Genomic DNA, 72089 nt, shown 5'->3' with positions numbered 1-72089 from the left:
CTGGAAATTGCCTTTTCCAGGGGCAAATCAGCCTTTTTTGACTTCAAAGTGCCAATACCCCTACCTCTGTCTGCCCTCCCCTGTGTCTGCAACCCTCTCCTCCCTCATGTTCATTAAGAAAAAAATCTCAGCATCATTCTTTCTAGCATTTGATGAGCCTGAGCGAACGGGATGCAGAGCTGTGCTTTCGTAACTGGTTCCCGTTAGAGGCACCATGACAGGCTGGGAAAGGAGCCCAGTGCAGGCGGGCAGAGAGGTCCCAGCCAAGCAGAGTTGGCTCCTGGGATGTGCTAAGCAGGAGCTCACGTCTTTGCAGAAGCGCTTGGGCTCTTCCCTCGGCTTAGCACTCTCTTGGCTTTTGCTTTATTTTTAGCCTGTCTCCGTCTGATGTTGGTGTTTCCACCTACACCCAGGTCCTGGGATTAGGGCCTGCCTCCAAACCACATCCTTGCCCGGGCGCCAGGATGGGGAGCTAAGGTGTGGAAACCCTAGAGCGACAGCACATCTAGCCAAACCCTAGTGAACCACTCTGCGAACAGTGGCGTTAAAGAAGAGGGACCGGCGCATCCCACCCCACATCATGGTGCTCCCCACCTCCTCTCCCGTGTCTCCCCCAGCCTCATCACAGTGCCCTCTCCATATCCTCCATTTCTCAAAACACCTCGTCGTTGTTATATGCCGCCTAGGCCTGTCTTCCCAAACACCTCCCTACATACTCCCTCATGTCAGCAGTAATGCTAATAACTCCCACCCTCATCCTTTACGCTCAGCCACCCTTTCCCAGCCCCTACGCCTACATGTTTTGCCAGCAGCTGGATAAGTGGTGAAGGAACCAGGACATGTGCTGAACAGACCAGCGCTGCATGATCTGCTGCTGAGCAGAGCTGACACCTTCCTCCCCAACACCAGGCAAATTTGAATTAAGCTGGCAAAAGGGGGCAATGGAAGATACAGCAGCAGACAACTGCATGAGGAGGAATCCAGGCTAAAAGGACACTGCATGACTCTGATTTATCCACCTAGCGCTGACCAAGGGTGCAGATTTCCAAATGTGGCCACCACGCTCCAGGCAAACTTGTGGTCTTAAACGCATTGTGTGTGACCACCTGCCTCTGAACTTGGTTCTCCTTGGTCCGCTGGATGGGAAAAACCATCCGCAGCCCCTGCCCCTTCCCAAAGCACAGAGCTGCTTGGAGGAGTCACAGAAACCTGCAAAGTTGTCTGCCAAAACGCTGATGCTGTAAGACGTTGCTTTAAACCAGATTGTAGCTAGGGAGCTTGTCTTTGACTTGGAAACTATTTCTTTCCTACACAAAGGCAGATCAGAGCAAATTCACTGAGAGCAGGCTAAAAAAAGGAGGCTGTACAGAACAATATCCAGATCCAGTGCATTTGTGATGGGAACAAAGTCAAACCTCAGCCCAGGCAGCTGTGAAATATGGAGGTTGTAATGTGGATATGGGTTCGGCCATGGGAAACTGCTGGAATTTGTCCTGAGATCTCTACCAAGTCACATCCCTGGTTTCTTAAATACCACTTTGCACTTAAAGATTTGGTGAATCTTTTGAACTCTTTTTTTCAACATTTTTACATGTACATATTATTTGCATTTTTCTGCTCAGACATTTTTACATTAAACCCAGAAATGTTCCACTCCTGTGGTATTTGAGGTTGCTAGTTTTCAAATAGCTATGACTCACGCCACTAACTAGGTTTACCTATATTCACCTTTAGGTAGTCTTTAGGTAAAACTGAGGCCACATTTCAGGGCTTTCCCACCATCATGGAGTAAGAAGTTGCTACCTTTTTTTGCTTTTTTGCTGTTTTTTCTTTTCTTTTCTTTTTTTAATGAAGCCTGATATATTTAAGTAGTCGCAGGAATCCAGGAGCTGGAACTATTGGGGGAAAAAAAGCCAGACTTGCAATAATAAATTGGCAGTTACGGAAGAGCAGGCCTGTGGTTTGCTATATATACTTGTGTCTGATCTGTTTGGCTCTCGTCTGAACTAGATCATTGAGGGGATTACTGCTTTATTTGCAATGCACCAAACATATCTTTGGTATGAAAATTATAATCATACAGATGTGTTCCTTGGTTTGCATCCTGCACACACATACCTCACAGTAAATCAGAAACAGCTTTGTGAAAGGAAACAGATTTACATGGGAGTAAAACCGGAGTCTATCTTTGCGCCCACTGTACATAATTCTATCAGACACTGAGATTTGTTTGACTTCCTCTGATTGACTACTGAGCTAATGTTGATATTAGTAGCTACTGCGGACGAAATATAGCCAGAGCTACTGCCAGCTTACATTTAACCAAGGATGATGGATTATTGTTGGGGTGGGATTCACCTCAGCTAATTTTATACTTCTGTATTTTAGTTAGACAGCCCCAGACTTGGCAGAGGACTCGCGCTCCTTTCAGTGACACAAAGCAGAGAGGAGAAGATCCCTCATTAATTTTCCCCTCTTTCCCCCATTTTTTCATTAAATTGAGAAGTTCATCTGAACTCTCAGAAGTCAGATTTTTAGCACCTTTTTGTGGATGGAAGATGAGGAAAGTAGGGAAAAAAAAGGATGAAAATGCATTGAAATTTCTGTTAGTTGCTCTGGTAGTAATGGGCTTTCTGTGCAGGAGAGTGACAAGACAGCTGACTGTGTTTGGGCAATCTGGTGGTGGAGTCCTTATCTTCACTAGACAGATTTGGTGTGGTTTTTTTTAAAGGTCAAGTGACTAGGTGAAGAGGTCTGTTTGTGAGCTTAGCCAGGGTGCAGCATGACAGAGAATATAGGTATTTATACTCTCAAATCGTCTTTGAAAATGTCTCGGTTTGCCAGAAGCTGTGAAAATGTTCACGAGATGCTTTACCAGCTCTCATGACTAACTCCTCTTCCTGAAGCGAGAGCTGGCAGACATCTTTCAGCACAGAACTGCTATTTTTGATGAAGACAAAATATTTTGCAGAAACGTCACTTTTGTTAAGCTGTCACAGGGAAAAATTTAAAAGCAAATTCTTGTTTTGCAGGCTTTGTACAGAACTCTTTTTTTCCCCCTCAATTTCAAAATATTTCGTGAAATGTCCTTAGTACTACCCTGCTATTGCTGGTTGAAATACAGTATTTGTTGTTTAGAAAAATTAAGGACAGCTGCTTCTTAGCACTTGCTAAAGCTTCTTATCTTTTCTGGATCCAAGTGTCTTCTGTCTGTGTTAAAATGAAACAGCATGACACATTCTCAGTTTGCAAGAAACTTCAAAAGCTTGTTTCTGTTCGGAACAAAATACATATTTGTTAATGTTAGTTTCCCATAAAATAGAAATGTTGAGTTTTGACCAGCTGGATTTGAAATCGTGAATACTTATCTCTGTTTGTCGAGCCGCACACATAAAGGGATCGACTGACTTTCCCAACAACAAAACTTCAGCACCTTAATTTACCAATGTATTAATCTCTCTCTCTTCTGGATCCATTATGCACTGATTTTTTTTTTTACTTACATAACAACCCCCTTTTTTTCCCCCCAACATTAACCTTAATCCTATAAGCTTTACGTGACAAAAGGTTCCAAAGAAGAGGGAAGATGGGGAATACTCAGTGCTTCAAAGAATCGTGATTTGATCTGTCATTCTGAATATGAAAGCATCCTAAGGGAATACAGCCAGAATGTCTCATTTAACAACACTATAGCAAGCAGGCTTTACAGTCATATGCCACACAGTTTCAGTAGTTTCACAGAACCTAATGTTTTACTGGGTAAATATATTTAACTTCTATTAAGAACACATCAGTGGACTGATTTGCCAGATAAAACATACTCATCCTCTGGGATAGAAACAACAATGTTGTGTGGATGTGTGCATTCAGATCAGTCCTGTTAAAAAGTTGGTGAAATGTGGCAGGAGAAGCTAGTTTAATATAAAAGGTTTTCTCTCTGTCACTGACAAGTATGTGCCCTGCTATATTTACTGCTTTACAGCTGTTCAGATACATAGGATGGGATTTATCTTATCTAAATTTAGCCACCAAAATGTTAGACAGCTGGAATCTCAGCTATTTGAGGGATTAGCATAGACAAATTTTCTATGGTAGATGCTTTAGCTAGGCAAAATTTCCTGGGATGATTCCTAACCATCATGTAGGATCTGAAGGTTCAGGCTTCTATTCAGCATAGGCAAAGGCTGAAAGAAGTTGAGGAATTGAAGTTAAGCAAACACACTTGTTTGACGTCTGTCTGAGTGGGTCAGAAAATAAGAGCTTCAGCTGGGAATTTGATCGGTGTCTAATCATACTGCAATGTGTACGTTGTTAATGACAGTGAATTAGAAAGAATTTATTTGCCTTTGCAAGTATTCGATGCTGCGTGGAGTGAGAAGATTCCCTAAAGTGGCAATAGGACAGGCACAGTGATCTCACCTCAGATACTGCCTGACCAGAAGGCAGGAAGGTATTTTACCCTCTGGCTCCCGTTTATATGAATACAAATTAGTCACTCACTTATGTTTAAGGATGAGGGTCGTAATGTTCTTAAATTGCCTTATCCCTAGGATGGCCCCAATCGCCAGCTGTTCTGAGAACTTTGTATTATAATGTGAAAGAGTAATCAATAAACAAAGCTCTCTGCCTTTCTCCGGGTTCTTATGGGAACATTAATTCTTACTCCAGTATTAGCCATGCTCTTTCATGCTGGGGAATATGTGAAAAAAATTACTTTTAATTAAAACAGCTGTTGTTTCTTCTTCCCACATAAGAAAATGAGGTCCCTGCCCATTAGCTTGTTATATTTACAGGAGACACAGAAAGAGGAAATTCTTCACCCACCATGAACTCTGGGTAGACTTAATGAAATGTAAGTTTCCCCCCTCTCCCCATTCCCTCGTGGACACTGTACTCTACTTGCAAATTAGCTTGGGGTCCCAGAGCCTGAGCAACATCTTTTCACCAACCTAATTTTCGCACATGTTAAGCTCTGTTCCCTTCCTCATCCTTCCCCTCCCTGCACAAATTTCTTTTAGGGGCTGGTTTAAATGGGTAAGCAGAACAGTGAACAAGGCAGCATCCCTGCTGGTGGGACCCCAGGCTGACCTTACTAACTCAAGGTGAGTGGGGACACCTGAGCAGGTGGATGCCTGAGGGACCCTGAGAAAGCGAAGACAGGATGAGTTTGAGGTCAAAGCAGGGACTGGTCCCCTCTTCCTTGCAGGTTTGTTTCCCAAACCAGGAGCTTTACTCCGGCTTTGCTGTTTGTCAGAAAGCAGTGTAAGTGAACAACCATCTGCTTCTCCTGTTGACCTGAGACTCTGCTGTACTTTGCTTCTTGAAACCCCAGACTTGTTTCAAGAGCGGCTAATCCCTGAGGGTCAGGCAGCTTTGTGAATAGCAACTGGAGCAGAGAGGCACCACCACATGATTTACACTGTGGGCTCGGCTATTCAACGGTCTAAAGGACACGACGCCAGCGTCCCCTTGTAAACAGCTAATTATGTTCTTTACATCCCTGTGTTTCTTTTTCCCAACGGCTTCTCCCTCCTACACTCCTAGACTAACTAATTACTTTTATCACAGGCTAAGTATGCAGTCAAGAGGTTCCAGTTGCCATCAGTGGTGTATTTTTAAGCCTTCACAGCTGACATGCCATTTTAAGTGCCAGGCTGGCTTATCCTCAGCCTTCATAACTTTGCATAACCTGTGGCAGGGAGGCATGAAGATGAAGGGAGAAGGAATGATTTAGCCCAGCAAAGTAGAGTCCAGACCAATGGGAGACATGGGTTGGGTCCAGTAGCAATGGCAGGGAGGTGAAGGTCGTGAAAGCTTAACTCTGCAGATGCAGGAGGGAATCCAGCCCAGAAGAAGGAAGGGATGGAACAGGGCCTATAGATTATCTGATGAAGATCAAGAGAAGGATCTGAGGATCACAGAGGAACAGAAGGAGTTTCTATGTAACAAGGAAATCACATTTCTGGCCTTCTCTTGCTCTTGTGCATTTTCTTCTGCCTCTGCTGCTGGTCTGGTTCAGCCATGACTCGTGGTTGTCCTCAGCAAAGGCAGTTATTTAGATGTTATGGCAAGGTGACAGGGCTGCCCTATCTCTGGACACAAGCCCTGCTTTGAAACTGGAATAGCACCCTGATATTCCCTTTCCCACTTTCATATCCTCACTGTTGCCAACCCAAATATTTATGAATTTAGCTTTCCTCCTCTTTACACTTCCTTTCGTTCCTGCCAAGGACACTTTGCGGCATGAGCATTCAAGTCCTTCCTGAAACAAGCAGCTACCCTTAAAGAAGGCTGCTCATCACTCCACCCCTCCTTCCAAGACTTTCCATCATGGATGTTAATTTTCCTCACACATTTATGCCAGAAGAGATATCACCTAGGAACATCTGTGCATCCTAAAGACAGACTAGATGCAGATATGTGACTGAGACCAAGCTGATCTATTCCTCACACATAAGAATTAAGAGGAGGGCTGGCTTGTTTTCTTGACCCTCGTGTTAGCCAGAGACAAATTTCCTCCCACTCTTTCTTCCTGCTTTGCTCTTACTGACTGTTTTATGTGTGACCCTGCTGACAAGATGAAGCAGGGCCTCCTAAAACTCCTTATGACTTTGTGTGACACACCACAACTTCTGAAGAGAGATGGTGAACTAATGATACAGTCAAGTCCGTAGAGTCCATAGTAAGGTCAAATCCAGCAATCTTTCCGCACAAAAGCCCATGAGAGTTAATTATATCTGATTATTGATTATTTGTATTGCAATTTACCTGAAGTAAAGAACTTCTGAGTTTGTACAGCCCAAGGTACAACAGGATGGCAGTTAAGACTGGGAGATTTTAGTTGCTGTAACAATCAATGCGGTGTCCAAATACTCTTGTAGGGTAAAAGAGGCTATCCATGAGCAGAAGTATTGATGTCACTGACAGCTTTGAATGTGGGTGTGCGTGATGACATCTGTAGCGGCTCTCCTCCGGGATGTGAATAATCCAGCAGGTAGTAGCTTTCAGTTACTTGTGCTTCTGTCTGGATTTAAACCAGGGCCAAGAGGTTTGTGCTTCACTGCCTTCCAGAGCTGCCTGGGGTTTTACAGTATTCTGCATTTTATGCTGCAAAATGTCTCTACTGCATATTCAAAGTGGCTTATGAGCTTCTGTGTGCACAACTCATTCTGGCTGCAATGGAAATAATGCACCTTTTAAAAGCTAACTGCCATTTAAATAAGTACCCACTAGATTACAGTAGCTCCGATCAGAAGCTCATTTTTAAAAACTGATAAAGAAAACATTGACGTGCTGAAAAAATGACCTGAAGATAAATGCTGTTAAAGTTTTTTATTTTTATACTCCTTATTTTAATGAGGTAATAATTGAGAATGTTATGCAGATACAATTGCATTGGGTAATTTCATTTGTATCTTACCTCATCATTTTTCTTCCTCTAGGATTTCCTTCCATTGGGTTCTGGGGAATTTATACTATGCAAAATGTTTTCTTGGTATGGAAGACAGGACAACTGGTGAAGATGTGTTTTGTAAACTTGTCTTGGCTATCAGAACAAAGTTATGGTAAGCACACAAACTTGGTGATTTTCTGTTGGTATGCAATATGCCTAGCAATCTGAAATTCCTCCATGTGCAATCAAATGTGTTTCTGGTTGCTTTGGACTATTCGAGATGACAAGCACAAACTTAGAGGTTGCTTTTCTTTAGGTAAAACATATCTTGAAATCATAATTGCCCAGGGACATTTCATATGCAGCTGTTACAGCAGAAAGCAGAACAAATGAATGCAATACCCCAGAATACTAAGTATTTGCAGAGGGGAAGGAGCACAGTTTCAATATCCTCCACATTTTCTGGTCTGCAAAAAAATTCCCTGTGTGTTGAAGTATACAGAAAGCGTTCATAATTGCTAAGCTCCCTCCTTAGTTCATGAAGAGAGATAGATACATCCAGAATGGGTCTCACCCAGTCTTAAAATCAGAACATAAGGTCAGTCACGGTTAGCCAAGCCATCTAGCCAGTTTTGGGAATTGGTCAGTTACTGCTCTAAGATACCTGTTTATCCAGACCGCTGGAGTCAAGAAACTTGACTGCACATATTTCTAATATGCTCCTTAGAGGAAGCTCCAGGTAGCTACTGGTATTAGGTCTGTGGATTATGCTTCCTCCTTTTCTCCCTTTTCTTCGGCACTTTGGTGCCAAGTTCTCCGTGCGAAGGACCCAGGGTTTCCTTTCTGGGAATGTGTTCAGTAATTTTGCAGTTACTGACCTGAGGGAATCTGTCATGGTGCGTCTAGTGTTGAAGGAAATAATAGTACCTACTGGGGGTATCTGGAAACTCCTATGAGAGGGTTAAGTGCATATAGCCAGCTGCAAAACATAGTTATACTTGACATTTTCCTGACTGCTAGGGGTAGGATTCATCTCACTCCAAATTTAAGCATCTAGCCTATGCAAGTCATCGAGGTGCCTTAGACGGGGAGAAAGGCAAGTACTCTGAGAGTGGATCACCTAGCTTAGACACTTGTGTCAACACACGTTTACTGATGTTAAATGTTTACATGGATTCAAAACATGAACAAGTTAATGGCAGAAAAAAACCCAACAACTGGGGGTTACTGAATACAAAGACATCCACTCTGGCTCAGCAAGTCCCTGAGGCAGAAATGTTTGGAATGTATTTTGAGGATGTATACTTGTCTTGATCTTATATCCTTCCTAGGCATTTACTGTTGATCGATTTTCTAGAAAGGCTGAACCAGATGGACCACAGGTCTGGCACTCTGTGGTTACTCTTATATTCTTATTTCCTTCGAGTGGGATGGAACACCCTCTGGAGGTGCCTATCTGTCTTATTGGGTAGAGAGAGCCTAGATCTGCTGTGGATCTCACCTTTCGTGCCCTTGCTAGTTCCAAACAGATTTATCTTCTTCTCATAGAAAGAACCGCCTGTGTTTTCTAGACTACATGTGGTCTGCCTTTGACTGGTAATTTGGCCCTCATGCCTAGCACAGCTGTTCTGTGTGATGCTCTCTGAGACGCTCCGCCAGGGATAGACAGAAGGGCTCCTTTATTTGCTGAACTGTCCCGACCACTGCTATAATCCACTGTTCTCCCCACAGCTCACGTCATGATGGACAGGAAAGGCTTTGCCATGTTGACACTGGGTGGTTTCCCTGGCATCTGATTAACCTGTGATGGCTTTTCCACCTCTTGGAGCAAGGGTGGGTAGATAGTGGAAGACATAGTATTCCAAGGAGTGATACTCAAGGCTGAGCCACAGGGTGAGATTTTCTTGTGTAGGTCTTGCAGGAGATAACAATGACTCTGAAAGGCCTTTCTGCTTCTTTCAAGTTTTCGCTTGATCCAAAAAGGCCAAAATACAGTATTTTTCTGGGCTGTCTTTTTAATGACTAAACCTCAGATCCAAGGGTTTATACTCATAGGCAATCATTTCTACCCATGAACGTGATACTGCCCAACAACCTTGATCAGAAGTTTCTATTTCTTTACATAAAATGGCAGGATCTCTCCCAGTCTCAAGACAAAGATGCCGCATCAACAGGTCATCTAATACCAAAGCAACAAGCCTGAGACTCTCAAGCTGTCTGCAACATGTACTTGTCACACGGCAACACAGCAGTCCTTGTTCCTTATGAGCAATTTCTTTCACTCACCCAGCAAAATCTCCTATATAAGTGGGATGGTGGAACATGCTGTTAAATGTTTATTACTGAAAATTTGAGGGAAACCACATGGATTTGCTAGACAAGACTTACAAAAACAAGTCGCAGTAAAAACCTTTATAGCATCTCCCCCAGCACCCAAACATAGACTTCCTTTTTGTTTGTGAAACATATGCGCAAACTGATAGGCAAAATTTGCCTCTGTAAGCTAAATGACAAACATCCATTTCTGCCTCTGTTCATATGCACCAGATGAAGAGCTTTCCTGTTGCCACTACATTTGAAAAATTAACATTCAATACGCAACAGAGATTTTCACTGCATGGGGCACAGTTGCAGTAGGAAACAGAGAGGGAATGTTATGTTGCTAGTACAAATTCCTTTTATTTTACTTCCCTTCTTTCCCCTTCCACGTTGGGAAAATTTCCTCAGAAAATCAATAGGTTTGATTCTGACATCATATTGGACAATTATAAATGGTCAGATTATCACAGCTTAATGACTTACTGGTGACAGACCTCATAAACTTATTTCAAATGCCAAACATGGTTCACTGAGTAAAGGAATTTTACTTTGCATGGTGACAGATTGGAACATGTGCAAATATAGTGACTTCTTCACTTGCATTGTCCTTTCAACCTCATTTACATTCAAACTAATACTACTCAAGTCTGCAGATGAAGAGATATATTATTTGATTTTTTTTTTGTATTACAGTATTGTACTTGAATGGAAGCAATTCTCCATTGTGCTTGTTGTTGTATAAACTTGAAATAGTTGAAAGTTCCCAAGAAAAAATGAAGAGAATCTTCAGTGTTAAAATAAAAAAAAAAGATAGATGGCACTCTGAAGAAAGGGCTAAAAAGATATGCTCAAGTTCTCAGTGTCCAAGCCAGATAGATAGATGGACCAAACAGTCAGAGGTTTAAGTTGCAGTACTGACGAATTAGTTAGGCACCCGTGAAAAACAAAAAAAATCCCCCCAAATATTGTAATGATGTGGGGAAGGAAACATTCTGTGCATTACCTGGGAAGACAGAGAAGTCCCCATCCCTGCAAATTTTAGGCACGCACCTGCCAGGAATGGCAGGTAGACTCAATTCTGTCTTGGCACAGGAGAAATAAAGGAGATGATTTCCTGAGATTTCAACCAACTCTCCAACTGCACAGCAATGGTTAGTTTTGTAAATATTTTGTTAATTCTCCATTTGCTTTTCTTGGCATAGGCAGGAAAGTGAAGATTAGTTAGGATGGAGATTTATAAACAAGATTAAGATCAGGCCTAATGGAGCAAAAGGGACTCTAGTAACTTTGCTGTTTGACAGGTCCCATCCAGTTTGCTCCCATATGTCATGTAGTGCTAATAAAGAATTTCCTGTTGGAAGAACACTCTCAGTAAGTGCTGCTTGAAACAAACCTAAACAGGATAAACTGATTTTGTTGTTCTTTGGGGGAAAGATGAAATCCTATAAATACATTTTAATTACACATGATCATTTTCATTTCTGTGTTCACATACGTGCAATGATTTGCCTTTTACCTGATGGAACACAAGACAAAATGCTAGAGTCAGAAGTGCAGGAAAATGGTTTTGCAACTGCGTTAAGTAGGTAATTCCTATGACAAGATGGGTAGTGCTGAAGCAGCTTCCATGGAAGCAAGGAGAGAGGACAGATGGAGTGAGAGGGAAATATTGATTCTTCTCTCTTTGACCATCCACCATGAAGACTGAAATTTTTCTTGCTCTTTCTCTGCTTCCACCTTCTATCCCCTCCTGGCTGTTTGCTACAGTTCCTTCGTTGAGGTTAACTGCCTTCACAGTTTTGCTAGTGGGGCAGTTCATGAGAGTATTACCTTTCACCACAAAGAAGGACAGATGAAGGCAGTAACTCAGCTCCCCTCCTGCCAGTCCCCCTTGTCTTTACTGGGGGAGAGAAGCTGTGCAGGTAGCGGAGTCCTTCTGGCTTGTGAGCTTTGACATGTTTCACGGCCTGCTCAATCATAGCTGCCCTGGACAGGAAGGCTGTTTGATAAGAAGAGCTGGATCCCATCTGTGTGAAGACTTCCTGAGGAACCGAGACCACTGCCAGCCTACCTGCAAGCATAATATGTACAAATCACTGATGCGCTGGGCTCATTGATCTGTGCCATGCCTGGCATGATCAGGAAATGGAAGTGCTCTTTACCAGCTGTGAATCCCGAGCTCTGGATCACAAACAGATGGTGATGGAGAGTCAAGGCATGAGGAAGGAGAGGCATTTTTGGAAAGCATGACCATAGGCAGGAAAAGCAAGTGAGGTGCTGAATAAAGCAACAGAACTACTCATGGGGAGTTGCATGTTAAAGGTGCTTCACACACATGAGGTCATATAAATATGAGCGTATGTCCTGAGCTCAGTTCACTCCCCCGACACACACTCCACCGCTGACACCCTTGATGCTGGGGCACTCTCCGTGGTGATGGCTCCTTCCCAGGGGGTCACCTTGCTCACTGAGCCCATCCAGCTTTCAACATGAGTCCTTCAACGCAAACCAGACCCCTAGGATCAGATGATGGCAATCACTCCCATTGCACCCAAAACACTGTCTCTCAGGGAAAAGATATGTCTGGAATGCACTGTCATTGTATTACAGAGGGGGGCGATTTCACTGCAGGGGATACAGTAACCCCTCCCAAAGCTGTGCGCCGATCAACAGATCACGCCATAGGTTTCTGCTCAGATTGCTTTTGACATGGCTGCCTTTAGATGATTTTAATTAAAACCAGCTGGCCCTAACTATATGTAGCGATTTTTCTTTGGGTTTTGTTGCTTCTTTCTTTCTTCTGTGTAATCTATATAGCTGAAAAGAATTTCTAAAAGAGCAGGAACAAGCAACTGGTGATGATTATCAGCTAATGAGAACAAGAAATAGATGAAAGGGGATGGCAAACCTAACTGAATGGCAGAATATGCCAGGGAACTGGCCACAGGCGAAAGAGCTGTTGAGCTTTGTTTGTTGTAGGGTTGTGACTGGGAACTGAAGCAACTAATTGTCATGCCTGTGTGAAAGAGAGTGTGGGATTAGTTCTGATTCCTAGTGGGAATCCAAACATCCCGGTAGATGCAGAAAGACCATCTAGTCCCAAGTCAGGAACTATATTACATGTATGCTCTTCCTGACAAAAGTTCGTTTAAGCTCACCTCAAAGCTTTCCAGTGGTGGAAACCTCTCCATAACATGGATTCCAGCATGTGGCATTCATTCTGGCACAAACTTTCTCTTAATATTTAAGCAGAAAGCTTAACCGTTCTGCAATTTAAGCTCATGATTATCACAGACATTGAGAACATTCAGCATTCTCTGAAGTAGTGTGTTTTTTCATGTGTTTGAAGGATATCAAGTTCTTGCCTTCTCTTCCCCCCTCCGCCCTCTCATTCTTTAGCCCAGACAACCCCGCTTCACTCAGTCTCTCAGCTCATATTATCTAGATCTCTGTTTTGTGGCAGCGTCTGGGGGAAGTCCCCCTCCCAACCCCACACAAACAGCAAACCTTCTTCTGTGCCTGTCTCAGGCCATCTGTCTCTTTGTCTACAGGGTCTGATGGGTTGCAATGGGGGTGAGAAGGGTGGGCTGCATAGCACGTGTCCATTCCCACTTCACAAGACTAGGAGCTCACCCCTTACCAACCAGTACTCATCGGAAACAATTTACACTACTGGAAGCCCCTTCCCTTTCTCCCTCCCTTTATATCAACTTCTGAGCTAGCTTATTAACAAGTTAGATGGTCATATGGCTCCTATTATCCTGTGATCTGAGCAACACCCATCTCTACATCTAACACCTTGTGAGCGGTGGCTGGGGATCTGACGTTTTGTGAAATCATGAGTTTCACAGCTGGTGAAGCAGAAGGGAAAATCTGGTAAACTATGTTTTATGGGAACAGGGAGAACAATACTGTCATCAGATTACACTTAGATTTTCCCTCTTGACAGTCCAGATGTGAGTGAGGGTGACGTGTTGTTTTGTTTCAGCCTGTGTAGCGCTCTTCTGAATATGACTATTCTCACTGAAGTTGTCATTCAACGTGACACAACTGCGACAAAAATAAACTCTATGAGGCTTGGAAAACCCACCTGGAAGGTTCTCTGTCTGACTCATTTTTTTCTTCTTAAGCTCCCCCTTTTTGTGTAGTTTCCCTAAGGTATCTGAGTGGCTGTGTCTGGGGAAAGTTGCCCAGCAGACTGGCACTGAATGAACAAAGTTCATAAAACTGATTGCCACAAGTAGTTGTAGACTTTTTTCTCTCTCTACAGATTTTTCTACCAGGTGAGGATGGGAAAGGGGATTTTATCAGTATCCACTTCCGTGTAGTAATCTGCATTCATTTCATCAGGATTATCATATAAGTTTAGGTAAATCGCAGAAAATAATTGTAGTCAGTGACATCTTTTGAAGATGCACTGAACAAGTTATTTTTGTTTAATATTCCCATTGGAAGGTAAACAAGACTTGTGACTACACCTACATTACAAGAGATTGGGATCCTGTGGAACTGAGTCTTGTTCACCAGGCAGATCTTTCCCTGCCTAGTCAAAAATCTGCTGCGAGGGCAACAGCTAAGGACTGCACGACTCCCCAGGTCACAGCTCAACACTAGAAAATCATTAACATCTCGAGCTTACAGGCAAATCTCTCTGTGTTACTTTGATTCTCCTTTTCCATGTTCTGGATCTCCTTTACCCTATCAGAAAGACTTTTATCCTACCAGAAAGACTTTACGTCTTCCTCTACCATGCTTTCAGTGCCAGGAATTTCAGGAATCTTGCCTCTATTCAGTGCTCCTGTCAGAAAATACGGAAGCAACATAAAACCCCCTGGTCATTCAAGAACAAAATTGACAGGCAGATTTGGAATATTTTTTAAATAACAATGTTATTGTTTTCATATTGGCTGTTTACATAATGTGATTTTGTATGTGTGATATACACAGATTAATATATATGTGCATTCATAAACACAAACATCTCCTTGACAGCTTCATTGAAATGTATTATTTTTCACTTCCTGCTACATGCCTATATATTTACACACAAACATGCACATATTCATAGGCATGTGTGTCACAACACAAACACACAAATATATATATTTCCCCTTCAGATAAGCCAGTGTAGCAAGCCAGAGAGCAAGCAAACTTTGGTTTCAGAACCTCAGAACATTCTTACAGAACCACGTTTGGGTTTTTGGAAATACTTTAAAATGGTCAAGCGTGTCTCTGGTTTATTGACGTCAACAAGTATGAATTGGAGTCATTCTTTCCAGGAACCATCCTCTTCTATTACATCCTTGTGGTGAGCTATAAAACCGAGGCTGTGACTGGTCTGGGCTACTGGAGATCACGTCTCTTGTCCGGTCAGCTGGAGTCCAGGGTTCGCTTGTGTGCTTGGTGCCAGGGTATGTAAGCCTTGATGTGCTTTCACACATCCTCTTGGGATCTTGACAGGGACACCCAGTGTGTCTTCAGCTGCTGTCAAATGCCGACCACTGGTGATAGGTTAGTATTTTTTAGGGCAGAGGGAATTGCCTTTCTGTGTCCTGGATGCAGGATTTCTTGGAGACAACACTTACTGGCTGTGACTCATTAGCTGCTTCTGAAGCAGGCGGATACCCCCTGTGGGTATCACATCGCAGAGAGGCACATACCCCACTGTCTCCTCAGGGGCTGTGGGTCCAACTTCATGTTTCCTGTATCCTCGCCCAAAAACATCCTTTGGCCTTCTTCCATACAATATCATCTCTGGAGAAACTCTTGGAACTGAAACTGGACAGGATCAGGCTGTTTTATGTCTTTTTATTTGATTATATCACTATTTGCTACAGAGATCTGGGATCTTCTTTTTGAGGGTGGCACTGTTCATTTTAACTTTTGATTTCACCTGCTTCCTCCAAAACACTTAGAGCAGCTCTGTGTCTTGGTGGGAGGGATGGACCATTAAATTTATCCTACACAAACCAGCGCAATCCTGTAAGCTCCAGGCACCCTTGGCATCTCTTTAAACAAAAAGCTGGAGGAGTAAGAAAACCTAAGACTGGAACGTCAGTCCTTTGGTGTCCCACGTGTCTTCTAATAACCCAGTCGTAGGACCAACACAATTTACGCTCCACCTACATTCATTTTCCCACTACAAAGCAGAGTCATTTTGGTCTCCTAGGCCAGGACAGACAGGCAGACTTGGCAGATGCCTGGCAGGTCAACATACTAAAGCCACTTGGGACAAATGTATGAGGATTATATCAAAAGGGGAAAAGAGTCTCATAAACACATTCTCCGGGTGAAAGGGTATCCATCATTAGCCTTTGTCTGGGATCAGTGGAGCACAACGTCAGAGAAATAGTCTTCAGGGTAAAGTGACACTTCAGATGTCAGTGATATGTACTGCCCTCCCCAGTGAATAATGCATATTAAATAGAACAGATTGACTGATGGCAAAAAAGTTTTCCAGGTGTCCAAATCTGTCCCTCTCTTATTTCACATGTGATTCTGTGCATGTTAGCAATGGACCAGCTAATCAATGGTAGATCTCATACAGTCTTTAGTCATTAGCTATGCGTTCAAATCTTGTTCCAGCTTCTTTAGTCTGTATGTGGGAAATCTTGCCTGGCACAAGCAAAAAGCTAGGAGAAAGAGAGGGCAGAGTACAAGGAAAAAGGAAAAGAATAGGATAATTTTTGAAGTTGAAGGAAGATTCAATTAGATGTCAAGACCAAAAAGATGTGCATGGTGCACATCTTTTTTAAAATGTCTCAGTCTTCTTAAGAAATGTGCCTGGTGATCAACAAAGAAGTTAAAAAAATAATAGAATAACATGACAACTGAAGCATATCAAGAAATGCAGCTAGAAATATATCCGGGGGCAAGTCCTGGTTATGAATGCTGGCGGGGTTAGCATGGGATCATATTCCCTGTTCGCGGGTTGAACTGTATTTATATAGAGCAAACTGACCAACCGGCAGATCCTAATCTCCAAGTGCCTTGCATATACTTCAACACTAACTTGGCTGCCTGAGCTCAGCTCTTTCCACACCTCCTTGGCTTCTTGAACCACACAGTGCCTGTTGGAGGGTCCCCACATCTCCTTGAGCATGGAGCAAAGCTAGCCCATGAGTCCTTCCATTCCGGGACATTCTCAGCATTCTTTTGACAGTCGACACTATGTGACTATTGTTCCCAAGCTGTAGATCCAGATTGGGTTACAGTCCTTAACAGGGCGGGTTGAATTTCACAACCAGGCCAGAAATTCCACTGCATAAAAAAGGAAGCCGAGTATTTTGGGAAGTGGCATTAATGTTACACGTGTGACATCACAAGAAAAGACTCCATGTTCCCCTTCGATACCCCATCTACTTGTTAAAACAACAACAAAAAAAGATCACAAACACCAGATAAATTATTTTCTGTTAAAAGATTGCTGTGTAGGATTCCATGAGGTATGTTCCCATCATATATGCCCTGTGCTTTCTGTAGGAGCTCTATTCAACTTCCAGGATGTACAGTGAAGGGTGGAAACATCATAAGGAATGTATTTAGTTACTAATTATGTTTGACCCTGGTCATGCCACTTATCTTTCCACTAAGAAGTAAACGTATAGGATAACATTCTGTCTTTCTTCCCCTGTCTCACGTACATATGTTCTGAGTTTTTCTTTCTCTGTGTTTGTAACTATAAAGTTGGGATTGTGGTTTCTGTTAGGATCTCAAGACAGTCATGTGACTCAAATGACAATGATAAATGATAACAAGGTGTAAATTACTTTAATCAGCACTGCAAAAGTTGCCTATATGGTTGTGGCGCAGAATTTTGAATTGCTCTGCTAATAAAAAAAATAGAGAAATGAATAGCAGGGCCAGATCATGAGTCTTTATTGTTCATTTGAAGTTGATAGTGCTCATCTCCAAGGAGGATTTGGCCTACAGGAAGCAGAAATGAGATAAGGCTGGTACATCTATTTTTGGTGCCTGCACAGAAAGTTCCAAGAGAGGCCTGGCTTGATGAAGGCTGTTTCTTGTTATGTGGAATTTCCGCCTTCATCTCCCGTCACATCAAGAGATAATATGAACTCAGAGCTTCCCAAAGCTATGCTTAATGCTATAGCTGTGTATGTCCTGGGAACATCCTCTTAAGAAAGCAGGGCTAGGACTTTGGGAACAACTGAAGTGGAGACAGTTCTCCAGAAAAAAAATCATGCTTATCTCTTGTGCCTCTGCGTCACTCCTAGAGATCAGGAACAGGGCTGTGGGAGTCCAAGGCTCAGACTGTGACCCTTGCTAACTCAAAAGTTTTTGAAACTGCAGCAATAGTGTGGTGCTTGCTACAACTTTACAGTCTGAAATACAATTTTATTTGTCTGGAACTTGTTTCCTGTAACTAGCCATCCTGATTAGTCTTCCAGGCTCCTTGTCTAGTCAATGGAGAGATGTAGATGTCTTTAAAGAGCAATTAAGATAGATTTCCGAGATTTCCATGAGAATGTGCTGAATTGCCCTTTTTCTGTTGAATCCTTTCTATTAGCTGCTGAAAGGGAACCTCGATGAATAATAATACAAAACACTGCATATATCGAGGGGAGGGAGGAAGGAGGGAAGAGTCACTTGTAGATCCAGTGTGGAAGCAAACTTGGCTTTCACATTAATTTGCTGCCTTTTGACCTTTTCTTGGAAAAAAGCAAGTGTCCGTTACAGGCCTGAAAGGATTTTTCTCAAGGTTGGGAGCAAGAGTCTTAATTGCCTGAGGTGAATAACATGGCCAGCGGTCAGACTCTGTAGGTGACCAGGAAGCTTCAGCTGCTGGCAGACTTCATATCAGACTTTGCTCTGGGTGCAAGCATGATTCAACCACTTCAGAACAAATATACGTATTTGATGATGGGCCTAGGTGAACAGGCTTCCCAAAATACTTATTGCATCCGCCTCTAGCATGTGATATACAGCAGAAGTCCTCTTTTTAGTTTAAGTGGTAATAGTTTATGCTAAAGATTTATTTGTTTGCATGTATATATGCAGAGAGGAGTGGGATGTTCAACCTCTTATTGATGACTCCTTCAGGGCAACTGTATGATTAATTATCTCCTGTGTTCAATACCAGGTCAGAGAAGTCTGCTGAAATGACTCATCTCAGACTTTGCTGCGAATCCAGATAAATTGGTGGTTCTCCTGCACCCATCACAGGGCCCTGTTGAGTTGTTTTCCTAGTATAGAGCTAGATCTTTGTGAATTCATTTCAGGTTGCTGGACGAGGGCAGCTGTTACTTTTATAGTTCCTGGGATTGTTTTTCAGTTAACGCCACTGAAAACAACACAGGGTGAGAAAGGAAGAAATCCACCTTTGCACTGCAGCTGTCTCTGGTAGTGGTTTAGCAGGAACTTGAAATGCTCAGCTTTGAAATTTACAGCAGCCACATTGCAGTACAAGTACAAGCAGGGACAGTCAAAGGCTGTAAAAATAGTTGCATTGCCATATGAGCTGCTGATCTCATCCAGTACCAAAAAAGAGAGAGCAAAGGAGCAGAAAGGAGAAGAGTAAAATGCCACAGCTCCATTGAAATGAGCCATGTGGAGCTAGTTTTCCTTCCAGTGGTCTTTGTACGGTTGAAAACACAAGGTAATGATGAAATGGGGTTGGGGGGGACTTCCCGATAAATTGTCTTGTCTCTACCTCTTCTGCCTTTATCACCAGCTCTAGGGTCTGCAAGGTCGCCCTGAAAAGAATTATTTAATTGCCTGCTAAGTAATCAGTGATCAAATTATGGGTAGAAGCCTGTTGTCAACCTGTCAGATCATTTTACTTTGTGCCTAAGAAGATCATGAGCTGACTTGCTCATAGCCCATAAGTATTCAAAGAAGGAGAGTTCTCAGAAAACTTAGAGGCTGTTTAGTCCAAGAGACAAAGGCATAAAAACCTGCTATGGGTGGAGCTGAGGGTTCCCTTTAGAAATAAAGGAATGCATTATTTTTATTCCTTTCCCAGAAGAAAATTGAAAATTGTAATCTCCTCCTGGGGATGAAATGGGCTGTACAGGTTTGGATACTGGAGTTTTCTCACTTTAGTCATCTAAAAGCTAGGCTTCCAGTTTGGACTAGTGTGACTTCCTTTGTTAATAGAAAAAGAGAGGCAACTCTAGAAGGATATTCATCCTACCTGTTGTAAACACCAAAATTTAGAAGGAATTGCACTCTGCGAGTTCTTCTTCTATTTGACAAAGAAAAAACCTAGCTGATTGCCCATCTAAAAGCCAGACAGTTTGTCTCTGCTAAAGTCAAATAATGGAACTGTCCCCTAATGCCTGTAATAGGAACTAGATGATTTTCTGAAAAAAAGAAAATATATCTAAAAGAATCAGGCTATCCTATAGCCTCTAAAATAACTGTTCATTAGGCCTTTTAATTGACCACTAAGACTTTTCTCATCATCAGATCAACAAACTACTGAAAGACTGTGTTGATTTTCACAGGCTTTTACAGGCTTTAGAGCAGGACGTTGAAAGTTTGCTAAATTTGTAATGCACAAAGCATTTCATTTGTGCTGCATGCCCTGTGGTACCTAAATAATCGCAGGGTACATTATTCACCAATTTCCCACCAAATCCCACATCTCTTCAGGAACAGGAGCACACTTCCACTGAATTTTGTGTCACCAGTGCTGCTTGGTACCTTCAGCGTTACATTTTCTGTATAAAAGTTACAGCCTATTTATTTTTTTCCATGATGAACAGCAAACATGTGTTCTCCTGATCCCAATAGTCAAAAAGTAAATGATGGTTACTGCCAGACAATCTACTATTCTGGTCCGTATCCACAGCTGGTATAAATCAGCATAGTTGCCTTGAAGTCAGTGGAGCTCACTGATTTATAGCAGCTGAAGAGCTGGTCCAAAGACAGGCATTTACTCTTCGCTCAAGCTGATGTTCCTATAGGGAGTGGTAGTAATATAGGTCAGGCAAATCATCCTAAAAAAGTGGGAGCAGAAGCAGTAATCTCAGAGCAAATTCTCATATTTACCTTCAATTCTTTCTTCCTCCACCTTCACTCGTAGCAGCTTCCCTTCAGATAAACGTCTGCTCAGGTTGCCCTCCTCATCCCTCCATCTCTACAACTGCTGCTCTTGCAGACACAACTCATTGTGCTCTTTCTTCTCGTATCTTGTATTGTTTTAGCCCTTCAGGTCTTAAGGTGTGGATGGGAAAACTGACCATGTCTACAGTTGACCAGCTCTACAATTGACCAAAAATATGGAGAGAAATGGAGATTTCTTTGAAGTTCCCAGTCTGGGATATTTTTGTTGTTTTTCATTAGCTATTTTTGAGATGCTGTTGCCATTTGAAATATCTGACTTTCTGTTTGCAACTTTGTTATAAAAGTACAGAGGTTGACTAGCCATATGGGCAGATGTGGTTTAGAACTTTCTTCCCTCGTCCAACATCTGACAAGACATCTGCTGTATTGGGGATTGAAGAAGTAAAAAAATAAATCATCTTCTGGTTGCAAATCTTCTAAAAACGCTATTCCTCTGCTCTCTGGGGAAGATACTCAAGCTGTGGCCATCTTACAATTTTAAGGACAGCATTCCTTATTGGGAAAAGTTGCACAACAACTTTTGGTTGAGGAGAGAACATCTTTGACGTGCTCTCAACCTCTCAGTTAAAGATGTCTGGAGGGTTTCCATCAATGGTTGTTTTTCAAGAGATAATTGAAGTTTCAGCTCAAAGATTTATCTTATTTTTATTTTTATCAGAAAAAAAACTGCTACTTTTGGGGGAGGAGGGGAATACACTTTTGTTGAGAAGCCAAGTATCTGAAAGCTGATATGTTTCAGCCCCAAATAGTTCCGTTCAAACATATCACAATGTTATTTCATGCAAGCTGTTCACTTTTCTTAGGTTCTCATTTTTCTCAGAAAGCTGGGGTTCGCCTCCCACTGTACAATCTCCTCTCCTTGCTCTGAAGGGAAATGTAGCAAATTGTAGTAAATGTAGTAAAACTGGGGAGACAGACCTACCAAGGGGAAGGGAATCATAAGGCACCATGGCAGTATTCCCAAACTAAAATGATTCAGATTTTGGCTGGAATATTTCATTTTTACTCATATTTTATTTTTCAAGCTCTTAAGTCCAAATTTTCTGTGGGAAATTGCTTGATGAGCTCTGCTCTCTTTGAAGATTATCCCAACCCATCTCTCAGAAGATACTTATCATACCCCAATGATCAAGAGAATTTTAGAAAATTCACAGCTAACCCAGCCTCTCATATAAGACTCTAGGGCAACGCTGGAACAGCTTTTTGGCACTGAGATCTGCCACTAACATCTGTCATGAGCATGACTGAAAAATTGAAGAACACATTTTTTTTCCCCTTCAAAACCTATTAATAGGAAGACAGATTTTTGGTCAGGATTTTTTTGCAGCTGCTGGGACTCTAGGGATCCTCATGGAAAAGATGAATGGGGGATTTAAGGCAAGATTAGCTGCACTGATTTGGATGTTTACAGTAGTATCAACAGGGCACTGGAGTATATTTAATCCATGGAACTGATCCAAGACGTCCTCCTGACAGTGGTTTGCCAGCCCCAGGTACCTCTCCGCTTTGCCTTAACATTGCATAGTTAAACAAACATATATGCATACATATGTGCAGAAATCACGTAGATGGGTCTATTGTCTCCCACCTACACTTCATCGTGCTGAAAAAGTAAAGAGAAGAAATACCTACAGGTCTGAGAAAGTGCTGACCTGCAAGGGTATTCTGGCCATTGATATGTCTGTATAAGTAAGCCAAATCAGGTCAGGGCACGGGTCGCAGCAATGACTCATCTGTCCTGCGAGCATGGTCCCTTATGTGGTTTTGGCCTGTGCTAATGAGCATTTTCCCAGACAATGCCCAGGTATGGATCAAGAGACAGCACAGACCAGCGACTGTTCCCAGTAGTCATTTGGGATGCAACCATCCCATTACAGCAGAATAAAATTTAACCATAATGGCATGAGATTTGCCCTCGGGAGCAAAGACCAAGCTCTGGCCCATTTTATTTGTGTTTACTGATGTTTAATTATTGAGTCCTGATCAGGTCCTGCTAACCACCGTTATCTTTATACAAACCACTCAGTAAGTGGTGCAGAACAGTTGTCAGAGCACTCATGCAACAGGGAGAGATGCAGTAACTGGAAGTGATTCATATTCACGTTTCCTACCTCACTGGAGAATCTCCTACCGTTCTCCTAACCAGTGGTCTACCAGAGGGTTAATTATGTCCAGACAGGGTCACTGTACAGCCAGAAATTAATAGAAGTAAGCAAGAGAATACCAATATAGTGTAGGAATTAAAGTTCTCATCCAGGAGGGTCCAGACCAGCGTTATCATCCCTGCTGAAAACAAACTATGCTGTTCACATGAAGTATTTCGTTTATCCAGATGTTTCAGGAAAAATAGAAATAATGCAGGAAGCTGGAAATGGATCTCTGATCCTTCCCAAATTCAAGCCCTAGCTACTGGGCTGTAGTTAGTCTCCTGCATGTCTGTTCCTCTTCTAGCTCCATGGCACTTGCCCTCCTGGCTTACTGGTGGCTCGGATGGATGGTGCAAGCATGAAATAGGTGTTGACATGTTGTGTCGAAACCTGAGTTGGACACTCACACTCCAGAGGAAGGCAAATGTTAGATATTTTCATTGGGCTCAGCATTCTCTGCTGTTGAAAGAGGAAAATAGTCAGATGTCAGCAGTGAGATTCAGGGTCCTCCGAGTCCTCTGTCTCACCCTTTAGTTTATCAGAAAGCTTTGGGCAGCCCAGAAGAGAAATTACCAACTTGTACAAATATGCTGCAGCACGGATTGATTAGAAGGCCAAAGAATTAAATGAAAAAATATTAACTGGACCAGTCCCCAAATTGAACAAAAAATTACCCTTTTTCTATACTCTTTATTCCAGTCAGATCTTGGCCTTTACTCCTACATGTCTTCTGTGTTATAGCTTGTAGTACACTTATTAGAGCCTGTCAGAAAATGAATATTCTGTTTTATAAAGAAGTGTGATTTCAAATTTTGGCTTCATTTTTGAATGAGAACAAAGCCCTCAAATACTTACTTTCCCCCTGAAAGAAGCTTTGAAAGGAATGGTGTATTTTGATATTGACAAAAACATACGGATTGGAACATTTTATAATTTTACATTATAATATTTGATACAGCTACACACAAATAGCTTTGTATAAAACCCAAGAATATTTAATGGGAGTTCTTGGTGTTGTCAGAAGCCTCCTCTCCAAACATATTTTTTTTTAGCAAAACATACAATTTACAGAAAGCAGCAGGATGCTACGAATTGTTTTGATTTTGACAGAATTGCAAAGAATGTATTTTTCTGAAGTGTATCCAGCCAGGTGTTTTGTGAATATACTTTATCATGAATATATACAGCACACAGATAATCTTTATATGACAGTTTGACTACTGACTTTTATGAGCTTTGGCTGAGAATCAAAATCAGACTGAGGTGGGCTTTCAGCCACCTTTCTGCATCTTCTGTCTTTACTATTATTTCTCTGATGTCTTTTTATTAGTGGACAGCTGAGGAAAGAACTTGCGACTGATTTGTGGAATGCGGAAGATAAAATGAAATACGACCTTCCTTGTTATCATAATCTTGTCTTATCTTGCAAAGGTGGATGTGACAAGATCCCAAGCTGCTGTTGAACTGCTGCTGGCATCTTAATTGCCTGATATTTTCCAGTGCTGTTTTCAGTTCAGGAATAAGATCTCATGGCTTTTTCACATGCTGTGTGAAACATACTGGTGAGCTTAAGCTAGTGCCCACTCAAATGCTGTCCTTGTGGTCACAGCTACCCTTGGAGTGCATGCTAATTTGCGCTGCAGTTTTGCTCTCTTGAATGAACAGAATCCAAAATTTCCTGGGTCTGTGCTCGACCCTGCTAGGTCAATTAAGAAATTTTTAGTGGGGGAACTTGGTGAAATTACTCATTGGCATTTCTTTGCATCCGTAGAAAGCTCCTACTATCCTCCAGCCATGACTCACTTCAATGCGGAAATAAATAAAACAAAACATTTTACCAGGCATAAAAACAATGCAAGGCTTTGGTTATCTCTTTGCAGAAATATTTACAGCTTGTAGGGATCACTTAGTCTTATTAGCACAGTACATTGGACACTTTCCACACTTATTTCTTGTTTGCCCTGTGAAGAACATGTGCAACCCTGTGCAAATGAGAAATAGAAACCTGCAGATACACTGCTACTCTGTGGTGTTGCAATAGTAAGGAAAAATGGAATTTAGCCCAGGTAGCATTCATCTTACTTAATTTTAGGTGTCTGCAATGTAAATGTTTCCTGTTCATATGAGCTGGGGGCCTGTGCTCCCATTGAAGTCAATGCAGATCTACTCCATACATTCAATGGGTGGTGCCCCTCCTTTTTCAACTGCAGATGCCTATGGTTTCACTCAGTTACTTAAGTGTAAGTATCTGGTGTCATCTGAGATGTCTCTGCCTAGCCTACATTTGCCTCTCCGGAAGGGTATGGGTGTCCTAAATTATAGTTTAATCATTCATAGGGATGGGACTAATTTGCCTACATAAACGTTTCTAGATGCATTTCTGATATCATACAGTGTCTAATACATCTATATGGGACTGGCAGATACCGCACAGACCTTATTGGAGACTGACACCCTTCAGGAATGGCAGCTGGAGGCCAGATGGGAACATCTAGTGCATCTTTGTTGCATGTCCAACGCAAACAAATCCCACCCTGTAGCCCAGAAACCAAACGTAGGTTTCTGTCTTAGAGATACAGCTCTGGCTGCACCAGGGAGGTCAATGCATCGATAGGCTGCTCTCAGAAAGTTCTGCCCCCAGATGACCGTGTAAACCCATGTGGATTGGGACCCATGGGCTCCATTGGAGCAGGGCTGTGGCTACAGTCAACAGCAGTGAGGATGCAGTTCTCGACTGTCCCTGAAACACTGAAATATCTTCTCAGAGTGAACCTACAGCTTTAGATGGCTCTGCTTTACAGATGGCTTTTGTCCTCTCCCCTTTCCCACTCCACCAAGCTGCCTCCTTTTCCATTAGGCTTTTAGTGTCCACCTTAGCTGGTGGGACACTGCGGACACTGGAGACATGATTAGAGTCAGTGCTCTGCTGTTAGATGAGAGAGCCGAGCTGAACTTTGCTCCAAGCTGGTTGAGGTGCCCTTTCCTGCCCTGGAGGGTGTCTGTGAGGGGCAGAGTGGCAGAGGGAAGGAGCCTTGTTTGAACTTGTTGGTCTGGGTTTGCCTCTTTCATGTCTCATCTTGCCTTTCCTGCACTGAAGAGAAAGCAACTGCAGGCAAAAGGGAGTGATGAAGGGCAGTAGGGACAGGGTCCTCCAGCAGGACCAAACAGAGCAGAAAGGAATGGGAAAGGCCAGTAGTTTTGGTATTTAGTCTTGACAAGAAGAACTGCCTTGCAGTGTGCTTCTCCCCAGGTGAAGAAGGTATGAAGGCTGTAATGGTTAAACTGAAAGTTAAGGTAAAAGACCACCAAGAAGATATGGCAGAATTACAACCGGAAAGCTCAGAGTGAACCCTGCTTTTTTGGCTTAGAGCATCCCTGATATATTCATTTAGAGACAGTTTGGTCAGCAGCAGCTCAGGGTTGCTGTTACAGTCAGTGTGCCCTAAGGGTCCTCTTTGATTAGGAGTGAGATTACTTTTTTTCCCCCATTGTCCATAAAACACAAAGAAAAAGGGAAATTACCATTACCCTGGTAATTATCATGTTATTGTAGTCATGTATTTATTTCTAATAGCCTGGCATTGCCTGAAATCTGCAACCAGAAGCAGGCTCTGATTCAAGTAGGACCTGACACCGCACTCTACGATGTACAAACGCAAAGCCAGTGTCCATCCCGTCTCTCCGGGATTCCCAAACTGCTTGTACTTACTAAAGCTGCGGTAGAGACAGCAACTAGCCGAAGACTTTAAGCGGATGGCCAGCTTTCTGTGCAGTATTCATGTTCCACTTTAAAGCTGCGTGTGCACTGCCAGTAATGGACGTACCGCAATTTGGGAACAGCTGGGCGGGATAAAGCACAAGCAGTCATGCAGCAGACCTGGTCAGATAACAGAGAGCTGCAGATGGGCAGACACTTAGGGGGGTCAAGCCAACAGCGCTTTCAGACAAAGCAGGTTTCGAAGGGGTTTGAATGGTAGCTTACCAGGATGACGTATTAACTCTGTAAAAGAAGGAGAGATTTGTGGTTTAACTGATATTTATTTGAAACGTCAGCACAGATCCTCTTGTCATATACATTTCAATTTGAAGATTGGTTGTCTTGTTACAAGGGACAACACTTTCTGGGGGAAAAAAATCCTAGGCGATGTGGAAACAACCATGAAATGAATTTGCAGAAAGTGAGCTCTTGATTTAGAAAAATGACATAAGCAAACAAAAATCTGAAAATTATTAACTCCATTTTGCTTTGAGAGGCTTAGATAAATCAAAATAAAGCTGAGATTATAAAAGCCTCAAATGGATATCTTTATCTTAGCTGTTTTACTTGGAATCTGGCATTCAAGTCCCTGAAATGGTCTGGAAAATCTCAGCCATAAGGATCTAATCACAGACACCCAGGATTATCCCTGATTTTGTGTGTGCGTATGTGTGAGTATGCCCATATGTGTGTATCCCTGCTCTGTGTTATATGCCGGCTGCTAGAAGCAATAGTGATTCTTTGCACTTTCCTAGGAAAAAACCAGTGAGCGATCCGGGGCATGAATTCCCCTCTGTACCAGTTGATATGATAATGGTTGGCTTCCCATATTGCACTGTCCTCACGCTTAAATGTAAACCCATGCTTGTCTTTTAGTGAACCCCGTCACAGCAAAGGCCATGAGTGAAGATACTCGGCAACTCGTGAACTGGGAAGGTAAGTGGCAGCGTGGCCCTGGGAAGCATAAAATCCACCGATGGGACCAGGAGTGTAACCCAACCTCCCCCTTGTTCATGTACGCACATGCACACACACACACACTAAAAATGTTTGACCCAGCGCCAGCCTCAGCCCTAAAATCCCCAAACTCTTTTTCCATTTAAGTGCTAATTCATAACAATGCCCTATCTGGCTGCTCTAAAATAGCCGGGTAAATGTCTTGTCCTTTTATAGCAGTGGCCCTATTGTAAGCCATGGCATGTGACAGGTCTGGGAGTGACACAATGTGTGACTTTAAGGGACTGGACAGGGATAAAGACCCGCGCTGGTGATTTATCTTGCAGCAGCCACCTCTTGTCTGTCTGTCTGTCTGTCTGTCTGCTTCTCTCCCTTTCTAAAACAGCCCACCAACATGCCCCCGAAGAAGCCTGAACCTAAGAAGGCCGAACCTAAGAAAGAAGAACCCAAACCAGCACCAAAACCACCAGAACCAGAGCCCCGAAAAGAAGTTGAATTTAACCCAGCTTCTATCAAAGTACGTATGTCTTAACCTGGTGCAGGAGGGAGCAGCCAGGGCTGATGGGGCGTGGGTTGGTGGTGGTTCTGGCTGTGGTGCATTGAATGCTGAGATGACTCTGTTTGAAAATAGCACTTGTTTTTTGGCAGAGCAAGGAGCAAAGGGTATTGCCCAGCTTGTCCCTTCTCATCCTCAAAGTGACAAATTCCATTTCCTGCAAGCTTCACTGACCTCAGCAGGAAACTTAAAGGTGCTGTGCAGAGAATATTGCAGGTTTTTTATATTATATCAGGAAGCCTGGACTGTACTTTCAGCTGGCTGATGACTAGCCAACGGCCAAGGCCACGTGGTGGGCTAGCAGTGGGCTCAGAGCATATTTTGGATCATTTGTGCTTGCCTGCAATGCACTAGGTAGAGCTCACTTCAATATCGCAGGGTTTGTTCTGCAAAGGAACGAGCCTGAGACTTCCTTAACACGAGCCGGTGAGACCGCATGTGGTTTTCCAGAAAAGCCCAATGGACTGTCAAAGCGACTGTGTGTGAGTGTGTTTTGGAAAGCAGAGAGAAACTCAGGCAAAAATCTAGGCTTTCTGAATGATCTCTTGCTTTCAGGGTCTCTTCCAAAGATTCCCCCAAGAGACATGAGCCCTCTCCCGCTCCTTCTTCCTCAGAACAGTCTCTGCTGGAAAGAGCTGCTGTTGGCCTCAGCAGGGTTTGCTGAAGTCTTGCTCATAAGCATAGGGGCAGCAATACGTTTGCAAAGGCACTTCTGAAATAGGTTTTGAGTGAATTTGGGCCACTACTCTTGGCCATAGAAATCAGAGACCTTGAGTTGCCTGACTGACATCTTTTGCCCTTAGAACAAACCACCTGACTGACAGTGAACTGCCAACATTTAGGAAATGGTCACAGTTTTGAAGTTGTGAAGTAGGTAATTCCAGTGAAATGATATTGGAAATCTGTTTCTCCTTCAAAAGTTTTTACCCATGGGAGTTGACTCCTCAGCAGATGTTCCAGGGTGACCTTTTTATATCAGAAGAGGTTTCCCTCAAAGAATGAGGAGGAGAAAGAAGTAATATATTCCCACAAAAATGACCATGAAATGGACTGTCAGGTGCTGACTTCTTGATTTATAAAAATGACATAAGCAAATAAAGATCTAAAAATGACTAGTTCCACTTTGCTCTTTCTGCACCACACACATTCACAGGGAACGTCAGAAACCCCTGCATACATCTTTAGGAATGACTTTCCAATATTGTTTTCGCAGTAAATATTTGTGACACATAGACACTGCAAGGCATTATAAGATTTCTTTGCAAAGGGTTTTCCTTTAAGATGGGGAAAAGAGAGGGAGCTCTGCAGCATCTCACAGGCTTTTCTCACATGGAGATTTGGGCCAGGTGATTACCTGGTGCAAGTAAATATAATTATCTTAATCAGTTTACACCAGCTGAAGTCTATCTCATTGCCTACAAGAAAATGGGTGACTATGGGGTGAGTCCTGATCTGTGTTTATGAGGAGCCTGAGAAGATAAGAGAAGCATAGATAAAGCCAAAGAGATGGAGTAGGAAAAGCAACAGAGCTCCCTGGCCATTGATGAGACCAGCTCTTCAGTGCTTGTGAAGAGTGTCTCTGTGAGCCTCTCCTGTTAGCTTGAAAAATAAAGCTCCTCCTTCACGCAGATAGAGGAGCTACTTGAGAAAGTGAGTAAGTTATTCTGTCTCTTCAGTATGCCCTCTGAGCACCACACAAGTGGCCTTGCAGGTGACTAGTAAATCACAAGGGTTACTGAAACTGTCTGCTCCTTCTGCATGGGATTCATTCTTGTAGCTGGGATTTTCTAACAAAGGAAGCACACAGCAGGGCTTTTTTATGGCTTGAACCATGAAAAACTTTCAAACTTTTTGCTTTGAATACTGATGCAAAAGAGCAATTATCTATTATTATATCAAGAAATAGAATTTGGTGTACAAGGAATTAAATTTTGGCGTAGTGTTTAGACTATTCACGCCAATGTTCGTGCCGTGCTCTGAGAAAGGCTTACTCTGTGACCTTGGGCAAGTGGTAGGTGGTGGGATTCAGCTCGCTATTAATGTCTCTGTACTTAAAATTCCTGCACTGTAAGAGGAGGAGAGGGCAATTGCAATAACCTCTCTTAGAGGACACAAATACATTCATCTGGGATACTGTGCTGTTGTGGTATGAAGGGTAGCTAAGTGCAGTAGCAAGATGAGTTGTAATGAGGAAAGAAAAAAAACCACCCTAGGACTACTCAAAAAATAGACATGCATACTGGCAAACACTGCAATTTCAAAACCATCAAATACATTTTTGTTCAAATAAGATTTGAAATCAATTCACTTCTGCATTTTTTTTAAACTATTCATTCTGCACACTTCTCCATCCAAGTTATTACTTTTCCTTCCAGTGGAATTTAAAATTATGGACTCTCCTAATGCTTTAAAAGCACTTAAAACTATGTATTGAGTTTCTAAAAAAGTAAGTAAATCCAGTACTCCCATGGTAACATCTCTTGGTGTTTGTGGAGAACATTCCGTCATCTGATATATACAAAACTGGACAGGGAAAGCACTAGTAGATGTATGGTTTGGGTCTGGGGTGGTTTGCTTCCCAAAACTCATAGCAAGGGGAGGTGGTATTCTCTAGAGATGTTTCCCTGGGAGTTTTTCAATTAAATGTTTTTCATCAAAAGTGCTTTTGTCAAAATTGAAGCTATTTGCGCACAAGGGCTGGGTCTGGCAAATATATCTCTTCCTGTTTCATAAACCTAGCTCTGGTGGAGCTCAGGCCATCTGGTGTAGATCAGAATACCTCCCCAGATCATTGTACAACATTTGAAAAAAATGCTTTAATGAGTTTTGAAATTCTCCAAACATCCCATTTCAGCATTCCAGGATGAAACTGGTTTTTGTTTTCATGCAAAAGATAATATACTGTTGAAAACTGGGAAGAAAACAAACTTATATCAAAACAAAATATTAAAAATTATTGAAATGCAATGTTCTGATGGGAATGCCTCAAATTATCAATATTTATTCTCAGATTTTATTATGCAATTTTGTATTTGGAGTTTTAAAACTTTTGCAATCCAATTTTAGTTAAAAAAAACAAACAAAAAACCCCTCAAAATGAAAACATTTATGTGAAAGGGAAAATTACTTCTCGTTTTGTTTTCACTGACTGCTATATTCTACTTGCACAGTAATGGTCCAAAATTGTATCAGATTTTTCACATTGTTGTCTTCTGGCTGCTTCATGGTCAAGGTCAGGGTCTATGTTTGGTTCTCAGCTATGGTGGCCTAAATGTGGGTTATACCCCCTTAAGTAATGGAGCTATTCTAAAGTTTAAAGTTGCCTTCTAAAGTTTTAATGATACATATACATACATATCCCAGCAGGATTTGGCCCAATACTTAGAAATTTGCAAGAGAGATTGGATGGGATTCAGTATTGTTTGAAACTCACAGAAAAGGTGGTGTTTTTATTTCCATAATTGTATGGTTCAGCCTATGAGGAAGTTTTTTTTTTTTTTAAAAAGTTTCACTAGAACTTTCCTTGAACCTCTTCCCTTTAGGGAAGAGATGGTCCTACAGACATTCTGGAGCAAGGAGGTTGTCTTTTTCATTTATCCAGCCTTTATTCCCATTTGACTATTGTCTTCTAATAGGGGAAATATTTTGCCAGAAATAGACTTTGCTCTTGTGAAAAATAGTAAGGTTAATGCTAAACAGGAATAATCTTTCAATCTGGTGGACACAGAAAATGGGATCAGCTCACCTAGCCTTTGGAAAGCTGGTCACTGCCCCTAAACAGATCATATATAATCAGCAGAAAAAAACTTTTTTGAGGGTTATTCAATGCAGCAGTGCTGGACGCCTATACTGGGATGGATCGAATCACCCTTGGGAGATGCCGATCTGTTGATTAAAGTGGGAAATGAGACAACTATTTGAGCACCAATGTATCAGCAGCTAAAGTTAGCTGAGATGATGCGTCCCCAAAGTCCATTGAGCCCTGGGTATAAAAAGGCAGATGGAGACAGTTGGCATATGTGAGGACTTGGAAGGAACACCACTTACCATATGCAGTTATGCTTAATAACTACATTTTCCTGGGCTGTCATTTGAGATGCTTGTTGTAGCAGTATGCAGTCATATAGGTGCCTGGGGGAAAAAAAAATAAAGCAGGCGTAGTTTATTTTTTGGAGTACTGTGATCTTGGAGCCTTGTGAAACCTGTTCTCCTCAGAAAGCCCTGCAGGCTTCTGAACATCTGCAGGGATGCAAAAAATAAAAGCTCCTTTCCTTTTTCTGCAAGAAAAGATGCGAGAGCAGCTGGGGTGGGAGCAGCCACGAGGGAAATGTGCAGGCACCAATACCGATGAGGTCCTGTCTGGCTTGCATTTTCAGCCCCGGAGCATGGAGCGTGCCGTGGTGCGATGGTGGTGCTGCAGCAGGGTAGCTGGGATGCAGGAGTGCACCTCTGTGCAAGTGTGAACCGGGACAGCGTGCGAAGATTTTTGGCTAGACGCTGGGGGAAGAAAAGCAAATATCCCTTGGGGGAGAGCGGGAACTGCTTGATTTTCACAGAGATCGATCCCAAAGCCTCTCCCTAAGAAGATGACTATATTTAAGGATATCCAACGCCCAGCTAGTAGGGATTGTTGGAGTGGTTTTAGGTGCCTATGTGAAGAATTCATTTTGGGATGAAGTGACTGAGATGACTGTATTTCAGAAGTAGTTGGGAGGGCCTGAACATGGAGAAAGCTGTAGGAGTTAACAGTGGGTATATGGTTGATAAGGTCCTAGAGTGGTGAGTGACAGAGCAGGTGTTATTTTGTGGGTAAAAAAGGATTTTCTTTGAGAGGTGAATGTGTTGTATAAGTGCACATGGGAATGAAAAGAAATGGGCTGTCATTAAGAAATTCAGTTTATGGAAATAATGAATGTCTGAATGCGCGATACTCTATGGGACAATTTTGCATCTCTGTGTGTGGAGAGGTACGTGAGCGGGACGGGTGTTGTATTTGAGGAGTTTGTGTATGGGAGAGTTGGTGTGCGTTCCCTGATCTCTAGAAGTTTTGTAGGTGCATGAGAGGTTTTGGGGACACCTCTGGGGGATGAAGTGTGGTTTGTGTGCGACAGGGAGAAGTATTTTGCTGCATCCATTTCTTCTGTAAGAAAGAGGGGTGTGTGTGTGGAGGGGTGAGGAGTTAGGTGAAAAGGATGATATGTGTATAAGGAAACAGATGTGTTGGTCCATTTGAGAGAGTTTTTGAGTATGGAAAAGTGTTTTATCTGGATGTGAAGGGCAGCAGTCCATGTGCGAGCTGGTGGATGCATGTCTACGCCGGCATGCAAAATTTGGTATTTGGCAGTGGTTAACCTGGTAGCTGACCGGTGAGAGGCGTGCAGAACCCCTTTGCAACAGAGCCCAAGGGAAAGCAAGATGCAACAGCAGTTGCATAGGAAAGAGGGCATGTTTTCTTGTGGGGAGGGGGAGGAAAAAAAAATCTGTTGGAGCCGAGGTTAAGACACCCCAGCACAGACACGATTCGAATCTCAGTGCATTGATGAAAGGAGCCGGATTAGGACCCCTTCCCTCTGGTGCAGAGACAACTGGAGCAGGATAAATGTGGATGTATCATGTTCAACTTGGAAGAAGGTTTCATGTTATGTTCTAGCAAGACATGGGGTAGATGCAGGTCTTAGCCTGCCTGGAAACCTTTCAGGTCTGGCCAAGTTTTTCTTGAGGATGAAGTGGGAAGTCTTTACACCAGTACCCCTGAGCCTCCAAAGATCAGACATCAAGGCAGCTGAACGTGGCTACAGCATAGGTTCAACCTTCCAGTGCCCTCTCACCTTTTCCTCTCTCCAACCTATTTTTCCTCTTGATTTCATTCCTCCCAGGTGTTCCATATTCCCATCATCATTACCATTATTATTATTGGCATCTCAGGAGAAATACTTTTAGAGAGCAATTTCCCTGCTGTGCTCACATATTTGCCAGTTTCTGAAGTGGGCAGGCACTGGTCAGGTTCAAATGAGCCCAAGCTGGGCCTCTTTCTCTCTCAGTGATTTCTTCATGAGACTCTCAAGCACAGAGAAATTTGAGCAGCCAGCCCTTGAGGATGCCCCAGGCAAAAATGACTGAAACCTTGGCAAAAACAGGAGACCCTCATTGCAGTCTTGTGGGAGTCGGTGGGAAATTTTCCCCTTTGATTTTTATGGGATTCACCTCTGAGTCACCATTCTTGCTGTGGACTGGTGCTCTGGCAAGGTGTGAAAACTTGTGAAAACTTAGTGTGGTTTATTTTTGATTTAGCAAGCTGCGAAGGCCTTTTAGGTATGTACTTAAAAATTGGATTGGTCTGGTAGAGTATTTTCAGGGGCTTAGAGGGAAAAAAACCATATTCAATGTATTAATGGTAGGGACTCCTCTAACTCCAGAGAAAGATTTTTAGATGCCACCTATTTTAGATACTGGATACCTGCTTACTTAGCCTACACCGAATGGAAATATGAGGATGAGTGATGGAGGCCAAAGGCTCCTGCATGAGCAGGTGGCATTTCGTGTCACTTAGTGGCTGGTACTTGTTTCATAAGGTTTAAGTTTGTTTAATCATTTAATCTTGTGTCCTGTATGTGGTTTTTGACCCATTCATGCTCTACTGAGCCCAAAGATTTTGGTTAGGGAAAAGGATTTCAGGCCTGATAAGAAAGAAAAAGAAAAGTGAGGTTCAGCTGTCATATTTCAGTTATCTTCAAGTTAGATATTTGAGGCTGAGCTATTTTGTTTAGGCTCCCATTAGTGTCACTGAAGAGGAAAAAGGTGCTTTTAGAAGTTTATTCATTCCTCACCTAAGACAAGCGCTTAAGCTACATAAAATAAAGTGGCAGTAGAGAAGAGGGTGCACTGAGGTGTACAGACATTTAAGCCATGATCTGGATGCAGTTCAAGAGCCTTGCCAGCTCATTTTTGCGCCCTGACCAACAAGAACTGCAAATAATTGTCAGTGCTTTACTAATGAGCACAAGAGCTGGACAGTCCCTGGATCCAAGCCAGTAAAACTGCGCGGGTTGTACTATGGTGTATAGTTCTACCAACTTGGATTTCTGCTAGTTTGGGGGCTTTTCCATGGTATAGATATTAGCTGAATGTTAGCTGTTCTGCCCAAGGCCCTGCTAATGCTCTAACACAAATGATGGAGTTATTCCAAAATCCTGGCTGCGGCTGCCTATGGAGAAGAACAGACCCTCAAGATCCTGGATCTGAACTATCTCTACCATGTTTGGAAGAAAGCCCCACAACCTCTCCACCCCTGGTCCCCATGAAGCTGTGGGAGACCTGACTCCCCTTCTTAGGAATGATCTGATCTGGGGACTTCAGGCCATGGTGGACAGTGATTGCTTGGGCTGGGAGCTGGAAGGGAATCGCCCCACCAGTGCCAGGCCCTCCTGGAAGAATCCCCCTCAAAATTTGTGTCCACCGAGGTCTGTCTCACCTCCACCGCATTGCGCTTTCCTTCTGTAAATGGCATTGCTTTCTCCCACCCTGCCTTGCTCCCTATATGCAATGGGAGGGATGAAGGTGCGATGTTACACACATCGCACACGCACATGTGTGCATGGGGAGGAGAACCACGGCCAGAGGAATCTGCCAAGGCTGTCAGCCTCTCAGAAACCTCCCCAGCTATGAGGCTGTTGTCTTCAGTTAAGGCAGGTCTTTTCTCAGAAGTCAGTGCCTGAGATAGGCTGTATTGCATATAAAATCCAGGCGCTGGTCATGCTCCGAATACCCCATTAGCAATTTGCTCCGGTGCTTCTGGATGGACCCCAGCGATAAGCATAATTAAAATGCCAAGCTGCCATAACACACTTCTAAAGACAGCTCTGCACTTTTATTCTCTCCTTTATTTATCGCGGTCCACGTCACTCCAGAAGTACAGCACATTCCCTGCCAAGCTGGCCATTGTGGGACAGCTTTTAATAGCGGAGAAAGCACCTTTCCTTCTCCTTTTCCTCTCTCCAGAGCAGCTGGCCCAGGTTGACATGAATTTGGCAGCTCGCTCCACAGAAATGAATCGGTGCCTGGAAGGGTAAAGGGTATTTCAGCTTTAGGAAACAATGTGTGGCCTTGACCCGGTGAAGCTTTTCATTTGAGAGGGGATGCAGGATGCTGGCAGCCCCCAGGGCTGAGGAGCATCCTCTGGGAGAGGCCCAAGGTCCAGAGCTGCGCCTTGATGGGTTTGGAAAGACAGGGATGGGGAAACAAGAGAAACAGGGTCAGGTTGGATGAGGGAAGGGACTGCAAGACCCAAACGCTGAGGGAGAAGGTTGTCTTAAGGAGAGAGACTTGGTTCAACTTCTGGTTTTCCTGCAGGCAATTGTGATTTGGTCGTCTGATTTATGCCTCAGTTCCCCTCTAGGGAACTGGAGGATGGTTATCACTGTTCGTCCCTCCTGGCTATTCAGACTGTACTCGGGGGCTGCTCCTCACTGGCTGCCTCTCCGCTTCCTAGCAAAATGCTACCTCGAGCTGAAACCTTGAAGAAATAGTAACACATTAGGCAAACTCATCAAAATACAGCAAAAGGGTTTCTTTGTGGTGTACACTGCTCGTTCTTGGGGCCAAAACCAAACAGCGCTGGAGATCAGAGGAGCTTTCCAGATGAATTTTCTGGGCCAAAGAAAATCTGGCTATCTTCATATCTCTCTCGTGTTCTTAGAGCTGGGTGACATTTCTCATAAAAATACTTCTTTGGGGGAGATTTGAGAAGTGCATTTGGTGACACTAGAGTGTTTTGCAAATGTGCACAGATTTTGCTAAGGGTTTTGTTTTGGGGAAAAAAAAATCTGAAAAAGATTAAAAAACCCCGAAACCTACCAGCTTCAGCTTTTTTACTTAGTTGCATGTTTAATTTTTTTTTTTTAATCTGAAGCAGCTATTAATTTTGGAGGATTCTTTCCTTCTTGCATAAAAAAGACCCAGAAACTTTTAGTGGTTGAAATTTTTTCAATTTGGGCAATTTTTCCCACTCAAAAGTTTGAAGTTGTTCAATACACCCCTAAAATACATAATAGTAAGATTTTTTTTTCTTTCTTAAACTCATTTTTTCTGGGCATTTTCCTCTCCCAAGTCTTCATTATGCACCGGCAAAAAACCCCTCTCCTGCGGTGTCTGAAATCCATGGGGCAGAGTAGCCCAAAAGCAAACCTAAAAACCACTCGCCCTGGTCAGAGGGGTGTAGAGATGAAAACAAGTCAAGTTTTCTATGCTCTTTTCTACTTAGAATAACTCAGTCTGAGTTACAGCACTGAGTAGACCTTGGCCAAGGGCAGCCTAGCTTTACCGAGTTACTTGAAATCATCTAAAGCGAGTTTTTCTGCAAACCTGGCTTTCATCTCCCTCCATATTTCCTCTTGTACACCTGCATTTATCACATCTTCATCTGTCTCTCCTCACATTTATAGGGCTCTTGTCTATGTGTTATTTCCCAGCTGGCTTTTCACATCGGTGTAAAGCACGGAGAGGGCCACTCGCCTTCAAAATTTTGCAAACCAAGGACTTGGTTCCAGAGGATTTGCACTGCCCTCAGCAGGCTGATTTTGAAGCACTTGTTATTATCCTGGTTCATTTTCTCTTCTCAGTCATTGTCTCGGATAAATCAGGACATGAGAGGTTGTTTCTGCTTTGCTGCAGAATGAACTCGGTAGGTTTTAAAAAAGAGGAGATGAGAGCATGACAAGCATGTCCTGTTTGGGCAGTTTCTGGGCTTTTCAAGTGTGTCTGCTGCAGGTCCTAACCTAGAAAGCCCTTATGGCAATACATCCCACCACAGAAATTTATCTTCTGAGATTTCGGCCAGTGCGTTTGGCTGCTCCTCCAACAAATGGTGTGAATGTTGGTCTGGATGGGCTTGTTGGCATGTATACCACTGTGCGCAAGGTAGGTCTGCTTTGATTTATGGATGGGAACTAAGAAGCATATCAATGTGCAGGTCTCATGTTATGGGTGTGTGTGCCAGAGGTGGAAAATAAAGTGAAAACCACCTGAACCCACAGCCTTATGATCTTTCCAACTGACTGTGCTTCCCTGTCTGGCCTTTTGCTCTCAGTTCCTTTTCCTCTTTCCAATCTGTCCGTTGATGAGCAGCAAGTTATTAAAAGCACACTCTGGATATGGAGCAGCTCTGTAAGATCTGCATTTCTCACATAGCTGCTAAACCTCGATCAATGTGGTTTTAATCACCATTTGTGTAATGTGCAATAACTATTAAATTTAAATTAAATGCACAGCTTAGAGCATGCAGAAGGCCCTGGCCAAAGTGCTAACTTTTCCCAAGTTGCTGGAAAGCTGGACTGTAGAGACAGATTATTTATTTTGCTCATAAACTAGTCAAATCTTAACTTGGAAGAAGGAGAAAAAAGTCAAAAGTAGACATAGGAGGAACAGGGATGGGGAGATTCTTAGCAGAAACAGAACCTTGGTAAAGATGTTAGCATTTGGGCAGAGGTACCCTGGTGCCCTCATCCTTTTGAGGGGTGATGCTGGCCAAGGGCAGTATGTTGCTGGAGATACCCGCTGACCTTGCATTGCCTACATAAGGCACCCAGGCAAGTACCCTCAGATGCAGATGGCTGAAGTTTGGACTCCCAAATGAAGGAATCCTTCGACTTTCCTGTGCAAGCCCAATGGGGACCAATATTTTGCATCCCCGTGAATCCCTACGTCTTCCTAAAGCTGCGCTGGTTCTGAGTGGTTTTACGCTACAGAGCTTTCTGCTTTTAGACAAATATTGAGCTCCGCCACCTCCATCCTCTCTCCTTGCTCAGCCCAGAGACTCAGCTGTTTGCTCAGACTTTGTTGTAAGGTTTCCAAGCGGCAAAACGACTGGTTAGAGCTCAGGTATTATTAAATCCAGCAACAACAAAGCAATGTCAAAGCATATTTCCTAACAGTATTTATATTTTATATATATAAATTATTTTTCTATATATATAAATTTATATATATTATCATATGCCAGCCAGTGTAAAGATGTGGAAAGAAATATGGGAAAGGAAATGGGAGTAATATTAGTAGAGAGGCAATGCCAATATAATCCCCAGATTCTTTTTTTCCTCCTCCTAAGCCAATTTCCTTCTTGAGTTTAATTTCACGTCTCGTTGTATGCATGCATCTTATATGGCATCATTCCCTCCCTTCTCTCTCCTATCTGCAATCTGAATCCTAAAAAAGCAGACAGGCAGAAGAGGCACTTGACTAAATTTAAACAGAAAGCATTATGCTATGTGCAGGGTATGCGGCCAGCTCGCAGCCCGGCTCCTGTTGAGGAGCTGGTTGGGTCCCCGAATCCTGGCCAGAGCTCAGAGTAGTTGCCGCCGGGATCAGGGCTCAGGAGAGTTTGGGATGCTTTTTTTTGTGAATGCTAAAAATTAGGGACTGATTCTTAGCAGCTGTTGATCAGCACAGCTGCCTTCAGCTGCATGATCTGCCTGTGTCCAGCAGGCCCAGCACAGGCAGATCTGCCCAATCTGGGTGTATTTCTCTACAGGCAACTGAATCAAAGTTTGCCAGGGGGAGATCTGAGCCTCTAGAGTTAAATAGATTAGCGAAGATTTGCACTGGTCCTTTATGAATGATGACCTCTCGCTTCTGGCTTCTCTGCCTGCCTTGGTGTGTATGTATGGTTGTGAATGTGTGGCTTGTGCTGATGTATATTTTGCATACGTACATATATATAGTGTCTGTGCTTGTGTGTATACACACATATATATAAATAAAATGCATGTATGTGCATGCATACCTGTCTGTATCTGCATATGTTCATATAAGCGAATATGCAGATATGCATAAGCATACATGTGGATGTGTCAACGTCTTCACCCATACGTGCCCACATGCAGCTCATCCTCTTCTATATATGCACCAGGCATTTATATAACACACATGGCCCTTCGGAGAGATGCCCAAACGGCAGACCGGGGACCCGTGCCCCCTCTCCAGCCCCCCAGCAGGGTCTGTGCGGCCAAACACCGCAGCCAGCCCTGGCCTGGGGAAGGAGCATGAAATCCAGCCCTTGACCCATCTGGAGCCAACACAGCCTCCAGCCTGCAAAAGCCGGTCAGCTCCAGCACGCTTACGCAGCCGGAGCCCAGAATAGCAGCGGTGACAATCCACTGACCGTATTTTCTGGGAAGCGGCGGAACATCGCGGCCACCGGGCAGCCGCGGCTCGGCAAGGAGGCTGCTCCGAGGAGCAACCTTGCAAAAACAAGCCGCTTTGCGACCCGCCTGGCCTTAGCAAAACAGCACTGGGGAAGAGTGAAATGAAATAAGGCTTAGAGGGAACCCAGCTCAGCCTGAGAATAAATGCTGAATGCTTGCAAAAAAAAAAGGCGATAAAATATTTGCAAGGAAAACAGCTCAGACTTTTCAGCGTTTGTGGTTAGTGCTGACTGATAGGTAACAGTTGCAGACTGGCAGGGGGTAAAAATGTTCTCTTTGATTTACTGGTTCAAAAAAACCCAAACAAATGCAACCCCTCACCCCCCTCTAGAGATGAAATGTTATCGAATGTCATGCTGCTCGGTGACCACACTTCATAAACGCTGTTTTGAGTCTGCCTCCAGCATCATCGTATATGGGAGACGATAGCTGGGAAATAGCTGTAATGAGTCCGAAAGGGCGCTCGGTGCTGAGGCTGCGGGATGTGCCCGAATCCTGGGCTCCTCGCCTTTGCTCCCGAGTGAAACTTGTTTTTCAGTGTCCCCTTGCAGGCTCCGTTGAAAACGCGGCCTGAGAAAACAGTCGTGGGTCAGAGCGCTTGTTAATGTCACCCGATTTTGGACCTCGACACCGCTTTAAGTGGATCAAATAAACCCAAAACAAAACTCTGAAACATCAATTCCAATTGTGTTCTTAGGAAACCTCAGATTTGGCTTCTTTTTACATAAATAAATAAACTTCATAGGGTGAATCAAACAAAAGACCTCCAGCAGACTCTAGTGAATTGAGAGCAAAAGCTCCTGGTGGTGGCCAAGAAAGGGAAGCTTTTTTTTTTTTTCCTTTTTCTTTCTTCAATCAAATATTCGAAATTTTGATAAAAGGTCAGGATTTGAAGTTTCCACTGTCCTGACTGACCCTCCAGCTGGAGCTAAGCTTTTCACATGTGAGCTCCTGGGTGATTCGGGGATGGGTAGGAGCATCCAGCACGGCTGTGGTTGCACAGCGAGATCAGAACAGAGGATTTCTCAGCTCACAGCGAATAATGTCCTGCTTTGGAAAATAATTAAAAGCAAAAAGAAAACAACCCCCACTGGAAGATGCCAAGCGGATCCCAGTGGCAGAGGAGTTTACGCTCGTGGATTTGCTATGGGGATCAGTTTGACCCGTTCGAAACCGGGGCTGAGTTACAGCGTGATTATTTTGGGAGAGGCATGCGTGCTCAGCCTGCCAGCTCTGCGAAACAAAAGCAGAGCTCTCCCAGCTGCCGGCGCGTTATCGCAGTGACTCTTCGGAAGAGGCAGCCTAATTCCCCCCCTTTTTTTTTCCCAAGGCAGTTGCAGGGTGAGTGGTGTGACGTTTTAAATCACGCAGCTGTGACTGGTGGTGCTACCAGGAGCTGCAAGTGCACGGACCGGAGGGAGGTGTTATCCCGTCCCTGGGAAGGTTGCTCCATCCTGGTGCCAGCCCCACATTGGGGATGGTGATGGCTGCAATGCAGGTGGTGAAAAAATAAAGCTTTGTCAGAGCTGTCTGCATCATGTTGCTGTGTGAGCTGTAGCATCAGTCTGGCTGCAGCGTGCGGCTGTGCTGGTGCATATCTCACGTTAGCTTAAAATTTTCTGTGCAAGACACCGAAGCTTTTTTGTGCGTGGGACCTCATTGAATAAGAGCAAGAATTTCAGCTCCCACATCCAAAACCCACTCCGGTGGCTCCAGGAGATTTTGTGTTGCAGGGACCTTTCTACTGCATCTTGCCCGAGACCTGTCAAGCTCATTTCACACCGGCCAACCAAGAACCTCCCACGGTCTCATTCGCTACTAGCATGACCGGCATGTCACTCAGCGACCTGGAGGAGTTACACAACTGTGTCATTCGAGACCAAAATTAGTTCAGCAAAGGGTAGTTGTTTTTAGGCTTGGTGGGGGAATTAAAAAATTAGAAGAAATCAGCTTGAATTTTCAGGATGAGGTTTCAGTGACACAGAAAAGCCCACAAAAATTCTTTTTTGGCAACTCGGAATGGTTTTGTTCAGTCTGAAAAGAATTGTTTTTGTATGCTTCGGAGTGATCTAATGTAGAGGGAGTGGGATTCTTTAAGTCGATTTTACATGAAAAATACCACTTCAATGTAAAAATGTTTCAATTAAAAAAAATGGAAAAACCACCAGTATTTACAAGAGAAAACATCTGATTTTGGAAAGCCAATGGGAAAGGCTTTTGTGTCAATATAACGAGTAATAACAATAATAATAACTAATAGTACTAGTGCCTCCATTTTTTTCTCACTAAAGCTGTTTACCACGTTACAAAAGTGTTTCACTTTTCCTTGTGCACTTTCCAGCATATCATATTCAGCAAATATTTTGTCTGGTGACTAATTTTCCCTGCCCTGTTTGAGATCTTCTGTCTTAGGATGACCTGACCCCAAGGGGCACAACTCTACTGCTGACTTAAGGATAGCAAAGAGTCTTCCTGTCCCTATGCATGTTGGATTGAGACCTGGGGCCTTTTTCCTGGTTAGCATCCAGGCAGCAGGAGGTGTGAGACCCCATAAGCCCCCAGGAAGAGCTGTCATGAGGTCCCCAAGCTGCACCCTTGGGGTTCTTCTTGTCCCCTTCAGAGACCCAACCCAGGAGCTGACATTTGTCTGCTTCAGGCAGACAGCACAGGCAATGTCTGACCTCCCTAAACCCCAGGCTCCCGTCCAGGTTTTTACAGAGGGTACTTTTTAAATTTTATGATTTCTTCAATGGCTGCGAACATCTGAACAAACATCTGCTGGTGAGGCTGGTGAAAGTGGGGGCTGCAGAGAAAGTGGGAAGCCAACCATCAAAAAATGATTGGAGAATCCGAAACCATGTTGCTACAGGGAGAACGGTCAGTCTACGAAGTGTTTTATATTTCTGGTGCTGGCTGTTGCGGCAAACCATCTCAGTTCTCCAGAGCGGCTGTGTCATTCTCTTGCTGAGGCCGCGGAATTTCCCCTTGTGCTCTGGAAAATTATGGCAACACATTCCCCATCCAAGAAAGGGAGCTATCAATTTATAAACTGTAGCCCTGCCAGAGCTGGGAAAACACCACTATTTAAAACCACACTGCTCCTTCAACCCTAGAAGGTATTTACAAGAAAGAAAGAAGCAAGGGGATGCAAAGTCCTGCCGAGGGGACTGTCATCCACCTCTCTGGCTCAGGTTGAGGGCACAGAGCATCGGCGCCAACTGTGAAGCTGCTCTGAAGACCATGCTGCTCTGAACCCACACCCTGAAGATTTATCAGGCTGTGGTTCCCAGCCGAGCAGGCATTTAGAGGACTGCACTATGGCTGAGCAGATTTACTCTGAGATATTGAAGTTGAGGGTTGTGTTGCAACCCCTTCCTTGGGGAAGAAACCTTGTGGGTTCCTCAGATCCATCTCTCCTCAGTCTGATTCTCCATAGTCTTTCACCTATCACCTTTACCACTATGCACCTACCCCAGTTTTCCCACTCTACAGCTTTGTGACCACCTGGGATGTGACACCCCATGGGGTGACTCTGAGACCCAAACCAATTCTTCCTAAGCCCGGACCAGACACAGGTTCTCACACAAGGCTTTTACATCCAGTTCTTGAGGGAGCAGGTGAATGAAAAGCCACAACATGGCAGACCCGGTCCAGCCTTATTCCAGGCTAAAGTAGGGACCTGCAGTCCATAAAGTCTTCTGAAGTTATAATATAAGAAATGGTGATGTCCTGCTGTATTTTTTCAGGCCTTAGGAAGCCCAAATAAAAGAAAGACTCAGAGTGACCAGCTTCTGCCTGATAAGAGTGCAGGTTGATGAAAAAGTGTTTTCATATTTCCCTGTGTAGCGACATTATCTGCATAACCTTGACTAAGACTTTGCCTCGGTTTCCCCATCTTGAAACACAGCCTTATTTTTTGAATGAAAAGCTTCACTGGTTCTTACCTGGCAGGGGAGACACCATGATCAGGCAGGTGGTTTTCCCAGGGCGAGGCTCACCCCTTGCACTATGGGTGTGCTGACCCCTGCGATTTCCCGAAATGTGGGAAACTTGACTGCATAATTTGTGGTAGTGGGGGACTGCATTTGCGCTCTCCCCTGTAAGTTTTTTTAGGGAGGAATAACCCCACGCACCAGTACAGGTTGGGGGTTGACCTGCTGGAAAGCAGCTCTGCGGAGAAGGACCTGGGAGTGCTGGTGGACACCAAGGTGACCAAGAGCCAGCAATGTGCCCTTGTGGCCAAGAAGGCCAATGGTATCCTGGGGTGCATCAGGAAGAGTGTTGCCAGCAGGTCGAGGGAGGTGATTCTCCCCCTCTACTCAGCCCTGGTGAGGCCCCATCTGGAGTGCTGGGTCCAGTTCTGGGCTCCCCAGGACAAGAGGGATGTGGCACTACTGGAGCAAGTCCAGCGAAGGGCCACAAAGATGATTAGGGGACTGGAGCATCTCTCTTATGAGGAAAGGCTGAGAGAGCTGGGCCTGTTCAGCCTGGAGAAGAGAAGGCTGAGAGGAGATCTTATTAATGTGTACAAGTATCTAAAGGGAGGGTGTCAAGAGGATGGGACCAGACTCTTTTCAGTGGTGCCAAGCGAGAGGACGCGAGGCAACGGGCACAAACTGAAACACAGGAAGTTCTGTGTGAACATGAGGAAAAACTTCTTCACTGTAAGGGTGACAGAGCACTGGACCAGGTTGCCCAGAGAGGTTGTGGAGTCTCCTTCTCTGGAGATATTCCAAACCCGCCTGGATGCGATCCTGTGCAACGTGCTCTAGGTGACCCTGCTTGAGCAGGGGGGTTGGGCTTAGATGATCTGCAGAGGTCCCTTCCAACCTCAACCATTCTGTGATTCTGTGATTCTGTGATTCTGTGGTTCAGCTGAAAATAATGGCTCATTTCTATCTTAACTTCACCTTCATTATTGGTGTAGTTAAATATTGCAAAAAGGTCAACAGTTCAGTGCTCTGTTTAATTCCCCCAAAACAATATATTTTCTGCCATTCCAAAAAAAACCCTGTCATTTCAGGTCAACCTGAAGTAATTGAGTGTCTCCTGAAAACACTGGGGACCAACCAGGAAACTGAAAACACAAGGTATCTGCAGAGTCTTATGTCTGGGTTTCTGTCCTCCACAATGTCAGTATATTTTAGCTGTTCCTCATGAAGTCCAGGTGGTGCAACATGTAGTGTCATGGGTCACAGCCCATGTCCTAGTCAAGTGTCTGTATGCTGTACAGTGCCTTCCTACCATCAGATCACGAGCTGAACTAGAAATAACCAGAATGTCTCTAGGACAACGCTGGGAATAAAAGGTAGATGTACCAAAAGAGTTTCAGAAGACAGAAGGCCTGGGAAGTCAGGAGTGACTATCAGACAATAGTGAGGTGATGGAGGTGAATGGGACTTGGCTGTGTGCCCATGGGCAGTGGAGGAGTTTACATGTATCACAGTTGTTTTGCGCAGAAAGTGATGGGAGACGGAACACTGTGTATTAATAGGTTTAAAAAGGTCTTTGTTTGGGGGGAAAAAAGCTTGTGGAAGACAAATGTTGTCTCAACACAGTGATACTGATCTTGATGGCCTTCTGGGCCTCTTTCCATCTGCTGCATTTCTGCTTCCTAAATCGGTCTCTGAAGAAAACCCTTCTCCTCCAAAACTAGCCCTGCCATGGCTGAGTAAAAATCTTGCTGTTTGTATTAGGATTCCATAGAGTATTATGAAAAAAAAGAAGAATATTGTTTCTATTCTGTGGGGGGGTTCCTTGCTAGCATTTTCTAAATGCTTCCCCCCACATAACCTCCTGGTTGCTGGTTAGCAACAGTTTTATTAATAGGACTTCTTTCAGACTAAGTTATGACTGTGTTATCATGCACAGTGTTATGTGCTTGACTGAGATATTATGGGTTTATAAAAAACAAAAATTCCCTGAGATAAGAAGCTGTGAACGACGTAACAGCTCCAAGGGGTGCACCTCTCCAGGTCTTTCTTGGATGAAACCAGCATAATGCCACGGTTTAGGCAAGGGAACAGTAGCATTAGAGCCACAGCTGATGCCACTGGCTGGCCAGGTGATAATCCCCTGAAGCCAAGATTGCTAAAAGAGCAGGGAAGCTGGCATAACACTTCCCATTCGCTATGGAAAGTATTTTACTCAGATGCCTAGTGTCTGCAAGGGACATATAGCACAACCAGCACATCGGGACAAGCAAAAGGAGGCAAGTCAGAGTCAAAGGCAGGTTTAGCAGTCGGCAGCTCTGTCTCTCATATGGGTTTGTAGCAAATACAGCCACCGTGAGCCTTGGTGCTCTAAGCATGTGGCTTTCGCAAGAATGCCCTTGCCTTAAAATCTCAGTGGCCAACAGAAAAAATGCCAGGGGAAAACTGAACTCTTCTGAAGCGTCAGTATATTAAAAACAAATGAACAAACAAAACCCTAAGGGAAATCATCCTCGTTTACTTCCAAGGAGCTGGAGAATGCAAAACTGTATCTGGGAAAGGAAATTTACTTTAATACTGTAAGTTTTGCACCCTCCAGCTTCGGGCAATGAGGGCTGCTCTGTTGACTGAGCTCACTGAAGTGTGGATGCTGCTGGTGTGCCAGGGGTATGTGCCCAGGGGCAGGAGCAGACCTGGGCTTTGGAGCTGCCTTTGGAGGCTTTTACTCCCTTGGATGCTGATTGCAGAGGAGAAGCAGAAGGTCTGGGTATGGGGCCACAGTTTATGGCTATAATGTCTCTGTGCTCAGTGCCTGTGGTAGACAGATGCAAGCCATCAACAGTCTGCTGGTGTAATGCTTCTGGCATGGACCCCAGACCCCAGAGGCAGGGACTCCTTTGCCTACAGCTTGTCACAGCCTGTCCCCATATTTATAGCCTCTGCTTGGGGTCCCTGGGGTGGTTGCCCTGCTGTCCTCCTGGGCAGCTGCACCCTTGCTCTTGTCTCTCAGAGATGGCTTTGGTCTTATGTGCTCCATGATGTTCTGAGGGAGAGGGGAAGGGAAGCAAAACCCCAACCGTCTTTAATCTAAATATAGTCCGGAGGCAGAGTTCGTTCCACCCGCCTTCAATGATACCTTGTGGCCGAGTAAATGATGACTTGCCTTTCCCTACAGCTCCATGGTGGTATGTGTGGAGAGGGGAGAAAATAGCAGCAGCTGCCGCCCACACATCTGTGCTGCTTTCCTGAGAGGAAGCCGTGCCTGGGCGGTAGGTCTGGTCAAACCGTCTGTCACCACCTTGCCAGCTGTCATGCAGAGTCCTCCACTACTGGGTGGTGTTTTGTAGGGCCATGATTAGAGGTGAGGCACGCTCAGCCTTTCAGTTCAAGCCTCCCCTTTAATCTGGCCGTGGGAATTTGCAGTCGTCCTATTTTGCCCTGGCCCAGCTTCTCCTGGCCTGCCATCTGCCAAAGGGCTAACTCAGGCTTTCTGGGTGGAATTCACCATTAGAAAAGGACATCCACATCTGCGCTGGTCACCCAAGCTGCTTTTTTTGTCAGTGTAGAGTTAGTTAATTGAGCCACTCAATGAAGATGAGGCCATAATTCATCTCCTCCTCAAGTACAGGCCTTAAACAAGTTAAATCGTGCCCTAGAAGTGCCCACTCCCCTCTGCTGATATAAAGGGAACGTGGAGCAGCTGGCACATCTAGATGTCTGCGTATAGGCGTAGCTGAGATGAATCCTTTCCCAAGAACAATTCATCATAGTGGTTTAAACACAAACTGCCAGCAGCTCTGGTCTTATTTCATCCAGTCTGCCTATCGAAGACTAAATAAACTCCATATGCAATTGGCTTAAGTAAAGCCCTCAAAGCTTGATATAATTAGACACACTGGGCATAAGGCTGTATGCTGACAGTGCACCTGTAAAAATGTGTTCCTTGAAGGGAATTAATCTGAGGTATGTGGATTTGGGATAGGACCCAATCTATATGATTATAATCTTCATGACAGGGATGTGTTTGGATCCCTCAGCATGTTAGAAAGGGGAAGAGCATTAATATTCTTTCAGGGCTCCTTGCTTGCATTCCCTAAATGCTTCCTTCCAAAACCTGTTGGCTGCTTGGTTAGCAACTCTTTTATTGATTGGATATCTTTCAAGATAAATTATAACTGAGAATTGCAACAAAGTGGTAAACCCCTGAATGACCTAGTTCACATAAGGATTGAACAGGTCAGACAGAAATACAGAGGCCCGGTTTTCAACACTTGCAGAATTAGTGTTGAATCCTCTCTTCTGAGTGCACCAGATGTTTTCTGATTCCTCCTTCTCCTACACCGGAAGATGCCTGAAGTTCCTGGGAAACTTCTTTTGGGGATACAGATGCCTACAGGCACCTTAGCAAGATACCTTGTATGCTCAGAAACACTGTGGTAAGGAGAGATAGGCAGGGGACTGGGAGGAAGCATGTGGAGATGAATGTTTGGTCTGATGGATTAGGGACACTTCAGTGCTTAAATGAAGTACATAAACGAATAAGCTGGTGTTTTGGCATTTTCTGCCAAGGCAGCCTAAGCCGGGAAACCCCTCTGCACCAAAGAAATTGTCTTCAAGACTGGCTAGCACTGGTTATTTCAGAAGTTGATGCAGGATACCCTGCAAGTGGGGGTCTGGGAATCACCTTCCCTCAGGGACATTCTCAGCCACCAATAATGACAGATAATTAGAGTTGCCTGGAAGGAGTTTCCTATCAGAGCAGGCAATGTAAAGACAATGACATTGTATCAAGCATAACAGAGGCCAGTGAAAAGAGCATTGGATGAGTCCTTTAATTTTCTGCTGGTGAGTGTTTTTCTCTTCCCATGACTTAATTGTCTTGTCTAAAAAGTGGAAATGCTAATAGTAATGATTATCATTGCTCTAAAAATGCTCTAAAACATGCACACAATCAACATTGGGCTAGAAGATGGTATTTTCTTGAGGGATAGGTGGCGGAGAGGTGCAAATTCTTCAGGGAGTATCTACACTGGGAAGAGAAAGACCTTGCAGTGAATTTGCAGGATACTTATTCTGGAGCCATGTGCTGTGACCAACAAGATACACTGCTAATACCTGCCAGGAGCTGGTTTGCAACATAGCATCTAAAAGCATAGGTAGAGTGAATTTTGGTCTGTCTGTATCTGCCCCATAGGCGTGTGTCCTATGAATGCTAGAGCTCCTGGTGCTGCTCAGGTATTTTGAGGCAGGAGGCCAGCTGGGAGCTGTCCACCAAGGTCTGGGTGGAAGGAAGGACCTGGAATTGTAATATCCTCACACCTCACAGCTGTCCTGGCTGCAGAGTTGAGGGAGTTGTCTACAGAGGGTCTAGACTGCTTTTGGGGTTAGATAACAGCTCAGTTATTTAATAGTGTGGAGATCCTGACTAGATGATGAAGGACTATGTCCTGTTGTATTTCACCTTGAAACGAAGAAGGGGAGAGTTCGCTTTTGTGGTTCTCACGATGCCTTTGCTCCACTGTAAGCCTTTGGCTGCTTTACTACCAAGGAGCAAAATATAGTATTAAGGAAGCAATGAGAGATGGTCAGGTTCATAAGGAAGTTTGACCCAAAATATGTGGGGCTGTGCATATGTTGCGGGGAAGAGGGTTGTATGTGCCCATAGCAGAATGCTTCCAAGGGTGTGTGCTCGTGCATTGCTAAGTCTATACCTATTGTAGCTTGCATATGTGTATTTGCACGTCTGTGCATACTAAGATATGTTTTCTCTTTATTAATGCATTCACTCTAATGGTGATCTGCAAATCTTCCTGTGCTACAGGAATGTCCCTGTCAGTAGAGACATCTACATTGTTGGTATTCTCTGAGTAACAGGTATGGCTGACTCCCTCACTAAGGGCAAAAAAGGTGATATTTATTGGTGTGAGTGGAGCAAAACGTGGATCTTAGGTCACCAACCTCCCTGTTGGGAAGGGTACAAGTACCCTTGGGAAGGGTACAATAACATGGCAAGAATGCCCCAAAACACTCTCCTAAACCTTGATCAAGGACCTCCTGAGCTAAGTATTTCTGTATATTTAGTAAACCTCAATGAACTTCCCTTGCAAGAAGTGGTTCCATCTCCCTTTGCACACGTGTAGACTGAGAGCATCAACGGTATCCTGTGATGGGGAGTTCCACAATTCAGCTGTAAGAGTGAAGAACCACATCCCTCACTTTGCTTTGAGCCTGAGTCCTGCTACCCTTGCTTGATACCTCCTAGTTCTTGTGCTGGAAAAGACTGTGGAAAGTAGATCTCAATCTGTCTTCAGATAATCCCCTTTCAGCTAAGCAACCTAGGATTTACCATGGTGCTGCCATAATCATCTCAGGGAAGGGCATCAGCAGCATAGGATGAACTTGGGATAGGGGAAAGAATACAGCAGGGATGTAGGGGCAGCAGAAGGATGGGCAAAGGGCATCTGCAGCCTTGTGGTGGGGGCAGAGGTCCTAAAGGTGGGGCTAGTTGAAAAGGGAAGGTGGAGGAGGAAAGAAGAGGCATCTACAGGCTCCATAAAATAATTTTCTTGGGTTTATGAGCCACTGTAGTCTCTTCCATGGACATCACGAGCACCCAGAACCATAACACAGAGACTAACCTAGAACTTTTATTTTTTTCAGTTTTCTGGTTTTATCTGGCTGTTATTATTTTTCTTTTCTAGGTTGAATTCACCCCTGATCAGATTGAAGGTGAGGAAGATCTGTTTCTCTTCCCTGCAGAGTAAATGCCATCATGGGGAGGTGCTGGCAAGTGTTGGAGTGGACACTGGTGTGACACTTAGTGCTCTTTTCAGGAGGTTGTACTTTAATTCATAGTCTTGCTATGCTGTCCACTTTTATGAGTGTCCCTAACATCTCTGGACCCCTTCTGAGATCTTAAATCAGTGAAGAACCATACATATTCAGAGAGCTTCTGTCCTTGCCTTTATTGCCTAACTAGGGAAGGAAAACAGAGGAAGAAGTGATGTTACGAAGCACTCATAAAAGGCCAGTCAGGGCCTGGGATACGAATGTGATCACCTGTCTTTCTGTGTTAGCAACAGCTGATAGTATATATCTCATGAGTCCTAAGCAAGAAGTAGACTCTGGTAGTTTTTGCTAGAGCAGGAGGATTCTTTGCTTTACCCACATGGACAGATATAAAGTCCAAAAGTTCAGGTCACAGCAAAGAAGGTAGTTGTACAGAAGAAAGTGGAATATAGATCTCTTCCTTAAATCATCCCCAAACCGGGTTGGCACAGTGGTGCTTGAGGCACATAGTTCCTGAGCTCTCTCACCTCTGCCCTGACCCTGCAAATAATCTTCTGGAGGATGAGGAGGACTTTCATTTACTCTGATTAAACCAGGATCAGTCACTCTCCTGCCTCATCCCTGCTTCGAATGCTACTGAGTTAGTCAAGGGAAAAGTCATGCAGCATGGAGATTAAACCCATGTAGAGTGTATGTATTTCATTACAGGCAACACCAGGTCCATTCTGACAATGACAGAAAAACAAAAACACATAAAAACCCTCAGTACAAACATATCTTCTTTCTCTAAAAAAGCTTACCAATAAAATACAAACAGAAAGTCTCCCAGCCCGGTCTTTGAGAACTTTTTCCCTGTATTCAATTGGAATTTAATCTGTTGCAGTTTTGTGACAGCTCTCCAGGAACCAGCAAATAATGACAGTAATTTTTTTTTATTTTATTTCAAACAAAAACATCAGCTTCAGTTTCTGAACCCTTTGTCCCAGCCCATGAAACTGATACTGAAACCTCATGCATGTTGTCCTGGGAACACTACCCACTGCAGCTGTCCCCTTTTTTCTCAATTGGCAGGCTGCTTTTTACTTTAAGGATAATTGATAGATGGGGTTGAACATCTGGCATAATTTTACTTTGGTCTTTAAAAGCTTGGCAGAGCTTGGCAGAGCCTATCAAAGTTGGTATCAGAAAATGGGTTAACCAGAACAGATGAAAAAAAATCACAGACCGCCCAACCTGGTGACTGGTTCAAGACCCACTGCAAGGCTTTAGTTTTTGTCTTCTAACAACAAGGTGAAAAGGTGACTCATGATTTGAGACAACTGCTTATTTCCGGGAATCTACTCCTTGCCAGTCCCAAAGCCATGGGAGAACCATAGGAAAGGCCCATTTTTGAGCCACAAACCTTTGAACCGTTCCAGCAACACAGGGCAACTGGATCTACCAACACCTAATGCCTTGGGGATTAGATAGGGCCCGTCTAGTTTCTATGCCTTGTTTCTCTCTCCCTCCCAACCCCAGCTAGCTCTAGGGAGGAAATCAGAGAATGGAAAAAAGAAGGCCTATTCAGAGCATGGTGGGTGCTTACCTGACCATCAGCCAGACATGGCTAGGAAATGGCCAATTCAGACCAACCTCAGGACTGCCCTATAGAGTAGCAGAGCTATAGACAGTGTAGACCATCTCTAAAAGCAGCAAGTTGTATCTTCCTTCTTTACACCAGCCCTCTTCCAGCTGTACTCGCTGTATACTAGGAGCAGAGCTGGTAATACCAGACTTGTGGAACAGAATCTCCCTGAAATATCAAAGAAAAAGCAATGGGGCAGCAAACAGATAACATCATGTGTGTGAGAAATACTCTGAGACTTCCATGTTAGCCACAGCAAGATAACAGAAAGTTATCCTGTGAACCAGCATTGCAGCAAGACACTAAACCCATGCAAGGTTCATCCTGTGGCTGGTTCATCAGTTCTACCACGATTTGGAAGGAGTGCCTAGTGGGGACTGAGCAGAAAAACGTTGCCCTTCTTTCAGTTCCTTGATATCTTTCCTTGGCTCTTCTGGTCCTTTTGTGCTCTCTTTTTCTTCACCTGATCTTTAGAAGGTTCTAAGGTTCTTAGATGAGTAGATAGATAGATGGACATACAGCCAGACAGATAGTAGATAGATAGATAGATAGATAGATAGATACTTTTAGGTAGAGCTTAGACAAACCAGGAGTAGTATTATGCCTACTTTATGGTCTAGGGTTGTCCCTGGGATTGTCACTTGCTCAGGCTGTCCTCTATAGTCATGTGCATGGGTTAAAACCTTGCCAGTTCAACAATGCTGCCAGTATAAAAATGTGGATGATCAGTGGTCCAGTGCTTGAGACTATTTTACTTTGCATTAAAAATATTGGTTAGAGACCCAGCACCACTTGCCATAATTTAGAACTGCTTTACTGGCCATTGGCACAATGTGAGAGCTGGGACTCACAGGAGCTCTGGATTAATATGTCTTTTAGATTTTCTCCTTCTCATTCTGTCCTCTCTCTCACAAACTTCCAAGATTGTCAGGTCTCGCTTGTGGGTTTCATCTGAACCTGTTGTTTTCTGGGTTCTTTTTCAGATATGTGTTGTACTGTTAGGCTTGTCAAACTCTGAAAGTCATAACAAGGTCAAGGTCACCTGCCATACCTTTTGTATGCAGAAGAAAAATAAACCAGACCTCTAATGTATAATAATCACCTCTCTTTCTCTCTCTCACCATTGACCAGAAGGGGACCTAGCTGTCTCACTGAGACTAGATGCTTCCCTGTTAGTGTGCTGAAATTAGGTCAATATTAACTCCATCCTGCGTGTCAGATATCCCTTGCTAAGGAAAAGACTTTGCTATACCAGACTCACTTCCCTGCCTGGAGGCAGTGTAATGCCAACCCCCAAAATGTTAATCTCAGAGGGGAAAGAATGGTCTGTGGGTGAAGCCATGTGCTACACACCCATCTTTTCATGTTCTCCTGCCTTGACCGCGAGTGAAATTCTTTGGTGGTGGCAATGTATATTTATGAAACTGGATTTCTGGCCCTTCTCTCCCCTGCTCCATAGCTGAAAAAAGGAGAAGAACATGAGCTGTTCAAGATGGGAAGATAGGTAGCAATTAGTCATATGAAAATATACACTGCTTCTGCCAGTGCTTTAACGGCTAACAGAAGGCAAAGGAGACCATAGCCACGTTGGTTTCATTGCTTTGGTGGAAACTTGCATTAAACCATCAAATGTCAAAAAGAAAAAAAAAAAGAAAAAAAGAAAAAGGAATAAAAAATAGACTGCTTCTGCATATTGACAAAATGGAGCTTCCAAACCCACAGACCAATGCTCTGGTGAGAGATGGTTAAATCTAAATTTAAAAAAAGAAAAAAAAAAGAGGGAAATGTAAGCTATCAGTGTCTATGATGAACTGCGAGCCCTTAGGAGATGGCGTGAAGGGTGTTCAGGCAGCTGGTCTCAGGGGGTACATAGGGGGCAGGTGATGGTGTAGCTCGGGGAGGTAGGTGGATTTCCCCTCCACCTGGGATGCTGATACTCCTAAAAAAGGAGTGGAGCAGAGGACAGCCTGGTGTGGGGCTCTTGCCCACTCCTCCTGTCTGCAAGGAGCCCATGGAAATCCGCTATTGCCCTCTGCTGGAGATGGTACGTGGGCTCCAGCTGGCCACGAAGGAGGCAAGGAGAGAGAAGCAGTCAGGGAGAGAAAGCAAGAGAGACCGAAAGAAGATACAATGCAGAGAAGAAAACAATGAAAGCGTTAATTAGCCCATAATGAGAAAGTGAATTGAAAATGTTGGATGAGGAAGGAAATGAGTAAGGAAGGTAAAGATGATGACAAAGATGAAAAGGGAGAGAGAAAGGAGGAGGCGAGGCAAAGAGAGCAATACTGGAAGAAGGAAGGAGAGAGGGAAATATGCCAAGGAGAAGAAAGAAAAAAAAAAAAGGGGGAATGAGAATAAAGGGGAGGAGAAGGTATTGAGAAGGAAAAGGTGGAGAAAATATGGAATGCGGAATGAATGGCTAAATGAATGAATAGATCAGGATCTAGGGAAGAAAGATAGCCTTGCCGTGTCTGGTGGGTAGGAGAGAATCACATACAGCAGAAGAGTAACAGCAGGACAAGGGGCTGATTCAGGGATTCACAGCTTTAAAGCCAAAGGGATATCTGTGATCAAGTCCAAACTCTGCCTCATGCAATGTGTTCAGCAAAGGTAACTGCATATTACTGTTACTTGTACCCTGAGATACTCCTCTGTCTCTGTGGTGTGTCTATAACCCCGGCATGGAGAGTGAGCCCTGGTAAAAAAATTTCTACGCTGACCCCATTAAACGGTGGTAGAAGTAAAGCATAGAAATGAGGGACCCACTCCCATGGGAATACTCTTGTCAAAATATTGCTACTAGCACTTGTGGGGGGCTCACCCTCACCTCTCTGGTAAAGAGAAAACATGAGGCTACGTTCACAAGGATGTGGTGGAGAAGAGCTGTCTGTCTTGCAAGGGGAAGAACTCTGCTTGGTAGCAGAAGGGAAATCAGGCAGATGTGAAACCATTTGAGGGAATTGTTGCATATCCATGCATGAGATCTGGTCAGGCATCAGTAGCTGTTGGCAAACCCAACCTGACTTCTCCAGATGCAATTTGATCTGGTGTTAGGAAAAAAAAAATTTTTAGAGGATCCTTCTAGATCTCCTCCTGGAAACTGTTAATTATGACGATTGTTTAATTAAAAGTCTTTCTACACACCTTCACCCTCCCCCACCAATAGACTGTTTGTTGTGTGATCGTTCCAGTAGATGATCATGGCTTATCTCATTACCTGATAATGGAAATGCTCCTTTGTCTCAGTGGATTGTGTCAGTGCTCTCTAAATGTTAAGCGATCGATAGGATATCCAGTTAGCTAACGAGCAGAACTGCTATTGAATTCTATGCCATCATGAGTGCTCTTGCTGAGCTGGAAAGCTCTCAAGGCCAACCATTTGGATGAAGTTTTCTGTATGTCCTGATGCAAGCTGAGCCGGAAATACCACAAGAAGAGCATTTGACCCCTCTGATTCCACTCCTTGGTTGAACCGGAAAATGCAGGGGAGGAGGAATACAAACATTACAGATAACAACAACAACAAAGCTCATCAGACTTGTTCCCAAACTGCAAAATAAAAGGGTCAGGCTGAGTTAATTAGAGGGAAGGACTCAGCTTGCTTTGACTTTATCTGAGGGATCATGGTATACATTTCTTTCTTTTCTTTTCTCTCTTATTGTCTTCCAGAATTTAAGGAAGCGTTCTCACTCTTTGACCGAACTCCAAAATCTGAGATGAAAATCACATATGCACAATGCGGAGATGTCTTGAGAGCTTTGGGGCAGAATCCAACCCAAGCTGAGGTCATGAAGGTGCTTGGCAGACCCAAACCAGAAGGTTGGTGACCTCCTCTGTGTTTGTTTTGAAAAACAGCACTCCAAGAATTAATGGTCAGGCCAAGCAGATAAGGTCTCTGTTTTCTGATGGAAAGATTTACTGTGAAGTGACTGAGGGTATGGAACAGCCCCCTGCAAATTTCCGGCAGAACTGCAACTGAGGGAAAAGCTTCTCTTCAGTCAGTATAATTGACTCAAATTTAGGAGACTGAATTCATTTAATGGCCCTGTGTTTCAGTGTATTTTACAGTGACAATTTCTTACCTTTTAAAATTGTTTTGATGACAGGCATTCACTTGTGTTTAGTAAAGACTCAGATTTTTTGAAGACATCCACAGAAACAGAGGGATAGACTGAACCTGAGGACACAGCTTGCACTACAAAAATGCATATCAGAGGGTCTGTAATGATTGCAGTGGGGGTCTCCCTTAAAAGTTCGCCATACTCAGGGTATCTGTTCAGAACAAGGAAAAGCTTTTCTAGACCATATCTATACTCAGGAATTTCCTAGATGACTTCTCTTGCCCTTATTTCCATTTACGCTAATGGGAACTGAGAACTAGGCTCTCATTCAGCAACTGTGGAATTTCAGGATATGGTAATGAAACAGTGGCAGATGGGATAAGTAGCCAAGAAGGAGTCATCGTGCCCTATGATCCTGCTTTGAAAAGTAAAAAGTTAGGGAAATGGGATACGCAGCCCCAGTCCTGCCAGGGTAAGGACATGCCCCTAATCACTCTGAAGTTCCTCTCCCAGTTTGTTTTTTAAGATCTCTGCATTACAAGGCTGCAAATAAAAGCTGATTTCATACCAACAATGAGCTCCTCTTATTCTCTGTCTTCTGCTTAGTTTCATCTTTTTGCATTGCATCAAGCAGCCTTGGGACTCTAACAGAATTTACTTTCCTTGACATTTGCATGTGTCAGATACAAGACAGGTACAGATCAATCTGTTCAAAAACGTACTTCTCTCTCTTTCCCAGAGCTCTTGATCCCCCTCTGGCTGGCTGTTCCTCCATCTGTACTTAAGATATTCCTATGCTCTACTCATTCCCTTTAGCAGGCAATTTTTGCCAAGGTTCTCCTAACCCTCACCACCAATCCACTCTGAATGTCCCATGGTTAGTTCTCAGCTCTCCCAGAATTCACCAAAACTTTTATTTCAATCTGTGTCTTTGCAGAAATGAACTCCAAGATGCTCGACTTTGAGACCTTCCTGCCCATGCTCCAGCATATTTCCAAGACGAAAGACACAGGCACCTACGAGGACTTTGTGGAGGGTCTGCGCGTGTTTGACAAGGAGGGAAATGGAACTGTGATGGGGGCTGAGCTCCGCCACGTTTTGGCTACGCTGGGTAAGGAAAACCTTTCCTCATGCGATGTCACTGGTGAAATCTTTCCCATACAGTGTGTAGCATGCTGGGTTATGTAAAACACCTTTATGGAGAGAATGACTGGGCAAGATTTCAGTCATCATTTTATTCTTGGTAATCAGGACAGAAAAAGTTCTTTAATAATGATGCTAAAGATCACTGATTTATAGCTGAAACAATGTTTGTCTTTTCTTCCTTCCCCCCTTTTTTTCCTTCCTTTCTTCTGTCCTAGTTCTAGCGTTTCATTTCTCTAGTAAATATTATATTTCTATGACCAGAATATTATCCAAACAGTGGAAAATCCATCTATTTCTTCAGTGTTTATCTTCAATTTTTCTGAATCTTCAAGCAAAGTTTTAAGATGAAGCACTTTTCTAATAGTCATTTGTTTAACAGAAGTCTCTCTGAAATGGATAAACTTTTTTTTTAAAGGAGGAATCAATATTTTTCCCTCCTCTCAAATTCTGACCTGCGAATCTCAGTGTTTCACAGGGAGTGATGACAACAGCATGAATGCTGGACAAAAATTTTGGCTGTAACTGAATGACAGGTTTCCAATTTGGATCATAAGGCACTGACATCTTGTCATCTGAATCCAGTAAGCATTTCTCAAGATCAGCCTTTCTACTAGTGTTTGCCTACTGTTATAAAAAATGAGATTTGATTTAGACCAGAGGATTCCAGTGATGGGTTTTGACCTGCGATATTGTTTCAAAAATCCAAATCTTTTATGCCCAGGGATTTCAGTTCCATGACACATCCATCTCTATTAATGACACACAAAAAATAAGGAAAACAACGCTAAGTACCTGTTTTCACTGATGCTATTGGATCAGTCTGGGGTCCAAATTCAATGATGACACAAACACACACAAAGTCAGGATTGATGGACCATCTAACTTTATCTTGGACAAAGAAACCACGGTCAGTTTTGTGAGTTTCACTGTACTACAAAAAATCAATTTTGTATTTGCCCTTTTGTTTCCAATAACCCAGACCAATGTGTCAATGACTGATTTTCAAGCATTCATAGGAAGTACTTAAATCCAAAGAGTTAGCACTGCTGTTTAGATTGGTATTCCTAAATACTGGCCAAATCCTAGGCACAGACAAATATTCTGTAAGTTGGCATACTTTTCTGTTCACTTTTCAAAAATTCAATTGAATTGCCACAGATTCACATCAGCTGAGGACTTGCCCCTGTGTGTGAGAAGTCAGTGATGAAAAAATGCATCAGTACTTTTCTGTACAGCAACATCAGTAGCAGAGCACACCCGATAACTTTTTTTTTTAAATGATTTCAATCGACATCACCTTAAAATTTCTCCCACTCATTTCTGGAAGGACATTAATCCCATTAATGCCAGTACATAGAATAGGGGACTGGATTAGGTTGGTCTCTTTGCCTTACAGACAAAGAAGTACCTAATATGTACATAATTCAATTAAATGCTGTAGATCACATCCTAAGCAGAGATCCTAAGTTTGATCTTAAAATTTTCCTGAACCTGAAACTCAGAGGCAAACTACAGGGTGACTTTACAGAGAGTTTGCCCAGTGATGACTTGGTCAAAAGTGACTAAAGCCTTCAAGATTTGGCACTTAGAGTAAGTTTATTCTTAGAAGAATGACTATGGGAACATGATATCATGTGGGTTTCCTTATTTATTCTCTCTTCATGGTTTTCAGATCAAATTTTCTCAGTTTGCAAGTTCAAAAGTCACTTTCCTAGCAGTCAGCACCACAAATTGAACTGAGAGAAAATCTTTGTCTCTCCTCTCTTCCCTCTCACTCTCTTTGGTAGTCTTTGATCCTTTGAACTGTGCTTCATAAATTCTTAAAAAAAAAAAAAAAGGTTCAGGTACTAAGGTACTGAACAGGCATTTTGTTTTCCCTGCAGGTGAGAGGTTGACTGAAGAGGAAGTTGATAAGCTGATGGCTGGTCAGGAAGATGCCAATGGTTGTATCAACTATGAAGGTAAGTATGAGCAGTCTGGTCTGTGCAGTGACCATGTGCTTGAAGACTTTGTTCCAGTTATTCTGTGAAAGCTTAAGTCCAAGGAAAATCTTATTCCCAATGATCAGAATATGAACTTTTTGCAAATTTTAGAGCGATTCAGATTCTGTAATCCACCTGAGACTCCTTATCTGTAATAAGGTTACTTGTACTTTCCATGGCTGATAATGGCCATGGGCCTTTCAAAGAGGCTGGTAGGGTCATTCTTATCTTGCTCTACATATTTATTTTTATTTTTGCTTTATTTTTTCTACCTACACCCATAGTTCCTTGTCCCCCCAAAAAGCAAGAGATCTCTTTTGGGAGATCCCTGGTGGTAATCATTGTTTTACTTTAAAAAAATCAGCAAAAAGTGTTATCCTTAGGTTCCTCTTTGAAGTCCTAAGAATCCTACAAGCACTGAACAAAGACTCCCAGTCTATTCCATTACGGATGTAGAAAGCCAGAGTAAAGGGAGTTGGTTATGAGTAAATGGACCACGGTTCTCTCGGGCATCTTGCAAACCTGCACACTTTAAGCTCTTCAGTAAAGCCACAACATGCTTTAGGGATCATGAACACACATTATGATGCACCTCTTTGAAGGTGATATTGTTAACTAGCACCTGACTTTTGTATCATCTTCACTGAACCTTTTATGATTGGTCTTCTACTTTCAAATGCTATACTAGTGATCTGAGCTCAGGGAAATCTGTCTTGCCTGTAGTTTATTGGTAGGAACCTGTAGATTTAGCCAAACCACGTGATGCCTGAATGTGTGATGAATTCAGAGAAATCCATAATATGGAGGATCACTGGGAAGGAAAAAATATTTCTTACAGATGAATACATTTCTCCATTTCCTTTTGAATCCAAAATTATATTTTAAAAAATAAGTTTTTAAAATGGGGAAAAAGGAAACCCCAAACTTTTTGAAAGAAAAGATTAATTATCATGTTTGTTTCTAAACCTGAGCTCACTGGAGAGATGCAGTCATGATACTGAATTGGTTAGCTACTGTGGATTCTGGAGATTCACTCCAGAAGTACTTTCAGTGCCCCCTGACTTCAGCATAAATGTGGTGAAGCCTTGAGAGCCTTTCTAGGTGAGGACCCGGAATTTCTCATGGCTGTATGCTTTGGAAAGGCGGCTCTGTATGGCAGCCAGGGGCAAGGATTAAGCAAGCTATGGATTGACTAACGTGTGTGTTCATTTCCACTGCCTACCTAGACTGATGGCTACGCTACACCGTATATATATTATTTTAAGGATTTACAAAGCTTTTAGCACTAAAGTACTTGGAGTCTTATTTACAAAGCAACATTGTCTTCATTGTATCAGACTAGGTGAGAGGAATGAATTTAAATAGCAGCCAAGCTGAACAGAGGTACTGAGACATTATTGAGTTTAATGAAGGGAAATTGATAAATAATCCTTCTGTTTCTATTCTTTCCAGCTTTTGTGAAACATATTATGGCTAACTGAATACCAGGTAAGTCTCTTCTGTCCTCCTTGCGTATTCTATTATTTTGGTTTTGATTTCTGAGATCAGCTTGGGGAAAGTGCAAGTGGTTAATCAGGGAGAGGGAGAATTTTCAGCAAGGAATAGGCCAAGAATGAGTAAAGCAGTATCTTCATCCTATCAACTGCACAGCAGATCAGTGGCCTTACTGTAATTGTCCAGTGATTCTGGATGTCTCTATCTTAGGGAGCCCAACAGAGAGTATAAGGCTTTGATTTCCAAAGAACAAATGCTCATTCCTTTTTGACAACTAGAAATGTTAACGGATGCACATTTTGGATGCCCTCTTACAAGTCTCTGCTCCTAAAATTTTCCTTAAAAAATCCAGAAGACAGAATTGAGCTGATTATAGAAAGAGTGGGCAATAAATACAAGGAGGAGTAGATAAAGAGTGATGCATGACTATGTTACTGAACCTACAGCTGGAGGATAATTACTGGCCTTCCATAAATCTGGCTCCCAATCTTTCCTGGCAAATTGAATGATTTTCCAGAAAAAGACATGAGTTTTGTCCCACATATCTTCTCTGACTTTATTCGGTAGTGTTCTCCAAACCAGAGTACCATTAAGGGTATCTCAGTCTTGCCATTGCAAATGAGCTGAACTTCATTTCCAGTATTCACTGGTCATGGTTTATTTTGTATTCCTGGAAAAGGTGCCAGATGTTTTGAACTGGTATTCACCAATATTTATCTCTGTTCAGCTTTTGGGGAAGGTCTGACCTGAGAGTTAACCAGCTCTATCTATTCTGCAAAGTATCCGATAAACTGGGAAAGACACTGCCTTTCTTTGGGTTTGTTCTGTTGTTGTTTTTTTTTTTTCTTTTTCCTTTGCCTTTGGTTTATTTTTCTACTCTGTCCTGACCGGGCCTGGCTTTGTTTGCTTTTGGAGCTGACGTTATTCCAGCCCGCAAGACCTGTCTGCTGTGTGGTGACTTTTAATTATGTTCACTGGCACCCTAGGGAGTGAGTTAAGCAGGAGTCAAATCCCGGTCTTTGAGACTTTTGTTCCAAGATAAAATTGACCAAAATGTAAAATGGCTAAAAAGCTGATTGCTTTTTCTTATTATGGTTGAGTTTTCTTTCTACAGGCTTTTATCTTCTCCGAACATACTGACTCCCAGTTTTAGATTCCAAAGATTTGAACTGGCCCACAGCCAAAGTGGTAATCCCACAACTAGCATGATTCTTACTTGTTGTTTAGAGATGGTCTCAAGCATTAATCCCGTCCTAAACCTGCTGCCATGGGAAATTCCCATTCTGATGCCAAAAGTCTTTCTAGTCCCCTGAAGCAGGATCAGCCACCAAAGGAGACAAGTGAGCAGTGGTATATTGTAGAGCTGGCACAGGGCTGGGAACTGCAGCATATGGGCCAGAAAGTGTGTCTTGGCTTCTGGTGGGTTTGGAAAGGGAGCTGAGAACTCTTGACTCACAGAGAACCGATCTGCTGCTGATTTGTCAATTAGCCGTGATGGGCTTCTTTCAGGGGTGGCATCTTCCACTCCCTGCAGAGTTTCTGTTGGCATGTTTAAGGAAAGACAAATGCAATTTCTACCCTTGAAAGGCTGATGGCCCCTTGCCATAAAGCATGTAACAAACACATCCCAAAACACTGGGTATGAACTCAGTGGGAATCTGAATCTGAGCAGTCGCTCATGTTTCTTGGCCATTCCCATATGCTGGTAGAAAACTAGAGCTTGATCCCAGTATAAGAACTGAACTGTGACAGTCCCTTTCTTCTTTCTCCGATCATAGTTATTTTGACTATACTGTGTAACTTTTCCTATACAAAACCTCTCCACATGCTCTTCCCCCAGGTGCTACACCCTATTTATAACACAGAGTAATCAGTTACATCTTCTACTACTGACTCTTCCACTTTTTTTCAGGCCCCCCAGGCCAAGTGCGCTGCTGTATTATAGCCAACTCTTCTTCCTTTACAGTAGACAGTGCTGTAGAAAACACGCCCAGATTGGCTATGCACCTACTCCTTACCTCATTCAGTGGGAAAGACACAGGCAACAGAAAACATTAAGCTTTCTCACATAGCTAGAAAGCACTCTGTCCTACTTTTTGTCCAATGCCCACTTTTAGTGTGAAACAGGGCTGTGGGATACATGCTGTGGACTATGCTGACCTCCTGTGAAGGCAATGCACACAGTCCTCCCCTGTAGCCTGCCATGTCTCTGAAGGTGTGATGAACAGACAGTCAACCTTTATCTCATGGCCTATCTCTTAGGTGCATGTCCTTTCATGGGATCAAAAGTATGTGCAAGCTTTGGTTAAACAGCCCACAATGTTGGTGTGACCATCTGCTCATTCTGTTCTCCTGAGGAGCTCCGTCTGCTCATATCACCAGTGGGACTCTTTGACCTGTAGGGAAATGAATCTTCTCTGGGAGCAAGCTGGATGATGTCTAGGTTGTTCTGATGCCTGCTTCTCTGACACAGACTTTGCATCATAAAAATATCTGAGCTAGCTTTAAACAAGTAAGCTCAAACAGTAGAGCTGGAGGGCCAATCAATAGTGTGGACACAGGGGCTCAATTCAGTTGCCCAAGTGTAGGTGCTTGGTGTTATTTCAGGTGTTCCAAGTGTCTCAGATATCCATGGCAGCACAGATGTGATGCCGAGCCTGTGGCGGACCTATGTCTTTTGGAGTGCCAGCTGGAGGCCAGGCCACTCTAGGACATCTCAAATGGCTGTAGGTACCTAGGTGTAGGGAACTGAATTGAGCCCAGTGGCTTGAACTCATGTGACTGTGGGTCAATTACTAGAATGTAACATCAGTGTTGACCAGCTGAGGTAGCCTTTCTTGGCTCCCATCAGATGAAGACATCTACAAGTAGGTGTCTGCATGAAAACTAGGTATCTAGTGGACTAGGTATCTAGTGGACACCAAGTGGACTTGGTGGACACCAAGTTAAGTATGAGGCAGCAATGTGCCCTTGTGGCCAAGAAGGCCAATGGTATGCTGGGGTGCATCAGGAAGAGTGTTGCCAGCAGGTCGAGGGAGGTGATTCTCCCCCTCTACTCAGCCCTGGTGAGGCCACATCTGGAGTACTGCGTCCAGTTCTGGGCTCCCCAGTACAAGAGGGATGTGGCACTACTGGAGCAAGTCCAGCGAAGGGCCACAAAGATGATTAGGGGACTGGAGCATCTCTCTTATGAGGAAAGGCTGAGAGAGCTGGGCCTGTTTAGCTTGGAGAAGAGAAGGCTGAGAGGAGATCTTATCAATGTGTACAAGTATCTGAAGGGAGGGTGTCGAGAGGATGGGGCCAGACTCTTCTCAGTGGTGCCGAGCGACAGGACGCGAGGCAATGGGCACAAACTGAAACACAGACACTTCCATCTTAACATGAGGAAAAACTTTTTCACTGTGAGGGTGACAGAGCACTGGAACAGGTTGCCCAGAGAGGTGGTGGAGTCTCCTTCTCTGGAGATATTCAAAACGCGCCTGGATGCAATCCTGTGCAATGTGCTCTAGGTGACCCTGCTTGAGCAGGGGGGTTGGACTAGATGATCTCCAGAGGTCCCTTCCAACCTCAGTGATTCTGTGATTCTGTGATTCTGTGATTCTAGGTTTTTCAGCATGATTCAGCTTGTTCAGTGAAGGGACATAGATGCAAGGAGTTCAGTTGCCAGTGCAGAAAAGGACAAATCTCACATTGTGCCTATGTCATATTGGCCAGCCGTACAGGGATGTTCTGAATGCCTTGGGGCTCTCAAATTGCACTAGATGCCTGTGGTTAAGGAACTGAATCCTTCCTGAAATTCAGAAGTTAACTAATGAAATCCCTGAAGCTCGAGTGTTGCTGATGAGAGACTGATTTTAGATGAGGGGGATAACGGAAGTAAAACAAACTGTCTAGTGGCTCAGGAACTGGGCTGTTTTTCTGGAAATCGAGTTTTCACCCCAGCTTTATGTCTGACTGGCTATATCACCTCTCCATATCACCACTTCCCATGCTTTGTCCGTTACTTACATACTGAGTGTAAGATTGCAAGATTGTGACTGACCAAGGTTTTCTGTCATGTTGTCATTGGTCCCTGATCTCAGTTGGCATTTTCATAGTGGACAGATGTGTAGCTGCAGGTCTTGTTGCAAACAGTCTGAGTACAGATGCATGAGAATGACTGAGGCTGATTCCTGATGATGTTGTTTGTTTCTGCTTTCTTCCTCTAATGCTTAAAAATAATTTTATTTTTAGGACAAGATAGGCGCCGAGAACTCCAGATGCTGGCCTTGGATTTCAATGTAATGGAATGTCTTCTCATTTTACAGCCCAGATTCCCATTACACGGCTACAAAATGTACTGTCCCTGAAGTTATCTGGTTAAATGTTTTTTGTTTGTTTTGTCTTCTTTCTTCATGGGAAGAGGATGGCCTTTGTGGAGATTCAGTACACTCAGGAAACTGAAGAAACTGGAATATGAACTATAAATACCTGGGCATTCTCTATTTTCTTTTTGTTCTTTCTGATACAGGATATAAAACAGCAATAGAATATTGTGAAGAGAGAGGGGAGACAAGGGGAGTTACTTATTTCACGACTAAGCCAAGAAAAATGTATTTTCATTTAGCCATATCCTTCTCTCCCTTCCCCTCTTCCTTCCAAAACAACTAGACCCATCTTTTTTTGTTTATTACATCTGTCAAAATAGCTGTTTCAAAATCAATTCAGAAATCTGAGTAATCTGAGAAGGTAAGGGAGAAATGAAACTAAACTAGTTGTATAAATCTCATGGGTGCAAAGTATGCTCTTAGTTGTTGGTGAAAAACAGTCAAGGCAGAATACTCAGCAATGAACTAACAAATGCACTTATTCACAAGTTTCTCAGTTTTGGAAGATACCATCTTTAATGTATGAGATGTAAAGGAGAAAAAGAACAAAACAAAGAAGAAGTGTATTCAGTGCTTGCAGATTTGCTAGAATGCATCCCTTCTCTTTCTTCCCCACCCAGATATCTTTTCCATCCAACAGTCTCACCTATGAAGCAAGTAAAATGTCTTTCCCAAAGAAAACTGGAAATTGTTCTAATATACATGTCCTGTAGCTTTTCTCAGTAAAACATGGGATTCTTTGTCTCTTGCTTTCAGCTTTGTTTCTGTGTCTGTGCGAGGAGAGAGTAAAGAAGGGAAGGGGAAATGGGAAATACATACTGTTGGGAAAAAGCTCAGTAGAGGCAAAGGAAAAGTGAGAAGCATGAAAAAGTACACAAATTAAGTTGGCTCATCTTCTGGGGTGAAATCACTAAAAAAAGAAAAAGAAACTATATTTTTGGGGGCGAGAGGGGTGGGAGAGGAGGAGGAGAACACAGAAGCTAGTACAGTTCACATAGGAAATACCAGACAATCTAAGCGAGCGACACTCCATTTAAGAAAGAGGTATTGTTAGAAAGGACATCTTGGAAACTGAGTGGAGGAAAGCTAATCGGTGGAACATTATAATACCAGGATACCAATTGCACAGGAATGACAGAATTGGCCATCCCCATGGAGAACAACTGCTGTGAATGAACGAACACAAACAATCAAATTACATCAATATACGAGCTGTAACAAAATGAACCGTTGAATAGCCATAAGTGAAAATCCACAGAGAGCTAAATGTATATTAAGATAATGGCAAGGGCAGTAAAATGCTAAAGAAAGTTCAAGAGGGTAGTGGAGTGGGAGGAGTAGAAAGATGCTAATAATGGCACAATTCTGTTTTCTCCAGGCTGGATTTACTGTACATAAAGGGGCAAGTAAGAGTCAAGAAAAATTGTCGCCATGAATGACGTGTTTTGGAGTGTTCATTCTGAAGCATCAATCCTGAACAGAGCAATTGGTTGAACAGGCCACTGATGAGGCCATGAGATTAGCAACTAGGTCTGCTGTAGTATGCCAAAGATAGATGTTAACAGTGGGCCATTTCCTTCTGGGGTCTCCCTCTGTGGGCATCCAATTCCGTTGTCACTTTAAGACTTGTTTTTTCTGTCCCTTTAGTTGAAGTAGAACTCTTAATCTCTCCAGTGGGACATCAGATGCTTTTCTGCTTTCATTCTCAGCTGTTAAACACAATACCACCATCCTGCTTGCCTCTCAGACTCCTGAAAAGGTGCCATCTTAGCACATTATACCTAAATCTGAAAGAATATTTCACCCTATGTTCCCAAAGCCACAATGACCTCATCCACAGTTGCAGGTGAACCTTGCATCTGGACACACGGGTGGCATTCATCCAGGTAAGTGCTGATACACACGGAGCTGATGTCTCCATCTGTCCTTGGCCTGTGCTATGTTCGGTGGTTATCTTATTGGCACAGACAGAATCTGTACATCGAGGATTACACGTTATTACTACTGTTGCTACCGTATTTGTTATCGCTGTTACTAGAATGACAGCCGAAACACACATTTAGCCATGTCAATCCGGTAGCTGGGAGTTACACGAGGCTCACAGCTATTCAAGAAGATCTTCAAGAGATGATAATGCTGCAAGCAAAAAAGTAAGTTCTTTGGTGGAGCAGTAAGAGAAAGACCAACAGGCTAAGCACAACCACTAGCTGGGCTGAGATGCACCAGCAAATAGAGCTAGACCACAGGCCTGCCAAAGCACAGCCTATGAGGCAGCAGTCCAGTGAAGCAGAAGAGACTAAAATAACAGCTGGTATTTCACCCCAAATGCATTGGCAGGGCTTTTAGTGGAAGGATCTGCGGGTCAATCCAAGGTGCATAAGCAAAGCTGTGTGTGGGAGAAGGCTGGAACAGTGCCTATTGCCTTCTGTACTAGATGTATCACAGGACATGCTCTTGCCAAATTTTGTTTTCACAAGCAGAAAATTCACTCACAAGCTAACCGGAATAAATAGGCAATATCTTCCCCTTCCTTTCAACTGCTCCACTCCCCCTACCCCAAACCCAAATTAAGAAAAATAACCTCCTATCTAGAGAACGTTTCTTAAAAAAAAAATAGTGTGGCCAGGAGTCATGCCAAGTTTCTAGAAGATCTTTTTATAGCAGTAGCATCTGGCTCTTGGGGAGACTCCGTAGGGAGTTTTGTTGGTGACTTTACATCTGCTGTGGTTAAGCTGCTAATGGACTGACTGTCTGGGCCGCTGCCTGCTCCACTGATTTCTTAGTACCATGCTTTGGTTATTTGAGGAGTTTGCGCCTATTGACTTCTTGCCAGAATTACATAGTACATTCCAGCAGCAATTTGCATTGCGACACCCAATTGTGCAGAAGGGGCTTTCAGATGGAGCAAGGATACTGCCTGGCATTTTGTTACCCTCTCCTTAAACTCACCCAAGCCTGGATTAGACGAGGGGTGAAGTATGGATTTTTTTTAGGTTGGTAAGCCAAAGGGAAAGTGAATACTGTAATATTTTTCAGTGATGTCCACAAGGAGATAAATACATCGATAGTTTCATTTGGGGGTCCATTAAAAATGCTTAACCCTCCCAGTGATGTGTTCCATCTCATTTTAAGACTTATTCAATGCTCTCTAAAATCTATTTTAAAAAATGTCTTTTACTTCTTTTTGAGTGCAAAATGAAAAAGCTCCACCTGCATCTTGTCAAAATGAAACGTTTTCACATTTTTCAACATTTTTCTCTTTGACCCTGATTTTTTTTGTTTTCCAGCTAAACCTGTTTTCAGAATTACACCTGACTTTAAGGATGAATTTCCTCCCTAATACCATTTTCCAGAAAATTTTCAGTTTTGCCCAGATCTGGCCAGAGTAGGCAGGATTCATTTTTCTCAGCTTACCCGTTTGACTTTTCTCTTGTTTGAGATTAATTGCACCCTGGAAACACCTTTTTCCCCTCCACTGAGGAGAGAAGGACCCTGAACAACTGCTTTTAGAGCTCCATTCAATGGCCTAAATAGTAGTGTCTTTGCCATTCAGGATGCTTTAGGATAACCCACCCAGGCTCTAGCTGTTACTTAGAAATATGCATATCTCTTCTGTGTCCTGATTGAGCATTTTGTGGATGAGATTCACCATATTCATCTCAGGAGCTCAACTGATTTGCTCACAGACAAAGACAGTTGCTTCACAGACCTCACCGGTGTACTAATTCATCCTCTCCTCACACCACCAAGATAAGTAAAATAGATATCTTTTTTTCTGATTCTAGCAACAGTGCTTTTGGAGATGCAATGATAGGAAGATATCTCTATGTTCAAATTTGCAGGTAGAATTAATATCTGATTATGTGGTACTGATCTTAAACATATATATGTGTGTGTATATATATATAGAAGTAACAACACTGTGCAGTATAGATCATATGAATTTTGAATTTTCCAAACACCTTGTGACACAGCCTGGTTATTTTTCCCCAGTTTTATTTCACACGGAAAATTCTTTGGATTCCATAAAACTTCTGATGTAGCCTCTGTCCATCTATCCTTCTTCTCCCATTTATCTGGCAAAGTTGTTGAAATATGTCAAAAGCCTGGCAGAACAGCAAAATGAATGTTTTCATTTATAAAGCCAAAAGTGCCTGTGTTTCTGAACTAGCTGTTCTGTGAATTCCTTTACTTTCCTGTAATAAAAGTGCCATGGGAGAGTTATGATGCATGCCAAAGATAAAAGACAGCAGAAATAAAGAGAGAAAAGTATATATGTGTGTAGGTAGGCCTATACTGAACTGAAGCTACTATGTGTCATTTGGGACAGCATTAGTATTTGAAGCAGTGCGTCTTTTTTCACCAGGAAGGCTCAATGGGTGCACAGGAATATGCGCACAAATACATAGGTACGCAGACTCACACAGAGTATCTCAAGATGTGGTTTGACTTTTCTGGAATGGAGATTCTGGTTTTTGGAAGCCTAGGACCAGATCCAAAAAAAAACCCCAAAAAACCATGGTCATGCAACACAAAGTACTTCTCCAGTGTAAACTTACTCTGTGTCTTCCAATCTGCTCAAAACTTCTTAACAAGTTTGCTTGGTTTAGGCAGACTTTACATATGGGTTGGGCATCGCTTTTCTCTACTGCTCTAACTTCATGCTGGCTTGCGAGAAATAAAATATCAGCAGTAGCTCTGTCTTCCCGTAGCTTCTATAAAGCAACTGGAAGAGGAGAATTTCAGCCCACACTCTGTATGACGTGCACTGGACAGAGCAACAGTGTCATGATCGTGCACTCAGGATAGGTCTGGATGAAAACCTGTACATCTGGCTGATGTGATAGCGCAAAGGTTGGGCATTCACGGCTGCAGAGCTGCAGCCCCTGCCAGGTGCGCTCGCAGACACAAGTGCACAGACGCATGCACAGATATATCAAAACAGAGGCACTACTTGAATATCCCTTGGCAGCTGCCACTCCAGAAGACACCTCTTGCTTGTGTGACATGTCTCTTCATGTCCGTCCTGTCCTCCAAACCTTCTAGCTGCATGAGGATGCCCTTGCTCACAGAATGGACCAAATTTCTCTCCTAAAAGGGGCAAATACAGATGGCACTGGAGCACCAGACAAGAGTGAAAAAGAATACCTTTAGAAGAAGTGAAAAAGATGTGCTTTAGAGCCAGAAGCAATGCAGCACTGAAGCCAAAATACAGGTTTAGTCTGGACAGCTAATTTACTGCCTCCAGAGCAGAGTATTCCAAAGCAAACTTCTGCCCAGCTTCAGACCTCAAGTAAATTTTATAAAGATCTCTCCAAGGTCCCAGATATATAACATCTACTATATTCCTGCAAGAAATCCTGGAAGTTCCTAAGATGTTCTGCTGACTTTTTGGCCTTGTGGATTGAGTACAATGCTTATTTGACATGATAGGATTGGGTTTGGCGTGCTGTTTGCTGCACAGAGGAGCCTGGATCATGAGTGTGTGTGTGTGCGCATGTGTGTGTGTGTGTGTGTGTGTGTGTGTGCGCCCGTGTGTGTGTGTGTGCATGACCTCAACTTTAAGAGGCAAATTTTAGAGCAGTAATGTAGTTTTAGGATAAAACTGGATCTTGGCATAAACTGAGTAGCCTTGGGACAACCCAAGGGGATTTTAATCTCCCTGTGACTGGTGAGCATTTCTGAAGCTTAAGCGGTAATAATACCATGTTAAAAAAAAACATCTTCAGGCAAACATCTATATATTTTACTGAAGCAAACATAGTGTTGGACTATGGAGGTCTCCAAAATTTCCTTCAGGATGTCTTCAGATTCCTAGTTTTCACTAAATGACTCAGATCATGATCATATTAAAGTCTTCCTTGCTGAATGTGAAATTTAGTCATTTGACCCCAACCTCCTGATGCCACTTAGGCAGCCTTGTATCTCTCGTGTTTTTCGTTCAAACTTAAAACCTCCCCCACTTGTTATGACAACACAACACACACACACCAAATGCAGTTGATTTCAGTGGAAAAACAAGAAGTAGCAGAAATACCATGGCAGTGCGCTGCAGCTAATGGTGTGTCACATACAGAGATCTCTGCCTTGGTAAAGTCCTCTTAGGAGATTTATTTCTCTTCTCTGGTCTGGGAATTCAAGCTTCCCCAAAAGGCCAGGAGGGCCTGTCTCCTACCATCCAAAATATGGAGTCTCATATATTTTGAAAAAAAGAAAGCTGTGAGAGGAGGCTGATGCATGTATGTGGGAGGCAGCTAGCAAAATGCAAAATATTTCATTA

At 43.3% G+C, this 72089-nt stretch overlaps 1 protein-coding gene and 1 non-coding gene across 2 annotated transcripts; both read left to right on the top strand.

The window, feature by feature from the left end:
- Nucleotides 1-28055: 28055 nt before the first annotated feature.
- MYL3 (myosin light chain 3) lies at nucleotides 28056-65708 on the top strand. The gene is made up of 7 exons (XM_013943637.2): nucleotides 28056-28178; nucleotides 51048-51075; nucleotides 56429-56578; nucleotides 57758-57931; nucleotides 59850-59927; nucleotides 61401-61436; nucleotides 65676-65708. Exons 1-6 carry the CDS (start codon nucleotides 28056-28058, stop codon nucleotides 61427-61429), a joined length of 582 nt encoding a protein of 193 aa, XP_013799091.1. The 3' UTR covers nucleotides 61430-61436; nucleotides 65676-65708.
- On the top strand, nucleotides 44351-44514 carry LOC136991461 (U1 spliceosomal RNA). Its single transcript, XR_010883618.1, has one exon. It is a non-coding gene; the product is annotated as a U1 spliceosomal RNA (small nuclear RNA).
- Nucleotides 65709-72089: the final 6381 nt, after the last annotated feature.

This window comes from Apteryx mantelli, chromosome 2 (genome assembly GCF_036417845.1).
Source record: "Apteryx mantelli isolate bAptMan1 chromosome 2, bAptMan1.hap1, whole genome shotgun sequence".
Lineage (NCBI taxonomy): Eukaryota > Metazoa > Chordata > Aves > Apterygiformes > Apterygidae > Apteryx > Apteryx mantelli.
Note: the sequence above shows the minus strand (reverse complement) of the source record. Positions and strands in the feature narration are given on the sequence as shown.

Excerpts from the sequence above, each read along its gene's own strand:
- MYL3 (XM_013943637.2), top strand. The coding sequence starts at position 28,056 with ATGCCCCCGAAGAAGCCTGAACCTAAGAAGGCCGAACCTAAGAAAGAA. Across the intron at positions 28,179-51,047 it reads TTAACCCAGCTTCTATCAAA|GTTGAATTCACCCCTGATCA; the intron begins GTACGTATGTCT and ends TTTCTTTTCTAG. Across the intron at positions 59,928-61,400 it reads TGGTTGTATCAACTATGAAG|CTTTTGTGAAACATATTATG; the intron begins GTAAGTATGAGC and ends TATTCTTTCCAG.